The sequence below is a fragment of the Oncorhynchus clarkii genome, chromosome 21 (genome assembly GCF_045791955.1).
Source record: "Oncorhynchus clarkii lewisi isolate Uvic-CL-2024 chromosome 21, UVic_Ocla_1.0, whole genome shotgun sequence".
Classification (NCBI taxonomy): Eukaryota; Metazoa; Chordata; class Actinopteri; order Salmoniformes; family Salmonidae; genus Oncorhynchus; species Oncorhynchus clarkii.
This window is the reverse complement of record NC_092167.1, coordinates 30592611-30654643: the sequence shown is the minus strand read 5'-3', so window position 1 is coordinate 30654643 and position 62033 is coordinate 30592611. Positions and strand designations below refer to the sequence as shown.

Sequence of the window (62033 nt, the reverse complement as noted above, 5' to 3'; positions counted from 1 at the left end):
ACCTCATTAGAATTATTTAACATACTATGAATAGTCAGTGTCTCTACCTCGGAACTGCAGCTCAATTTCTTACACACACACACACACACACACACACACACACACACACACACACACACACACACACACACACACACACACACACACACACACACACACACACACACACACACACACACACACACACACACACACACACACACATACACACACACACTGTACTCACATACTGGAGAGACTTAGGTCACTCTGTTTTCATGAATATATAATCTGGGTCTGTAAGTGTGGAACATCCAAAATGTTTTCAGAAAATAAAGCTCATGTACCAAGGACATAAGATAGCATTTGCATAGTTTATTTACAAAATAGTAAATTTACAAAAAAACACTGCAATTTGACATACCGGGTATCAAGCAGAAATGGACTTGAAAAATAAAAATCATTTTGGTGCCCATCAATATTACAAACTTACAGTATCATATTTATGCTCATATATATTATGTTAACTAATAGCAAAGAAAAGTTTTGGAATTGGCCTAATCAAGACCAAATTAAATATGTGTGACATGATACATGATATCATTTTAGAATGTCAGTGTACTAGTACACAGTGCAGGTTTTAATCATGACCAGAGGGACCGCCTAAGTGCCAAATGATCCTAGGTAGATTTAAAACAGTATAATTCTGCGGTTCTGGTGAGAACTGACAAAATGTTTCACAAACTCATCCATGTTGAGGGAGCGTGCCCGCCTTGACTCAACACTGAGAATTCCGAGGTGACTTAACCTGTCATCAACCACTGTTGTCCTAAGGTGGGTTTTAATCAGTTTTAAATCTGAGAAGCTTCTCCCGCAAGAAGCACTGCTGACTGGTGTAAACAACAGAAATCTTACAAAGTCGAAATAGGTCATGGAAGACCTCTTTATAAGGTTCTGGATACACAACAAAGTCAAGGAGAGTAGACGGTCTGTCCCTTCCACTTTTCTCTCTCCTATCAAGAAGCCGCTTGGTTTGATGAACCTCATGTTTGAGGTCCTCTAAATCTTACTATAAGGTCTGAGCAAAGGCTTCTAATTCAAGAATGTGGTCCTCTTTGGGTTGGAAGACTGGACCCCTTGCATTATCTCACAATTCTTCTTTGAAAAACGCCATTGCAGCTCAGCTGTGAGACTGTCGAGCACCTGATAAAAGATAGCTCTTTGGAAGCTCTCAACCTCACTTTGGTCACTATTTTTCTGTCCTACAGTGCTCATCATCAATGAGTTGTGACATCTTAAGCTTGTTTTAGGCTGTCTTTTACACACTGTTTGTACACTTATTTTGCAGTGATCTGCAATAAAATGCTAATCTTGCAGGCAATCAATTATCATTTTTGTGAGACCTGCTGCATCTAAGCTTTCAGCTGACTGAAAGTGTAAAAAGCTTTCATGGATGGCCCTTGTTGTAATAGTACCTCACAATTAAAGACGTGTTATTTTTTCTTTAAATCTTTGGTTTCATCTGCAATTACACTAAAAACTTCAATTTCTTTTACTTCTCTTATTATTTCACGTTGCACCATCTCAGCTAAGCCCTCAAAAACGTTGTTCTAGATACTTGTGTACTTAGCATTGCCACATGCATTCATCCTTTTCTCTTTGAGAGGGTCATGATTAGCTATTTCTTCTTACCCTGGTTGTGATTACCCTTGTTGTGAGAGTCATCAGACTCTCAGTGACCTCTCTACGCATTATTTTGAGTGGCAGTTAATATGAAAGGTATAATTCAGGGATCCACAAGATTAGATACTAACAGCTGCTGACTAAAATGTGTAGTTTAAAGTATAGGCCTGGCCTACATTTGGGTCCTTTTGGAACAGCATATCTGCTGTTTGATGCAGTTGGGAGGGGCTAGATGACATCTCCTGGGAGGTCTCTGTGTCATCCCATGATACATCTATTACATTAAAATAACAGAAGAACCATTAGTGTATAATCACAATAAAAATGTGATGAATGAAAACTAGTTAGAAAATTCAAACATTTATTTAATGGAAAATTGATCTTTCTGGACTGCACCATGCTACCTTGTTGACAAAATGGCCGAGCGCCACAGATTTCAGAATTGCGCTCCTCCCTCCCCGCTTTCTTCCGATGACGTGACGGGTCTTTTCCCGCTGACCAGCGGCTGAGCATAATCGAATCCACCCACTGGTTATACCCATGCGCTTCACGCTGGGCTGTGGATGGAACCGGGCTTAACATAACGGACTAGAGAACAGAGAAAACAAAACAACACATTGAACCGCTAAACAACCACCAAAAGGTAGGATATTTCTTTAACTTTTCTTAAAATAAGTCACACGTGTAACTTCTTTTTACTCATTAGGGCAATTACTAGTTTACTATGAAGAAGGGCGACGTCATTACATCGGAGCTGTCTTCTAAAGACAACCTACAATGCTGCTTAGTACTGTAAAATAATTGTATTTTCCTGTAAATGTACAGCATTATACTGGCACCACAGTCACCAGCTTAATACTGTAATTAAATGTTCTGGCTCTGGCTCTGATCTGGTTTTGAAACCATGTAACATCATGTAGTAGTTGTATGGCTGTAGCAAGCAGTGTTGTAACAGTGTTTTGACATCTTCCTGTTCCCGTGAGGATTTCATGTGTGTTAGGCTACTTTTATATTTGTTTTAGACCGACCAATTCTTCCGTTTCTTCTGAAGGCAGCGGGTGTTAAGCACATTTCGAATTAATTTACTAAATAGCTTAGCGTCTAGTAGCCTCTTAGTCCTCTCAGATACTCAACAAAAAATACTTCTATGGTCGGACTTGTCGCTTGTTTATTCAAAAGCCACAACTAAATCCAAATGTGGTAACTGTCAATTGTGTGAAAGACATCGGCGAGATGAGAGGACTCTGCTTGTCCAGCTGTTCACTGTGTCACCTCGATGAGAGCATGCCTTTGACAGCTGGCCAGCCCATCAGTTGTTTTTTTGGGGAAACTTTCCTGACCTTCAGAATGTAGTTTTTCCTGTTTATGTCTGTTTATAGCTTACACTGTAAAACCTTTCCCTGTACATTTATAGCCTTATACTGGCACCACACCAAGGATGCTGTAATATGATTTACAGTGAGGAAAATAGTACTGTAAACTATATTACAGCATCTCTGCTGTAAAGCAAAATGACAGTATTAAGCTGGTGACTGTGGTGCCAGTATAATGCGGTACATTTATAGGGAAAAACCTACAGTAAAATACAATTATTTTACAGTACTAAGCAGCATTGTAGGTTGTCTTTAGAAGACAGCTCCCTGAAATGTAATATTATATGAAAAACAATATGTTTAGAAATATTTATATAGTACCAGTCAAAAGTTTGGACACACCTACTCATTCCAAGGTTTTTCTTTATTTTTACTATTTTCTACATTGTAGAATAATAGTGAAGACATCAAAACTATGAAATAACACACATGGAATCATGTATTAACCAAAAAAGTGTTTAACAAATCAAAATATATTTGATATTTTGGATTCTTCAAAGAAGCCACCCTTTGCCTTGATGACAGCTTTGCACACTCTTGACATTCTCTCAAGCAGCTTCATGAGGTAGTCACCTGGAATGCATTTCAATTAACAGGTGTGCCTTGTTAAAAGTTAATTTTGCTGCATCAGATGACCTGGCCTCCACAATCAACCGACCTCAACCCAATTGAGATGATTTGGGATGAGTTGGACAGCAGAGTGAAGGAAAAGCAGCCAACAAGGGCTCAGCATATGTGGGAACTCAAGAATGTTGGAAAAGCATTCCTCATGAAGCTAGTTCAGAGAATAAAAATAATGTGCAAAGCTGTCGTCAAAGCAAAGGGTGGCTACGTTGAAGAATCTAAAATATCAAATATATTTTGATTTGTTTATCACTTTTGGTTACTACATGATTCCATATGTGTTATTTCATAGTTTTGATGTCTTCACTATTCACGTAGTTAGCTTCCTAGTAGCTGAGTTAAGAAAACCTACAGTAGGTATATGGTAGTACAGTGCATTCGGAAAGTATTCAGACCCCTTGACTTTTTCATCATTTTGTTACATAACAGCCTTGGATCTAAAAAGTGATTTGTTTTTTATTTATTTAATCCATCTAAACACAATAGCCCATAAGTTGACAGTGCATGTCAGAGACAAAACCAAGGCATGAGGTCGATGGAATTGTCCGTAGAGCTTCGAGACAGGATTGTGTCGAGGCACAGATCTGGGGAAGGGTACCAAAACAATTCTGCAGCATTGAAGGTCCCGAAGATCACAGTGGCCTCCGTCATTCTTCCAAGTATTCAAAGAGATTCTTCAAAGTAGCTACCCTTTTTCTTGATGGCATCTTTGCACACTCTTCACATTCTCTCAACCAGCTTCACCTGGAATGCTTATCCAACAGTCTTGAATGAGTTCCCACATATGCTAAGCACTTGTTGGCTGCTTTTCCTTCACTCTGCTGTGAATCATCCCAAACATCTCAATTTGGTTCAGGTCGGGGGATTGTGGAGGCCAGGTCATCTGACGCAGCACTCTACTTCTTGGGTCATTGTCCTGTTGAAAAACAAATTCTATTCTCACTAAGCCCAAACCAGATGGGATGGCGTATCGCTGCAGAATGCTGTGGTAGCCATGATGGTTAAGTGTGCCTTGAATTCTAAATTAATCACAGACAGTGTCACAAGCTAAGCACCCCCACACCGTAACACCTCCTCCTCCATGCTTTACGGTGGGAAATATACATGCAGAGTTCATCCGTTCATCCGTCTCACAAAGACAGTGGTTGGAACCAAAAATCTCAAATGTGGACTCATCAGACCAAAGGATACATTTCCACCAGTTCATTGCTCGTGTTTCTTGGCCCAAGCAAGTCTCTTCTTATTATTAGTGTCTTTAGTAGTGGTTTCTTTGCAGCAATTTGACCATGAAGGCCTGATTCACACAGTCTCCTCTGAACAGTTGATGTTGAGATGTGTCTGTTACTTGAACTCCATGAAGCATTTATTTGGGCTTCAATTTCTGAGGCTGGTAACTCTAATGAACTTTTTTTTGTTTTACCATTTTTTCTCCCCAATTTCATGGTATCCAATTGGTAGTTACCAGAGGTTGACCGATTAATCGGAATGGCCGATTAATTAGGGCCAATTTCAGTTTCAGCAGTTTGGGCCGTCTGGCTCGTTGCGAACTGCGTGAAGACTATTTCTTCCTAACAAAGACAGTCAACTTCGCCAAACGGGGGATGATTTAACAAAAGCGCATTTGCGAAAAAAGCACAATCTTTGCACGACTGTACCTAACCATAAACATCAATGCCTTTCTTAAATGCAATACACAGAAGTATATATTTTTAAACCTGCATATTTAGCTAAAAGAAATCCAGGTTAGCAGGCAATATTAACCAGGTGAAATTGTGTAACTTCTTTTCAGTTCATTGCACTCAGAGTCAGGGTATATGCAACAGTTTGGGCCGCCTGGCTCATTGCGAACTAATTTGCCAGATTTGTACGTAATTATGACATAACATTGAAGGTTGTGCAATGTAACAGGAATATTTAGACTTATGGATGCCACCCGTTAGATAAAATATGGAACCGTTCCGTATTTCACTGAAAGAATAAACGTTTTGTTTTCGAGATGATAGTTTCCGGATTCGACCATATTAATGACCTAAGGCTCGTATTTCTGTGTGTTATTATGTTATAATTAAGTCTATGATTTGGTAGAGCAGTCTGACTGAGCGATGGTAGGCAGCAGCAGGCTCGTAAGCATTCATTCAAACAGCATTTTTGTTTGCCAGCAGCTCTTCGCAATGCTTCAAGCATTGCGTTGTTTATTACTTCAAGCCTATCAACTCCTGAGATTAGGCTGGTGTAACCGTTGTGAAATGGCTAGCTAGTTAGCGGGCTGCGCGCTAATAGCGTTTCAAACGTCACTCGCTCTGAGACTTGGAGTAGTTGTTCCCCTTGCTCTGTATAGGTAACGCTGCTTCGAGGGTGGCTGTTGTCGATGTGTTCCTGGTTCGAGCCCAGGTAGGAGCGAGGAGTGGGACGGAAGCTATACTGTTACACTGGCAATACTAAAGTACCTATAAGAGCATCCAATAGTCAAAGGTATATGAAATACAAATGGTATAGAGAGAAATAGTCCTATAATTCCTATAATAACTACAACCTAAAACTTCTTCCCTGGGAATATTGAAGACTCATGTTAAAAGGAACCACCAGCTTTCATATGTTCTCATGTTCTGAGCAAGGAACTTAAACTTTAGCTTTCTTACATGGCACATATTGCACTTTTACTTTCTTCTCCAACACTTTCTTTTTGCATTATTTAAACCAAATTGAACATGTTTCATTATTTATTTGAGGCTAAATTTATTTTATTTCTGTATTATATTAAGTTAAAATAAGTGTTCATTCAGCATTGTTGTAATTGTCATTATTACAAATAAAAATAAAAAATCGGTATCGGCTTTTTTTGGTCCTCTAATAATCGGTATCGGCATTGAAAAATCATAATCGGTCAACCTCTAGTAGTTACAGTCTTGTCTCATCGCTGCAACTCCCGTACGGACTCGGGAGAGACAAAGGTCGACCCAACTAAGCCGCACAGCTTCTTGACACAATGCCCACTTAACCCGGAGCAAGCCACACCAATGTGTCGGAGGAAACACCGTACACCTTGCGACCGTGTCAGTGTGCACTGCGGCTGACCTGCCACAGGAGTCGCTAGTGCGCGATGGGACAAGGACATCCCTGCCGGCCAAACCCTCCCCTAACCCAGACGATGCTGGGTCAATTGTGTGCCACCTCATGGGTCTCCCGGTCGCAGCCGGTGCGACAGAACCTGGTGCATTAGACCACTGCGCCACTCGGGAGGCCACCCAACTCTAATGAACTTATCCTCTGCCTTAGAGGTAACTCTGGGTCTTCCATTCCTGTGGCGGTCCTCATGAGAGCCAGTTTCATCTTAGCGCTTGATGGTTTTTGCGACTGCACTTGAAGAATCTTTCAAAGTTTTCCGCATTGACTGACCTTCATGCCTTAAAGTAATGATGGACTGTCGTTTCTCTTTGCTTATTTGAGCTGTTCTTGCCACAGTATGAAATTGGTCTTTTACCTAATAGGGATATCTTCTGTATACCAACCCTACCTTGTCACAACACAACTGATTGGCTCAAATGCATTAAGAAGGAAAGAAATTCCACAAATTAACTTTTAAGAAGGCACACCTGTTAATTTAAATGCATTCCAGGTGACTACCCCATGAAGCTGGTTGAGAGAATGCCAAGAGTGTGCAAAGCTGTCATTAAGGCAAAGGGTGGCTACTTTGAAGAATCTCAAACATATTTTGATATGTTTAACACTTTTTTGGTTACAACAATTCAATGTTATTTATTTCATAGTTTTGATGTCAAAATAAAGAAAAACCCTTGAATGAGTAGGTGTGTCCAAACTTTTGACAGGTACTATATATAAAAAGGGCAAACTATTAACACAATAAAGCAACGAATGCGCAAGAATTGGTTGCATTCTGGAGAGCTGAGCACATTCGGTAGAGAGAAGTGCCAACATCTTCGTCACACACCCCTCCCCTTCCTCTCGTCTCAATGTGTCTTGAGTGTGATTAGACATTTTATCTTCACACATATTTTTTAGATGCATTGCTTTTCACTGCCAGCCGCATCTCAATAATAAGCTAGGCCTATTGCCACGTGCTCAGACCAAATTGCGGCATTCCAAGCTTGGCATATTAGCCTCCACGCTTGTGATTTCAAACAATCCACAGATAAAAGAAGCACATGATCATCTGTGGCTAAGTCATGCTCTCTGGTGAAGTATTTTGAATGATTCTGAAAAGTGTTTCTTGTTCGCTTGGCCTTCGTCAGAGTTTTAAAACGAAATACTTAAACCATCTTTTGATTACTGAATGTGTCTGCACCGGGGTCTCGGGATGTGGCTGCTTTACTTATATCATGTTAATCAGGCCTTTTGATTTGAACATGGATAGTTTTAGTTTTGTAGGCTAGGCTACCTATTTCCTTATTTCATTTATGGATCAAGCCTTAGCAGTCACTCCGATCTTGTTCCCAATGATCCGTGCTTTATTATGTTGCTGTCCTGAATTTCTGAATTTGTACCCAACAGCGGTTCTGAATTTGCGATGTACCCCACTGTCCATGTCTTCAGTCCTGTATACACATACGGTATATGTTGAATGTGATTGTCTGCCTATAACCAGCCTGGGTAGGCATGTAACTCCATTCCTATTCTATTAATTTCTATTTAGAGAAAGTAATCGAATTGGAAATGAGCTATTATCAGGCCGGTTAATGCGATACATGTCTGTTGTTGAATTTGGTCAACTCCACCGCAGTCGACCCCGCCCCACCTACTCAGCCAGTCAGGAGTTGCTACTGCGTTGCGGCGGTGTCATACTGCATACTTTTTTTCTTAACAGTACATACTAAAAAGGATGAGACGATGAGTACATAGTATGCCGTTTAAGTATGTAGTACGCTAGTATGGGTGTTCGGACAACCAGAGGGTGGTTGAAATGTAAGCTCCCTGCTATTTGGAGGACATGCACAATTACACTTGCGCAGGTTCCAATGCTTTAGCACGAATAATGGGGGTTATTATAACCGACTAATGTTACTGTAATAGAGTAAACTGTCTCTTTCTGTGTGTGTGTGGCCTATACAGTATAGTAGTGCTTTCAGGTCTGGTCTAACTGCCTGTTTGTGGTCAAGCCTTTCTTTGTATGAAACAATAGGTAGGCTACACTACACCTTTAGTAAAGATTTAATTACCGCAGGCAAAAATGTATACAGTATTACACTGTCTAACTGTACTCAACCTTATTCTCTGGGTTTATCCAAAACCGCCATTCATTTCCCCCATAGGCTTTGGTCAACGAGCCATGTCAGAGTTGGCCTAAATTAGTGTCTACAAAAAGAGGCCATTACTATTGCTCTCTATATGCGGTAGCAGTTAGCCTGGGGATAAGGCTATCTCCCATGTGATACAGATGTCAATAGTGACAAATTGTCACTTCATTGCTTAATTGTTTTAAGTTTTAGGCTATTTGATTAGCAGTAATCATACAATAGTGATAGGCTACATATCAGTAAGAAACAATATGTCTTGAATTGGGCACACCAGTGGGGCTGATCATGATGTGTCTGGACTACTAATCTGTCATTTCACGTCAGTGAAACTATTTGCAGTGAGGCGCAAAACAGAGAAATATTCCACGTGAGGAACATCAAATATTCATTTGAGTTGAAAACCCTACTTGGTGAGAAGACTCCTGACTACACTCACACTCCGCTGTCTGTCAACCCACCACAGTCACAGAAATGTGAACGTTTCTACCCAGACGATGTGTAGGTAACTGACATGCATGTATAGGGGTTGAGTAGGTATTCGGTACGTGCTTAAACTGTCCCAAAATATGGTATTTTTCTACTAAAAGAGATGTGTTAAATTTCCACTTTATTCTCTTCCGTCTAAGATGGTGAGACTTCATTCCATTATCTTTCCCCATAGTATTACCCTCGAGACTCTAAAGGAGTGGTGAGAGTCAGTTAGAAAGTCAACTCTGACCAGTGGGAAAAATCTTTGAGTCAGGGAACAACAGGCAATAGCGATGGGTGTGGCAGAGTAGTGGGTGGCAGCTGTGCCTGACCGGGCTCTCTTTCTGCACCAATGAGAAACAGACAAGGCTTAGGTTTTGTTTTTACTGACAGTTGAGGGGTAGAACAAGAAGAGAGCTCAGTGTGAATAAGCGTCAGCCTGTGTGAGTGTGTGAAAGTGACAGGCTGAAAAAGAGTGAGAAAGAGGTGAGGCAAACTTAACTACAGAATGTGAGTAAAGGTTTAAAATAGATTAGAAGCAATTGTGTGCCTCAGACTTTCTCTCTCTCTCTCTCTCTCTCTCTCTCTCTCTCTCTCTCTCTCTCTCTCTCTCATTGTTTTGTTTGTTGTGGGAGAGCATGAGTGTGAAAGCGGGAGAGAGAAAAAAATAGAGTGATTGTGATGTGAGGAAACGGGAAAGATAGAGAGGCTGTGGAACTATGAAAGAAAAGTCAAACAGAGAGCCTGAGAGTCTTGCATGTTCTTGGCTGTGTTCCCTCCCATTATGCGCTGTCTACACTGTGTCACACACACACTGTGTCACACACACACTGTGTCACACACACACACACACACACACACACACACACACACACACACACACACACACACACACACACACACACACACACACACACACACACACACACACACACACACACACACACACATACCAGCTACAACTTTACCTTAGTCTCTGCTCATGATTAGTAGCTGTCTCTTCAGTACAAATCAGTGGAGGCGGCTGTGGGGCGGACAGCTCATAATAATGGCTGGAACGGATTATATGGAATGGCCTTGTTTGATGTATTTGATACCATTCCACTCCAGTCATTACCACAAGCCCATTCTCCCCAATTAAGGTGCCACCAACCTTCTGTGGTACAAAGTCCATGCAAAACATTCAGAGAGTTTTACATTTGCAGATTCGAACTCAGATAGCAGATTTAGTTTCTTGGAACATTTGGTTCTGGGAACGAAGCCATATGTTTTTTTAAACATTTATAGCAGAAGTGAAAATTTGGCCTGTTCTGGGAACGTTCATTTTTAGGTTGCAGGGAGGTTATAAACGTTCTGAAAACAGAAATGATAGGTTATTTGAAGGTAATTAAATACCGTTCTGAGAATGTTTTAATAAGACTTTTAATAACACTGGTAGCTTAGTTTGGGTTAACTGTTTTGAACTCCAAGCACAGATAGGACACAAAGGAATTAATTTGCTTAGGCATTAATTATACAAAGACACACATTTTTTTTTTATTCTGGCAGAGATTCAAACCTGTAATGTTCTCTATACATGGAATTAGTCCACTGTGCCACCAAGATGGAACTAGCATGGCATGTTGTTTTTGTTACTCGCACAAAGCTATTTAATTAGTCTATTCAAACCCCATTTCAATGTAAACAAGCACTCATTAAGATCAGGTGTGGCTAGTTAGTGGGCGCAGACAACACACCTGAACACACTTCACAGGATCGAGAAGAACATTGTTTCTGAACGTTCTCTCTGAATGTTTTGAGAACATGACTTTAAATAGAACCACGATGAAACCTGCAGGGGAAAAAATGATGCTGAAGTACTGAAATTCTCACAGAAGAACATTGTTTTTGAACGTTCTGAGAACATGACTTGAATAGAACCATGAGGAAACAAGTACAAAACGTTATCATGAAGTAGTGAAATTCGCACAGAAAAACGTTGTTTCTTAATGTTCTTTGAACAATTGGAGAACATTACTTTAGATAGAACCATGAGGAAACCTGTAGGAAACGTTATGCTGAAGTACTAAAATTCACACTGAAGAGCGTTGTTTCTTAACGTTCTCTGAACGTTCTGAGAACATGACTTTAAATAGAACCATGAGGAAACCTGTAGAAAGTGTTAAACAAAGTATTGAAATTCCCACAGAAGAACGTTGTTTCTAAACAGTTTCTGAACAATTTGAGAATATTACTTGAAATAGAACCTTAAGGAAACCTGTAGGAAACGTTATGTTGAAGTACTGTAATTCCCACCTAAGAAACCTATGGTTCTCAGAATGTTATATGCTAGCTGGGACTCCCCAAGACAAGCACTTATGACTCAACTTTGTTCACAATGAGTAACTATGTTATTCACTAGAGAACTGAACTGAAGTCAGTTTGACTATTATTGTGAGTAATCCCAGTGCAATCCTCTGCTAGCTAGCGTGCATGGCGGGTTGACAATTTATAGGAGTCGGGGGGAGGGGGGGGCAAAGTGCTATTTGCTAACTCTCTCATGCTATGTGTATCTTGTTTCTTTTGTCTGTGCTGCACAGAGCTGTACAGGCTGTATTTGAATGAAGTATACATTCTTACAGGAGATAAACAGATATTTATGTGTTTTGAATTTCACTAATTTCCTTCTCTCTCTCTCTCGCTTTCTTCTCCAGGGGCTTTTGGTGGGACAACAAGGTACAGCCAACTCGCTGAGTCTCACCTCATTCTATTGGCTTCTGAACCCTGTCTGCTAAAGGTACAGCCAGCCAATCAATGAATTGTTGCCGTGACTCTGAGATCTGCCTGGTGCTGTGAAGAAGACGTTTTCCTTTTGAGCCCATCCTCCAGTCCCCACTCTACCACTTTTTACATGACTAGGACTGTCACTGCTCTCCATTAAGCCGTCTGCCTGTCACAGCCTATTATCACCACCTCATCTACAATTCTAACCTCATAATTGGCTGTTGCTGTTCTATGTCTGATTCCTAATTGAACGTCAGCCTTTAACCTCCTCCCTGACTGGCTCCCTGGATTAGCTTTGACCTTTGACCTCGGCCACAGCCAAATACGACTACGGCCAGGTGAGAATGGAGCAGGTGTATGCGTCGGGGATGGCCGCCAAGTTGCGCAGCCAGTGGGACCGGGACGAGGGTCTGGGCCAGAACCACAACGCAGTCAAGTTCCAGGGCCAGGACTTTGAGTCGCTGAGGGCCCGGTGCCTCCAGAGCCGCAGCCTGTTTGAGGACAGCCTGTTCCCGTGCGCCTCCTCTTCTCTGGGGTTCAATGAGTTGGGACCACGCTCCTCCAAGACCCAAGGAGTACGCTGGATGAGACCTACGGTGAGATGATACTGCGGCTGGGACTGCCTGTTCCTTATACTTACTGAGCCTCTTGTAGTTTTTCCCGACCATATTACCTGACCAGGAAAAACTCACCTACTGAACCTAGACCGTATCTGAGCCTTACTGAGACTAATCTTAGACCCGATCCTTAAAGGCCCCCTATAAGTATTATATATGACTATTCTCAGATGACTCTGACATAATTATTTGTCTTTGGCAATAGTTTGTGTGTGTGTGTCTTATCCCGTGTGTGTGTGTGTGTCCTAGCTGGCGTGCCTGTCTATCCTAATGCTCTTCACACTCCGTCTCTCCTCATTCCCTTTCATAATGCATCTCCTCCAGCACCTCGCCCCTCAGAACTGCAATATCGACATCCCTGGAGAGAACACACACCATGCTGCTCCGCTCCTCAGCTCAAAATGCGGGAAGAGCTTTTTATAGCTTAGCTAACTAGCTCTCACGTTGCTCATGTCTTGAGTTATCTGTGGATGAGGGGCGGTTGGGAGGCAGAGAGAGGAGATGCAGTACTCGGTAGTTTAGCAGGAATGTCTCAGACATTTTTTTTAAGTATTCTATGAGGCACTTGTGTGACTGACGGGGACGCCGTTCGCCATGACAACAAGGACGACAGGCGTTACCAGTGCTGCAGTGCAGTGTCAACACTGTGGTGAAAGGAAAAGAGAAATGTCAGCCTACCTGTCACTGCTGTGTGTGTGTGTGTGTGTGTGTGCATGTTTGTGAGCAACAACAACACCAATCTGGCATATCTTACCTCTCTTTCTTCCTCTCTCCCCCTTTCTCTCGCTATCTCTCTTTTTCTTTCTTTCTCCCCCTCTCTCTTTCTGTCTACAGGAGATCTGTACCCGTCCCCAGTTCATAGTGGATGGAGCCACTCGCACTGATATCTGCCAGGGAGCTTTAGGTGAGTCCAGGTCTCAGAAGGAGGGTTGGTGGAGAGCCTGAGAGCCCGATGGAACAACCACTTAGTCAGGAGAGAGAGAGAGAGAGAGAGAGAGAGAGAGAGAGATAGAGAGCGCACGCAGAGATTTGATTTGATTGCAATCTTGGTACTCTTGTGTTTTCCTCTACAAACACTGTGTGCGATGCATAATTTACACTCTGCTCTGCTATCTCACATCTATAAACAAAGTAACAACCTCCCTCTGGCTGAGATGCACTGGCACTATACCACCACTACAGTAAACATAGGGCAGGTATACACGTTGCCTGGTACTGTATCGCATACTAACTCTGAGCCGAATGGTTGATTTGAAAGTCTTCTCATCTCTTGGTACTGAATCAAATGCCGGGAGAGAGCTGCCTACCCCTCTCTTAAATATGCGGCATGCCGAGCCCAGAAAGAGGAAGTGGCGTGCTCAACTCTAAAGTGTGTAGTAGCAAAGAGTATTTGGGTGCCGGGGTTTAAAAGGCATACATAAAACCTGCCCTCGCTGGAGTAGTCTTTAAGTTTGAATGTATTTTTAGCAGTAGCATACAGCCTTCGTCTGCGTTTGGATAACAATAGGCGTTCACCCCTATTTACAGATCATGTCACATTAGAAGGAAGCAGTACTACTATCTTTTTTTTCAGCACGCCGAACCCAACCGTGGCGTCTTCTGTGGGCTTTTCAGCCTATGCCTCTACCCTGCATGGGCATTGTATTGTATGACCTCTTCTGTTAGAGTTACAGTAGATCGAGCTATGTAATCAGCATACTGTCGGTCCAGACAGTTCAAATTCGAACACACTCCTTGGAGGTTACATAGGGTCAGGATGAAGTGTGTGTGAACAGATTCTCGGACCTCTCTCTCGTTACGCTTTCCTTATAAGGTGCATTCCAGTATTACAATGTTTTCACCACTTAAGCCTGAAGTGCTCCGTTCTCACAGCAGTGAGAAACAGACAGCAGTATCTGTCTGTAATTAATAAGTCTAACCAGAGCAGAGAGTTTAGTCAGTTAGCTTCACCTAGCCTTGAGGCTCGGAATGATTCAAAGGAAGAACAGTTGGGAACTTTTGAAGAGGTGAATGATGAACAGGGCCAGGAGTTTTGTCTTACCGTGCTACGGGCTATGGGCGTTACTTGTATGCTATGACTAACGGCCAGAGTATTTCCAGGGGGTCAAAACAAACACTACCGACTGATGAATGTTTGGTGACTTTTTTTTAAGGGACTGATACAATGCATTGCTATCATTAACATAGTCTACCTATGTCTGATGTATTATGTTGTGTGTGTTCCTGTGTGTGTACTTGTGTGTACTTGTGTGTACTTGTGTGTACGTGTGTGTGTGCGTGTGTGTGTGTGTGTGTGTGTGTGTGTGTGTGTGTGTGTGTGTGTGTGTGTGTGTGTGTGTGTGTGTGTGTGTGTGTGTGTGTGTGTGTGTGTGTGTGTGTGTGTGTGAAAGGTATTGAGCTGCAGTTCCGAGGTAGAGACACTGACTATTGTGTGTGTGTGTGTGTGTGTGTGTGTGTGTGTGTGTGTGTGTGTGTGTGTGTGTGTGTGTGTGTGTGTGTGTGTGTGTGTGTGTGTGTGTGTGTGTGTGTGTGTGCGTGTGTGTGTGTGTGTGTTTGTGTGTGTGATTCAGGTGACTGCTGGTTGCTGGCAGCCATAGCCTCATTGACTCTGAACGACAACCTCCTCCACAGAGTGGTGCCTCATGGACAGGACTTCGGAGGCCAGTACGCTGGCATCTTCCACTTCCAGGTCACCACACACTCACTTCCTGTTTCTGATTTGACTGTATATCCATCTATACGATAATATATACTAATATACAGATATTCAGCTACTCTTGAAGTGAACTCGAAGTTGTGGCGGGGAGTGAGCTGGCAACCGGAGGCAATCTCAGGTGCCAGCTACCGCCGATGTTCCCTCGAGCAAGAAACTTCACCCCCTAAACTGCTCATTGGATGCAGCACATGCGGCTGCCCTCTGCTCCAGCATCTCCAACCTAATATGTGTTCGTATGTATATCGGGAGAGAAGGGTGGGTGGATGGATGGAGGAGTGGATAAAAGCAGAAGACAAATTTCCATCTCATGTGGGCTACTAAAAACAAGAAATGTACCTTAATTCACTCCAAGGCACGCTTCCTGCTTCTTGCCAGGCCTTATCACGATGACCTTTGCTTTGTACACAAAACCAGTCCTCTGACACACAGACACACCTATCATTCTCTGTATAGGACCTTAAAGCGACACCACAGTTGCCCTCTAAATGGACGTCTCCATGCATGGGCGACCAGGTGGTGCTTGCGTGTCCGTGTCCAGTGCCCACTGTAGCGGCCCTCACTTTCACTCAGCTTTCCTCTCACCGAACCCTTTGATGGCAGCCAGCTGCCCACATTAATAGAGTCCGACTCAGCTGGGGGGCAGGGTGCCAGGACAGAGACGGAGAGACACACACAGCGACAGGAGCCAATACGGAGCCTGCTAGCCTAGTGCTGACCACTGCCCAGTCATTCAGAGTAACCATTAGTGCTGCTAGACTGAGCAGCAGGCAGCCAAGCTAAACACAGCACATCCATCATGAACACATTCATTAATGCAAACACAGTACTATTACATTGTAATAGCGTCCTGTGTGTAGCTGGTGTAGAGAGTCAGGTGCAGGACAGCAGAGATGAGTAATCAACGTACATTACTCAAAATACAAAAATACAAGGCAAATATTACAAGCCCACAATAACGGACCGATTTACAAAGAACAACCACTCAAAAACAAACATGGGGAACAGGGGGTTAAATAATAAACAGGTAATTGGGTGAGTGAAACCAGGTGTGTAAGACTAAGACAAAACAAATGGAAAATGAAAAGTGGCTCGGCGGTGGCTAGAAGGCCGGTGACGTCGACCTCCGAACGCCGCCCGAACAAGGGGAGGGACCGACTTCGGCGGAAGTCGTGACATACATTTGCATACCACACAGAAGTAACACTACTAACACATTAACTGGAATGTACACCCCCAGTCCTCTGCCAAAAGGAAGTGACAATAAGAAACCCCTATTTAAAAATATGATTGACTGATTGCAGAAATATTGCAACATGTTTTCATTGTCACATTTATTTCCACAGTCATAGCCTACTTATTTATGTCCTAAACAGTTTACTTGTTGGCATGAGAGGAAATAACATGGCTATGTGTCTATGAACCTACTGGCATATAAACTCATTCATGCGTTAAATACAGTTGAAGTTGGAAGTTTACATACACTCAGGTTGGAGTCATTAAAACTCGTTTTTCATCCACTCCACAAATGTCTTGTTAACAAACTACAGTTTTGGCAAGTCGGTTAGGACATCTACTTTGTGCATGACACAAGTAATTTTTCCAACAATTGTGTACAGACAGATTATTTCACTTATAATTCACTGTATCACAATTCCAGTGGGTCAGAAGTTTACATACACTAAGTTGACTGTGCCTTTAAACAGCTTGGAAAATTCCAGAGAATTATGTTGTGGCTTTAGAAGCTTCTGATAGGCTAATTTACATAATTTGAGTCAATTGGAGGTGTACCTGTTAATGTATTTCAAGGCCTACCTTCAAACTCAGTGCCTCTTTGCTTGACATCATGGGAAAATCAGCCAAGACCTCAGAAAAAAATTGTAGACCTCCACAAGTCTGGTTCATCCTTGGGAGAAATTTTCAAACTCCTGAAGTTACCACGTTCATCTGTACAAACAATTGTATGCAAGTATAAACACCATAGGACCACGCAGCTGTCATACCGCAAGGGAAGGAGACGCATTCTGTCTCCTAGAGAAGAACATACTTTGGTGCGAAAAGTGCAAATCAATCCCAGAACAACAGCAAAGGACTTTGTAAAGATGCTGGAGGAAACAGGTACAACAGTATCTATATCCACAGTAAAACGAGTCCTATATTGACATAACCTGAAAGGCCGCTCAGCAAGGAAGAAGCCACTGCTCCAAAACCGCCATAAAAAAAGCCAGACTACGGTTTGCAACTGCACATGGGGACAAAGATCTTACTTTGTCCAAATGTCCTCTTTTCTGATGAAACAAAAATAGAACTGTTTGGCCATAATGACCATCGTTATGTTTGGAGGAGAAAGGGGGAGGCTTGCAAGCTGAAGAACACCATCCCAACCGTGAAGCACGGGGGTGGCAGCATTATGTTGGCATCATGAAGATGGAAAATGATGTGGATATATTGAAGCAACATCTCAAGACATCAGGCAGGAAGTTAAAGCTTTGTTGCAAATGGGTCTTCCAAATGGATAATGACCACAAGCATACTTCCAAAGTTGTGGCAAAATGGCTTAAGGACAACAAAGTCAAGGTATTGAAGTGGCCATCACATAGCCTTGACTTTAATCCTATAGAAAATTGCAGAACTGAAAAAGTGTGTGTGCGCAAGGAGGCCTACAAACCTCAAATCAAATGTATTTATATAGCCCTTCGTACATCAGCTGATTTCTCAGAGTGCTGTACAGAAACCCAGCCTAAAACCCCAAACAGCAAGCAATGCAGGTGTTGAAGCACGTTGGCTAGGAAAAACTCCCTAGAAAGGCCAAAACCTAGGAAGAAACCTAGAGAGCGACCAGGCTATGTGGGGTGGCCAGTCATCTTCTGGCTGTGCCGGGTGGAGATTATAACAGAACATGGCCAAGATGTTCAAATGTTCATAAATGACTAGCATGGTCAAATAATAGGTCTGGGACAGGTAGCACGTCCGGTGAACAGGTCAGGATTCCATAGCCTCAGGCAGAACAGTTGAAACTGGAGCAGCAGCACAGCCAGGTGGACTGGGGACAGCAAGGAGTCATGCCAGGTAGTCCTGAGGCATAGTCCTAGGGCTCAGGTCCTCTGAGAGAGAGAAAGAAAGAGAGAATTAGAGAGAGCATACTTAAATTCACACAGGACACCGGATAAGACAGGAGAAGTGCTCCATATATAACAGACTGACCCTAGCCCCCCGACACATAAACTACTGCAGCATAAATACTGGAGGCTGAGACAGGAGGGGTCAGGAGACCCTGTGGCCCCATCCGATGATACCCAGGGCCAAACAGGAAGGATATAACCCCACCCACTTTGCCAAAGCACAGCCCCCACATAACTAGAGGGATAACTTCAACCACCAACTTACCATCCTGAGACAATGCAGAGTATAGCCCACAAAGAACTCCGCCATGGCACAACCCAAGGGGGGGCGCCAACCCAGACAGGAAGATCACATCAGTGACTCAACCCACTCAAGTGAAGCACCCCTCCTAGGGACGGCACCTGACTCAGTTACACCAGCTCTGTCAGGAAAAATGGGCTAAAATTCACCCAACTTATTGTGGGAAGCTTGTGGAAGGCTACCTGAAATGTTTGACCCAAGTTAAACAATTTAAAGGCAATGCTACCAAATACTAATTGAGTGCATGTAAACTTCTGACCCACTGGGAATGTGATGAAAGAAATAAAAGCTGAAATAAATCATTCTCTCTACTATTTTTCTGACATTTCACATTCTTAAAATATAGTGGTGATCCTAACTGACCTAAGACAGGGAATTTTTATTAGGATTAAATGTCAGGAATTGTGAAAAACTGAGTTTAAATGTATTTGGCTAAGGTGTATGTAAACTTCCGACTTCAACTCTATGTGCATGTGATCTAATTCACCATATATCCCTTCCTCCATTGTGTGGCCTGTGTGTTAGTTAACAGTTGAAGGTTTAAACCCAGTAATACATTGTTCTGTTGAGATCTCCCTCTATACACACATACACTTTGTTTTACTATCCCCGTGGGGACCGAAACATGTATTCCCATTCAAAATCATGTTTTCCCTTAACCTAACCTTAACCCTAACCACCCTAAACCTAATACCACCTCCTAAACCTAACCCCTATTGCTAATTCTAACCCTGATTGTAACCTTAACCGTAAACCTAACCCCTTAGCCTAAAATAGCCTTTTTCTCTGTGGGGACCCGGCAAAATGTCCAGATTTTTCTGATTTTACCCGGTTCCACTATCCTTTTGAGGACTTCTGGTCCCCACAAAGATACTAAGAAACACACACACACCGTCTAAACCCAATAATAGTGTTTTGTTGCGATCTCCTGATCCTGTGCCAGATCTCGTACGCCTGGGTGACTCATCCTCCCAAATGTAATTGGATGTTCTAATTGGTTTAGCCAGACAAAGGGGGAGCTGTGCTGCAGATTCTGGGAATGCGGTATGTGCTTAGCTAGGCGCAGAGATGAGCTGTGAGACTCAACAAATCCTGTATTGCAAAAACAGACTACAGTATGCCTGTAATTTTCAGTTTGAAAATCTCTAGGTTGCTGATAGGATATTATTATCAGAAGGTGAAAGGAACTGCACAGTTGAAGTGCTGCGGCTCTGGGACAAACTACACTCCCTCAAGCTTGCTACGCAGATGTGGATATTTGGTTTACTTTCCTTGTAGCCAGCACTGGTGTGTTTACATCAGATAGCGTTGTGAAAGCGTTGGGATCAATTTTAGTTCAATTCTCCCTTCCGTTGAACTAGTATGCAATTCAGTTCCCAAATGGATTGGTATTTATATGGAACAGACCTCTACTCTGCTAAATAGATACTGTAAGAGATAGTTTTGATTGGGTTGAATACTAACTTCCACCTACATCAAATGTTCACTTTTCTACTTAACGTGGAAGTTAGGATTTGCCCCATAAAGGCTAACAGGGTAGACAGTGGCTCATAGTTTGGTTCCCCCTCTGTGTGTGTTGGTGGGCGTAGGGGGTGTTGTAATACTTCTGTGTCAACCCAGCCGATCATGTGATTCTGTTCTGCAGTCGACCGTACAGTCCCAGCAGTCACTTTAGCCCTGCAGAGCATGCAAAATTAACCATTTATCTCTCCCTGTCTCTATCACACACCCCCCACCACCACCACCACCACCAACCCACACACACACACAATAACAGCTCAGCTGTGGCTCATTCATCTCCCCCCTGCCACTGTTTGGAAGTCACGAGTCAGAACAGTTTGAATCTAATTAGGTGTCATTGTCACTGCTGGTTTTGACACTTCAGTATTGTTACATTCATGTATCCCAGAGCCACATACCTCAAACTCTATATAATGTTCTGGTGTCCCTGATGTGATTTTGTGGTGGTGGAGCTATATTGCCTTGCCGTAGGTCTGCATCAGTTAGCTACGTGCAGCTGAGGAGATAGGACATACATTATTGGACAGCCTGTATTTCGCCCTCTAAAAGCATACTAACATCACAGTGGTGTAGGCAGGCTACATGGAACCCATGTGTATTGGAAGGAAGATAGCGTGATTGCTCAAGATCTTGCCATAAATTCCTGTGGTTGTTACCTCGGTCTTAGTTCCTCCCTCTTCCCTGTTGAGCCTGATGATGATATTGTTCTAATGCCACTTCTGCCACCTGGTGGTCATTGGGTGTAAGTGACTAAAAGCTCCGCTCTGGTTAGAAGTTACCCCCTGGGCACAGTTCTGCGATCAGCTCACCCTCACCACTAGAGGGGAAATCAGAGCTTGTCTTCAATGTTAAATGTATTCGTTCTTGGTGCTTGTGCTACTTTGCACAAGCACCAAGAACGAATACATTACTAATACACTACGTGTAAAACTGACCTTAAATCAGTGCTTAGCTGCATCTCACTTCATCCTATCCCTATTCAGATTGCAGTGGCAGGTTGGAGAGTGGGTAAAGGTAGTGATATTGAGCTCCCTACTATCTGTGTGTTGTATTTCTACTGTCTGTGTGTTGTAGTTCTACTGTCTGTTTTGTAGTTCTACTGTCTGTGTGTTGTAGGTCTGGTAGTCTCCCTAATGTGTGTGTGTTGTATTTCTACTGTCTGTGTGTTGTAGGTCTACTGTCTGTTTTGTAGTTCAACTGTCTGCGTTTTGTAGTTCTGATAGTCTCCCTACTGTCTGTGTTTTGTAGTTCTGGCAGTATGGGGAGTGGGTGGAGGTGGTGATCGATGACAGGCTGCCGGTGAAGGATGGGAAGCTACTCTTTGTCCACTCTGCCGAGGGAGGAGAATTCTGGAGCGCCCTGCTGGAGAAAGCCTACGCCAAGTAAGGAGGGATGAGGGATGGGAGGAGTTTAGAAAAAGGAGAGAAATCAAATCAAATCAAATCAAATTGTATTTATCACATACACATGGTTAGCAGATGTTAATGCGAGTGTAGCGAAATGCTTGTGCTTCTAGTTCCGACAAGGCAGTAATAACCAACAAGTAATCTAACTAACAATTCCAAAACTACTGTCTTATACACACAAGTGTAAGGGGATAAAGAATATGTACATAAAGATATATGAATGAGTGATGGTACAGAGCGGCATAGGCAAGATACAGTAGATGGTATCGAGTACAGTATATACATATGAGATGAGTATGTAAACAAAGTGGCATAGTTAAAGTGGCTAGTGATACATGTATTACATAAAGATGCAGTAGATGATATAGAGTACAGTATATACGTATACATATGAGATGAATAATGTAGGGTATGTAAACATTATATTAGGTAGCATTGTTTAAAGTGGCTAGTGATATATTTTACATCATTTCCCATCAATTCCCATTATTAAAGTGGCTGGACTTGAGTCAGTGTGTTGGCAGCAGCCACTCAATGTTAGTGGTGGCTGTTTAACAGTCTGATGGCCTTGAGATAGAAGCTGTTTTTCAGTCTCTCGGTCCCAGCTTTGATGCACCTGTACTGACCTCGCCTTCTGGATGATAGCGGGCTAAACAGGCAGTGGCTCGGATGGTTGTTGTCCTTGATGATCTTTATGGCCTTCCTGTAACATCAGGTGGTGTAGGTGTCCAGGAGGGCAGGTAGTTTGCCCCCGGTGATGCGTTGTGCAGAACTCACCACCCTCTGGAGAGCCTTACGGTTGTGGGCGGAGCAGTTTCCGTACCAGGCGGTGATACAGCCCGCCAGGATGCTCTCGATTGTGCATCTGTAGAAGTTTGTGAGAGCTTTTGGTGACAAGACGAATTTCTTCAGCCTCCTGAGGTTGAAGAGGCGCTGCTGCGCCTTCTACACAATGCTGTCTGTGTGGGTGGACCAATTCAGTTTGTCTGTGATGTGTATGCCGAGGAACTTAAAACTTGCTACCCTCTCCACTACTGTTCCATCGATGTGCATAGGGGGGTGTTCCCACTGCTGTTTCCTGAAGTCCACAAGCATCTCCTTAGTTTTGTTGACGTTGAGTGTGAGGTTATTTTCCTGACACCACACTCCGAGGGCCCTCACCTCCTCCCTGTAGGCCGTCTCGTCGTTGTTGGTAATCAAGCCTACCACTGTTGTGTCGTCCGCAAACTTAATGATTGAGTTGGAGGCGTGCGTGGCCACGCAGTCGTGGGTGAACAGGGAGTACAGGAGAGGGCTCAGAACGCACCCTTGTGGGGCCCCTGTGTTGAGGATCAGCGGGGTGGAAATGTTGTTGCCTACCCTCACCACCTGGGGGCGGCCCATCAGGAAGTCCAGTACCCAGTTGCACAGGGCGGGGTCGAGACCCAGGGTCTCGAGCTTGATGACGAGCTTGGAGGGTACTATGGTGTTAAATGCCGAGCTGTAGTCGATGAACAGCATTCTCACATAGGTATTGTCCAGATGGGTTAGGGCAGTGTGCAGTGTGGTTGAGATTGCATCGTCTGTGGACGTATTTGGGCGGTAAGCAAATTGGAGTGGGTCTAGGGTGTCAGGTAGGGTGGAGGTGATATGGTCCTTGACTAGTCTCTCAAAGCACTTCATGATGACGGAAGTGAGTGCTACGGGGCGGTAGTCGTTTAGCTCAGTTACCTTAGCTTTCTTGGGAACAGGAACAATGGTGGCCCTCTTGAAGCATGTGGGAACAGCAGACTGGGATAGGGATTGATTGAATATGTCCGTAAACACACCAGCCAGCTGGTCTGCGCATGCTCTGAGGGCGCGGCTGGGGATGCCGTCTGGGCCTGCAGCCTTGCGAGGGTTTAAACGAACACGTTTAAATGTTTTACTCACCTCGGCTGCAGTGAAGGAGAGGCCGCATGTTTTGGTTGCAGGCCGTGTCAGTGGCACTGTATTGTCCTCGAAGCGGGCAAAAAAGTTATTTAGTCTGCCTGGGAGCAAGACATCCTGTTCCGTGACGGGGCTGGTTTTCTTTTTGTAATCCGTGATTGACTGTAGACCCTGCCGCATACCTCTTGTGTCTGAGCCGTTGAATTGAGATTCTACTTTGAGGGTGGTTAGAAGGATTCAACTGTATACATGGGCTTTGCATTTATTTCACTCTGTATACATGTATGTTCTTATGGGTTATGATATCTGTAAGTCGCTCTGAATAAGAGCGTCTGCTAAATGACCAAAATGTAAATACAAATGATGTAAAATTATATGTCTATATGCATACATCCTGTGTGTGTATATTGTACAGAAATGTCTGTTTTTAAATAGTCTTGTGATACAGAATTGTCCATCCTCGTTGCAGGCTGCATGGCTGTTACGAGGCCCTGTCGGGAGGCAGCACGTCAGAGGGTTTTGAGGACTTCACAGGAGGGGTAACGGAGATGTATGAGCTGAGGAAAGCGCCCTCTGACCTCTACAGTATCATCAGCCGGGCCGTGGAGAGAGGATCGCTGCTGGGCTGCTCCATAGACGTCAGTACTCAGATTTGTTACGTTCATTTCTTCCATTATGTCATAGAAAACACTGCCTATTTTAATCAGCTTAACGCGGTGCTAAGAACCAGGATGTTTCGCATGACGTCATCATTTTCACAGACTTTGTCATATCATGTCCCTGACTGGAACATGTCACAGTGTGTCAAGAGTCCCTGTGTGTGTATCCTATCAAATCAAATCAAGTCAACGGATGTCACGTGCACCAGGATACAGAAGGTGTAAACAGCACAGTGAAACGCTTACTCGGACTCTGTCTTCTGTCCCCAGATCACCGGCAGTCAGGACATGGAGGCTGTGACCTTTAAGAAGCTGGTGAAAGGTCACGCCTACTCAGTGACCGGGGTCGACGAGGTGAGCCAATGACTGCTCTGGTTCGAGTGGCACTAAGGGGTCAAAAGACAGCATTAAAATGAATACAAACGTCTCTACCTTTACCTGTACATCAATCACATTTGAGTTGACAGAAGGTTGGCCATTTCCCCTGCTACGATACATCTGTGTAATGCAGTATCCCTCTCCATCAGGTGGTGTACAGGGGGAATATGACCAAACTGGTCCGCATCCGCAACCCCTGGGGAGAGATAGAGTGGACTGGTGCCTGGAGTGACAAGTAAGAGAAGGAAACACTGCTATACACCTCTCATGTTGCCTATCATGTAACAAGCGAGAGTGGTTTTATCCTGCAGGTGTCATATTACATATCATACTGTGTAACTAGTGAGAGTGGTTTTATCCTGCAGGTGTCATATTACATATCATACTGTGTAACTAGTGAGAGTGGTTTTATACTGCAGGTGTCATATTACCTATCATATAACTAGTGAGAGTGGTTTTATACTGCAGGTGTCATATTACATATCATACTGTGTAACTAGTGAGAGTGGTTTTGTACTGCAGGTGTCATATTACCTATCATATAACTAGTGAGAGTGGTTTTATACTGCAGGTGTCATATTACATATCCTACTGTGTAACTAGTGAGAGTGGTTTTATCCTGCAGGTGTCATATTACATATCCTACTGTGTAACTAGTGAGAGTGGTTTTGTACTGCAGGTGTCATATTACATATCATACTGTGTAACTAGTGAGAGTGGTTTTGTACTGCAGGTGTCATATTACATATCATACTGTGTAACTAGTGAGAGTGGTTTTATACTGCAGGTGTCATATTACATATCATACTGTGTAACTAGTGAGAGTGGTTTTATACTGCAGGTGTCATATTACATATCCTACTGTGTAACTAGTGAGAGTGGTTTTATCCAGCAGGTGTCATATTACATATCATACTGTGTAACTAGTGAGAGTGGTTTTATACTGCAGGTGTCATATTACCTATCATATAACTAGTGAGAGTGGTTTTATACTGCAGGTGTCATATTACATATCATATAACTAGCGAGGGTGGTTTTATCCTGCAGGTGTCATATTACATATCATACTGTGTAACTAGTGAGAGTGGTTTTATACTGCAGGTGTCATATTACATATCATACTGTGTAACTAGTGAGAGTGGTTTTATACTGCAGGTGTCATATTACCTATCATATAACTAGCGAGGGTGGTTTTATCTTGCAGGTGTCATATTACATATCATACTGTGTAACTAGTGAGAGTGGTTTTATACTGCAGGTGTCATATTACATATCATACTGTGTAACTAGTGAGAGTGGTTTTATACTGCAGGTGTCATATTACATATCATACTGTGTAACTAGTGAGAGTGGTTTTGTACTGCAGGTGTCATATTACATATCATACTGTGTAACTAGTGAGAGTGGTTTTATACTGCAGGTGTCATATTACATATCATACTGTGTAACTAGTGAGAGTGGTTTTGTACTGCAGGTGTCATATTACCTATCATATAACTAGTGAGAGTGGTTTTATCCTGCAGGTGTCATATTACGTATCCTACTGTGTAACTAGTGAGAGTGGTTTTATACTGCAGGTGTCATATTACCTATCATATAACTAGCGAGGGTGGTTTTATCCTGCAGGTGTCATATTACATATCATACTGTGTAACTAGTGAGAGTGGTTTTATACTGCAGGTGTCATATTACATATCATACTGTGTAACTAGTGAGAGTGGTTTTGTACTGCAGGTGTCATATTACATATCATACTGTGTAACTAGTGAGAGTGGTTTTATACTGCAGGTGTCATATTACATATCATACTGTGTAACTAGTGAGAATGGTTTTCTATCCCTTTTGATATGGAATACAGTCGGTAATGTATTTTCATTTGCGAATATTTTAGCTCCAGAGAGTGGGAGAGCGTGGACCGGTCAGTCAGAGGGCGACTCCAGAACCGCAGTGAGGACGGAGAGTTCTGGTGAGTGTGTGTTTGTGTCACCAAGTCTGATGGCCTCTGGGTACGATACTTGAGAGAATGTGTTAGTTATTGCATCATATACACTTCCTCTCCCCTTCTCCCTCCCCTGCCTTGCACCTCTCGCTCTCTAAATCCCTCCTCTCAGGATGTCATTCAGCGACTTCCTGCGTGAGTTTACGCGTCTGGAGATCTGTAACCTCACAGCAGACGCCCTGGAGGCCAACCAGCAGAAGAAGTGGAGCTCAGCAGTCTACCAGGGGGAGTGGAGGAGGGGCAGCACGGCCGGGGGCTGCAGGAACTTCCCTGGTAAGGAGGGAGGGAGGATATAAAGAAGTGGTACACAGTTGATTAGAAAATGTCTTCTGATAACTTCCCCCCCTCCCCCACAATACTTAGCCACATTCTGGATCAACCCACAATTCAAGATCGACTTGCAGCACCCCGACACAGCCGGCCAATCAGATTGCAGCTTCCTGGTGGCGCTGATGCAGAAGGACCGGAGAAAGAAACGCAAGGAGGGCAAGGACATGGAGACCATCGGATTTGCCATTTACGAGGTGTTGAGGTGTAACATGTATGAATATGCCTAGATCAATTCTTCTCTATCTCCTTTCAGTGTGTGTTAAACAACAGTGGGTGATACTGAAATCCTAATTCTACTCTCACTTACTCCAGGCTATAGTAAATGGTTCTACTAAACTCAAATATATTTCACACACGGGCCTCACGTAGACAACTGCATGCTCGACTTCAATTCCTAATGTTATATCTTAAGGGTGTAGAGTAACAGTAATATATTATTCACCAGTGTCCCCTGGGGATAGCGTCACAAAGTCATTTTCTATGGAAATCTCTACAGAACTCAACTTCCTTGAAATAATTTTACAAGTATACTAAGGGTTGTACATTTCCTATACTATCCTATAGTAGGAAAGTGTCCCTAACGAATACAGTGCCTTGCGAAAGTATTCGGCCCCCTTGAACTTTGCGACCTTTTGCCACATTTCAGGCTTCAAACATAAAGATATAAAACTGTATTTTTTTGTGAAGAATCAACAACAAGTGGGACACAATCATGAAGTGGAACGACATTTATTGGATATTTCAAACTTTTTTAACAAATCAAAAACTGAAAAATTTGGCGTGCAAAATTATTCAGCCCCCTTAAGTTAATACTTTGTAGCACCACCTTTTGCTGCGATTACAGCTGTAAGTCGCTTGGGGTATGTCTCTATCAGTTTTGCACATCGAGAGACTGACATTTTTTCCCATTCCTCCTTGCAAAACAGCTCGAGCTCAGTGAGGTTGGATGGAGAGCATTTGTGAACAGCAGTTTTCAGTTCTTTCCACAGATTCTCGATTGGATTCAGGTCTGGACTTTGACTTGGCCATTCTAACACCTGGATATGTTTATTTTTGAACCATTCCATTGTAGATTTTGCTTTATGTTTTGGATCATTGTCTTGTTGGAAGACAAATCTCCGTCCCAGTCTCAGGTCTTTTGCAGACTCCATCAGGTTTTCTTCCAGAATGGTCCTGTATTTGGCTCCATCCATCTTCCCATCAATTTTAACCATCTTCCCTGTCCCTGCTGAAGAAAAGCAGGCCCAAACCATGATGCTGCCACCACCATGTTTGACAGTGGGGATGGTGTGTTCAGCTGTGTTGCTTTTACGCCAAACATAACGTTTTGCATTGTTGCCAAAAAGTTCAATTTTGGTTTCATCTGACCAGAGCACCTTCTTCCACATGTTTGGTGTGTCTCCCAGGTGGATTGTGGCAAACTTTAAACAACACTTTTTATGGATATCTTTATATCCTCTTAAGTCTACCCCCTCCTTTTTCGAACATTCTGTTAAAAATCGCACAACTTTTCAGTGTCCTGCTACTCATGCCAGGAATATAGTATATGCATATGATTAGTATGTGTAGATAGAAAACACTCTGAAGTTTCTAAAACTGGTTAAATCACGGTTGTGACTATAACAGATTGTGTGTTTCATTGAAAAGCGCAAGAAAAACTGCTCTCTGAAAGCTAAAAATTATTTCCATGCGTCACTTTCATGGGTTGTTAAAAGGGCACAAAATTAATTATCGACCTGCATGCAATTCCTACAGATTCCACACGATGTCGCCATTGTCGTCATTTTCAAGGGAGTTTTTTCTTGGTAAATCCAACTAACTGGATTCCATTTCTTCCGGTCTCCACCAGGATGTTTTGAATGTGCACATTGGCAGCCATTGATTTGAAAACGAGGAGCTATTGAATATACATCGCCCTGTAATCATTTTGATAGATTATAAACGTTTACTAATACCTAAAGTTGGATTACAAAAGTATTTTGAAGTGTTTTGTGAAAGTTTATCGTCGACTTTTTTAATTTAAAAAAATGACGCAGCGTTTAAAAACGATGTTTTTTCTGAATGACACAGCTTCCATAGAAAGCTATTTTGGGTATATATGGACCGATTTAAACGAAAAAAAGACCCAATAGTGATGTTTATGGGGCATATAGGAGTGCCAAGAAAGAAGCTCGTCAAAGGTAATGAATGTTTTATATTTTATTTCTGCGTTTTGTGTAGCGCCGGCTAAGCTATATCTTTGTTTACATTGCATTCAGGCATTTTGGGGTGTTGCATGCTATCAGATAATAGCTTCTCATGCTTTCGCCGAAAAGCATTTTAAAAATCTGACTTGTTGGCTAGGTTCACAACGAGTGTAGCTTTAATTCAATACCCTGCATGTGAATTTTGATAAAGGTTTGAGTTTTAACGAGTACATTTAGCATTTAGCGTAGCGCATTTGCATTTCCAGGTGTCTACTTGAGACATCTGCGTCTCAAGTAGGAGCAAGAAGTTTAAGAAATGGCTTTCTTCTTGCCACTCTTCCATAAAGGCCAGATTTGTGCAATATACGACTGATTGTTGTCCTATGGACAGAGTCTCCCACCTCAGCTGTAGATCTCTGCAGTTCATCCAGAGTGATCATGGGCCTCTTGGCTGCATCTCTGATCAGTCTTCTCCTTGTGTGAGCTGAAAGTTTAGAGGGACGGCCAGGTCTTGGTAGATTTGCAGTGGTCTGATACTCCTTCCATTTCAATATTATCGCTTGCACAGTGCTCCTTGGGATGTTTAAAGCTTGGGAAATATTTTTGTATCCAAATCCGGCTTTAAACTTCTTCACAACAGTATCTCGGACCTGCCTGGTGTGTTCCTTGTTCTTCATGATGCTCTCTGCGCTTTTAACAGACCTCTGAGACTATCACAGTGCAGGTGCATTTATACGGAGACTTGATTACACACAGGTGGATTGTATTTATCATCATTAGTCATTTAGGTCAACATTGGATCATTCAGAGATCCTCACTGAACTTCTGGAGAGAGTTTGCTGCACTGAAAGTAAAGGGGCTGAATAATTTTGCACGCCCAATTTTTCAGTTTTTGATTTGTTAAAAAAGTTTGAAATATCCAATAAATGTCGTTCCACTTCATGATTGTGTCCCACTTGTTGATTCTTCACAAAAAAATACAGTTTTATATCTTTATGTTTGAAGCCTGAAATGTGGCAAAAGGTCGCAAAGTTCAAGGGGGCCGAATACTTTCGCAAGGCACTGTATGTTCAACCTTTTATTCAAATAACTTCTGTCCTACTCCTAACTTTTTATTCCACCATTGGGCCATTACCTAATAAAACCCCCTATACAGGCCTTTGCAGACACGGTGAGCGTCAGCTTGGTCTTATTTGACAGTCAGCCGTGTAATGATAATGGTGTAGGTGCCCTATGTTAGCCTTTCCTACCTATTATCTAACTTGCAATAATGTCAGTGGGTGTTGTATCAGATTGAACTCTATTTCCTCCACTGTCTTCTCATATGCCCATAAAACAAAACGTCAATTCCACTTAAAAGGCTCCTTAACTATCCTTCTACAAGTAATTATAGGTCGTATTTCAACTAATACAAGATATGTTGAGGGTTTTACTAGTTCCTCAGGGTGTAGGGTAATATACGTCTTATAGGTATTATCTTTATCATACCCTCCTTTTCTTATACAATGACAGAACTCCTTCCTGTCGTCCTCACTTCCAAAAATCCCTTTCTTATGCTATTCCAATGTCATGCCTTTATCTACATGCTGTTCCTCATCCTCCTCTTTATCAAAAATCCACTTATAACAGCTCTCAGTCCTCAGACCAAATAACCAATTCTCGATTCGTTCATCTCCCCATCCACTGCACATTTCACTCACACCAAACAAACACATAAGGACAGACAACAGTTTATTTCTATCTTCCAGGTTTCTAGGTTATCGCCTGTTTCAGAACTTTCACGCTAGATACAGCTTCTGCTCCCTAACTACTTTTGAGTACCCTTCCGGAAGTTACCCCAGCACCCCCAACACGCAAGAAGGCGAGCTACTGTTCTTAATACATATAACATATAACACACATTGACATACAACAATTACCACACATTCATTGACTTACACAGGCACATTTTTAGGTTCCTTTGTTTTTACAATTACAAGAGGGAGGCGGCGCTTTTACATTCCAGCGAAACACTGAACATCCACTTCTTTTAAATTACGGACTTCGATATAACAGGTGTCTGCTTACCTTACAATTTGGTGATCAGAGAAGGTGGTTCAGGTTCCGTGCAGTGGCTTTGCACTCATTCCCTCCTGGCAAGCTCGCCAAATGTTGGCTCCGTTTTTTACTTAACAAATAAGGAACACTCAAAATGTGCACAATTTAAAAAAAATGTAAAAAAATACAGCTGTAGACAGAAGATCAAACATCACACATACAACTGATGTCTCTCCTGAGTTCTGCAAAATAGGAAAAGTCCAGTGCTTTTATCATGCTTTTATCATGCTTGTAGTCAACCCCCTGTGATGGAACTGCCTTAGTCATTACCTTCTACTCATGAGACCAAGCCCATGCATCCACGGCTATACAAACATAGTTTCAGTGTTATCTAAAGGCTCAGCAGTAAATGTCCACTCCCCAAGTTGATTTATAGTGGTATGTCTGACTAGTCTCTTATCTCTTTCACCCCAATTTGACCCCAACAGAGGCAAGAGACGTTTTCTTCTTTTTCCATATTTTGCAAAGCAGTAGGATTGACTGTATGTTTCTATCTAACTCTTGTCTTTCTGTGTCTTTCTACAGGTTCCTAATGAGGTATGTATTTTCTGCTGGCCAGTATTATTTTACATTGCGTTGTGATGTAACTGTGTAATAATTGAAACACTTGATGGACAGCATTACTGTATTTGAGAGATATTTAGTGCATTAAAAATCTGTTGGAGAGTGCATTAAAACCTCTTAGGGATCCCTTCGCCCCCATTCCCGCTCGAATCCCGGTAACGGGATTGATTTGACAACATCCAGTGAAATTGCAGCTCGCCAAATTCAAAAACAGAAATACTCATAATAAAAATTCACAAAACATACATCAAAATAAAGCTTAACTTGTTGTTATTCCAGCTTCCAGCTGAGGACAGCACCCCGCATACAAACACAAACAAATCATATTGCAACCAGCCAGGTGCGACACAAAATTCAGAAATAACGATATAATTCACGCCTTACCTTTGAAGATCTTCGTCTGTTGGCACTCCAAAATGTCCCAGAAACATCACAAATGTTCCTTTTGTTCGATAAATTCCTTCTTTATATCCCCAAAATGTCCATTTATTTGGCGCGTTTGATTCAGAAATACACCGGTTCCAACACGCCCAACATGACTACAAAGTATCTAATAAGTTACCTGTAAACTTGGTCCATACATTTCAAACAACGTTCCTAATCTAAACGTATGTACCCTAAAACGGAAATAATCGATAACATTTAAGACGGGATAAACTGTGTTCAATACCGGACGAAAACAATGTGAAGCGCGTTCCAGGTCGTGCGCTCCAAAAGACTTGAGTCCCTTTGTGTGACACATGGAAAGGAAAGGAATACTTCTTCATTTCTCAAAGGAAAAACATCAACCAATTTCTAAAGACTGTTGACGTCTAGTGGAAGCCATAGGAACTGCAAGCATATTTCTATTAAAAAGGGATTACCATAGAAAACTAATGGAAAACACATTGAGCTCAAATTATTTTTTACCTGGGTGGATGCTTGGAGTTTCGCCTGCCAAATCAGTTCTGTTATACTCACAGACATTATTCAAACAGTTTTAGAAACGTCAGAGTGTTTCTATCCAAATCTACGAATAATATGCATATCCTAGCTTCTGGGCTTGAGTAGCAAGCAGTTTACTTTGGGCACTCTTTTCATCCGGACGTGAAAATACTGCCCCCTAGCCCAAAGAGGTTTTAAGAACCTGTTGGACAGTGCATTAAAAACCTCTTGGACAGTGTATTAAAAACCTCTTGGACAGTGCATTAAGAACCTGTTGGACAGTGTATTAAAAACCTATTGGACAGTGCATTAAAAACCTATTGGACAGTGCATTAAAAACCTGTTGGACAGTGCATTAAAAACCTCTTGGACAGTGCATTAAGAACCTGTTGGACAGTGTATTAAAAACCTATTGGACAGTGCATTAAGAACCTGTTGGACAGTGCATTAAAAACCTGTTGGACAGTGCATTAAAAACCTGTTGGACAGTGCGTTAAGAACCTGTTGGACAGTGCATTAAAAACCTGTTGGACAGTGCATTAAAAACCTATTGGACAGTGCACTAAGAACCTGTTGGACAGTGCATTAAAAACCTGTTGGACAGTGCATTAAAATCCTGTTGGACAGTGCATTAAAAACCTGTTGGACAGTGCATTAAAAACCTGTTGGACAGTGCATTAAGAACCTGTTGGACAGTGCATTAAAAGCCTGTTGGACAGTACATTAAAAACCTGTTGGACAGTTCATTAAAAACCTGTTGGACAGTGCATTAAAAACCTGTTGGACAGTGCATTAAGAACCTGTTGGACAGTGCATTTAAAACCTGTTGGACAGTGCATTTAAAACCTGTTGGACAGTGCATTAAAAACCTGTTGGACAGTGCATTAAGAACCTGTTGGACAGTGTGTCATAGCTGAAGTGGAATGTGGCCAAAAGGCCTATATTGACCTGCATGTCTCAAAGGTCAATGTGGCTTGTGCTTAGGCTCACAGCCAATTATCTCATGTGGAGATGCATGGTAGCATTCTCCTAATTTCTATGGTAGCATAGACATAAAGTCAGGGATTAGAGGTCAGGGGTGCTTTCCGTTTCTCTCTGTCCTCAGTATGCGGGCGGGACAGGGGTTAGAGGTCAAGGGTTAGAGGTCATTAAACAAATTCACACACCGAGGTTTCCCTTCTCGCCATCCTATCAGTACATGGGTTAGGTTCACCTAGTTTAACTAACTCACGCATACTGCTTTCCCCTGCCCTCTGTCCTTAGTATGTGGGCAGATCAGGGGTTAGAGGTCAGGGGTTAGTGAGTTCATTTTCCCCCTGCTCTCTCTGTCCTCTCAGTACGTGGGTAGATCAGGCATCCACCTGAAGAGAGATTTCTTCCTGACGCACGGTTCCAGCGCCCGCTCTGAGCTCTTCATCAACCTGAGAGAGGTGAGCTCTCGCTTCCAGCTGCCCGCCGGGGAGTACATCATCGTCCCTTCCACCTTCGAACCCCAGAAGGAGGGAGACTTTGTCCTCAGGGTTTTCTCTGAGAAACCAGCTAACTCAGAGTGAGTAATATGGAAACAGAGTGGTGAACAGGACATATGAGGAGATTATGGACGATACAAAGGCAATTCATTTAATGTAAGGACATTGATAATAGTGTTCTTTTCTGTCTGTGTTAGGGAGCTGGATGATGACGTCACAGCTGAACTTCCTGCAGAGGTGAGGGGAAGAGACAAGGGCTGAAATGGCACCCTATTCCCTATATAGTGTTTTACGTTTGACTAGGGCTCTGGTCAAAAGTAGTGCACTGTGTGGGGAATAGGGTTCCATTTCAGATGCAGACCATGGAGAATCCTGTTTGATTAACAAGCCCATACTGTTACATGCCAACACCAGTACTACCAACAAGAAAGAAGAGTTGACGTTCCTCTGTATCTCTGTTTCAGTCTCAGCTGGACGAGAGCCAGATTGACGCTGGCTTCAAGAGTCTGTTCAGACAGCTGGCTGGGGAGGTGAGGAGACTCGGGAGGGGAAGTGAGGGGACAGCAGGGCGAATGGGCTGATGGGAACTGTAGTATTTCCTCATGCTCTGTTTCTGTGTCTACAGGACATGGAGATCAGTGCCACAGAGCTGCAGACCATACTCAACAGGATCATCAGCAAGCGTGAGTCCCTAGGAATATAATTAGAACATAGTATTGTGCTTTATACAGCGCATTCGGAAAGTATTCAGACCTCTTGACTCTTTCCACATTTTGTTACGTTACAGCCTTACTCTAAAATTAATTCAATTGTTTTTTTTCTTCTCACAAATCTACACAAAATACCCCATAATGACAGAGCAAAATCAGTTTTCTTTTTTTTTTTTTTTTTTTTTTGCACCTTTATTATAAATTTTAAAAATCGGAAAAATCACATTTACAGACATTCAGAGACTTGTCCTGAAGCCACTCCTGTGTTGTCTTGGCTGTGTGCTTAGGGTTGTTGTCCTGTTGGAAGGTGAACCTTCGCTTCAGTCTAAGGTCCTGAGCGCTCTGGAGAATGCTTTCATCAAGGATCTCTCTGTACTTTGCTTCGTCCATATTTCCCTCGATCTTGACTAGTCTCCCAGGCCCTGCCGCTAAAAAACATCCCCACAGCATGATGCTGCCACCACCATGCTTCACTGTAGGTATGGTGCCAGGTTTCCTCTAGACGTGATGCTTGGCATTCATGCCAAAGAGTTCAATCTTGGTTTCATCAGACCAGAGAATCGTGCTTCTCGTGTTCTGAGAGTATTTAGGTGCCTTTTGCTAAACTCCAAGCAGGCTGTCATGTGCCTTTTACTGAGGAGTGGCTTCTGCCTGGCCACTCTACCATAAAGGCCTGATTGGTAAAGTGCTGAAGAGATGATTGTCCTGCAAGGTTCTCCCATCTCCACAGAGGCACTCTGGAGCTCTGTCAGAGTGACCATTTGGTTCTTGGTCACCTCCCTGACCAAGGTCCTTCTTCCCCGATTGCTCAGTTTGGCCGGGCAGCCAGCTATAGGAAGAGTTGGCGGTTCCAAACTTCTTCCATTTAAGAATGATGGAGGCCACTGTGTTCTTGGGGACCTTCAATGCTGCACACATTTTTTGGTACTCTTCTACAGATCCGTGCCTTGACACAATCCTGTCTCGGAGCTCTATGGACAATTCCTTCGACCTCATGGCTTGGTTTTTGCTCTGACATGCACTTTCAACTGTGGGACCTTATATAGACAGGTGTGTGCCTTTCCAAATAACGTCCAACCAATTTAATTTACCACAGGTGGACAACAATCAAGTAGTAGAAACATCTCAAGGATGATCAATGGAAACAGGATGCGCCTGAGCTCAATTTAGAGTCTAAATAGCAAAAGGTCTGAATACTTACATTTTTGATTTAACCTTTATTTAAGCAGGGAAGGTATTTTTTTAGGCAAGGTAATTAAAAAAAAACATTTGCAAATCATTTATAGAAACGTCTGAATACGTTCTGAATGCACTGTATCTCTGTATATGTGAGCCTACTCGAGATCTTTCACAATCCTTCGAACGGAGACCCACACTGTCGGTCCTTCCAGGCAGATTTGGATTTTACAGATGCGTATAAATCTATTTTTCTCTGTCTCTCTGTCTCACACACACACACACACACATACAGACAAAGATCTGAAGACAGATGGATTTGGACCGGAAGCTTGTCGCACTATGATCAACCTGATGGACGTATCCTTGGTGTACTTCAATCAATTCTTTATACAGTACTAGTCCCATCTGTCTGGTCTTTCGGCATCTGTCTGGTCTCTCTCTGTGACTGTCTGTATAAACAGGATTCCTTGACCGTGTCCTTCAGACTGATGGTAGTGGTAAACTGGGACTGGCAGAGTTCCACGTGCTGTGGGAGAAGATTAAACGATACCTGGTGAGCCGAGCTGAAAATCCTGTTCTCCTATTCACTTGCTTCATTCGCTTGAACTGAGCCTTCGCTCTCGTCATTAGTTCCTTGTCCAGTCTCCGTAGAGCATTTACACTCGTCTCCCTCTCAATCTCTGTCCCTCTCTCTCTCTCTCTCTCTCTCTCTCTCTCTCTCTCTCTCTCTCTCTCTCTCTCTCTCTCTCTCTCCCTCCAACCCTCCACCAGACTGTATTCCGTCAGTTTGACCTGGACAAGTCAGGCACCATGAGTTCCTATGAGATGAGGATGGCTCTGGAGGCAGCAGGTCCAGTAGCTCTTTCCCTTAAACCTCAATCTGTTTTTTTTATTCTGTAGTGCATCATCACTACTTTTATTTAGCCACAGTACGGACACATGGCGAACCGACAATAACTGAAAATAGAAATGCATATGTTTCACCCATTGTTCCCTATAAAAGCATATCTGGTGGGTTTAAACCCATTTTAAATGGTTCCTGCCTTTGTCAATTTTCTGTCTGTGTCATCAGGCTTCAAGCTGAAGAACCACCTGTTCCAGCTGATCATTCTGCGCTACACTGAGGCCGACCTGACAGTTGACTTTGATAACTTTGTTACCTGCCTGGTTAGGCTGGAGACCATGTTCAGTGAGTACAGTCAAATCAAATCACATTTTATTGGTCACATACACATGGCTATCAGATGTTTAATGCGAGTGTAGCGAAATGCTTGTGCTTCTAGTTGTGACAGTGCAATGCCATAATATCTAACAAGTAATCTAACAATTCCCCCAAAACTACCTACTACACACAAATCTAAAGGGGTGAATGAGAATATTTACATATAAATATATGGATGAGTGATGGCCAAGCGGCATAGGCAAGGTGCAATAGATGGTATTAAATACAGTATATACATATGATATGAGTAATGTAAGATATGTAAACATTATTAAAGTGGCATTATTTAAAGTGGCATTGTTTAAAGTGACTCGTGATCCATTTATTAAAGTGGCCAGATGGCTGTTTAGCAGTCTGATGGCCTTGAGATAGAAGCTGTTTTTCAGTCACTCGGTCCCAGCTTTGATGCACCTGTACTGACCTTGCCTTCTGGATGATAGCGGGGTGAACAGGTAGTGGCTCAGGTGGTTGTTGTCCTTGATGATCTTTTTGTCCTTCCTGTGACATCGGGTGCTGTAGGTGTCATGGAGGGCAGGTAGTTTGCCCCCGGAGATGCGTTGTGCAGACCGCACCACCCTACGGAGAGCCTTGTGGTTGAGGGCGGTGCAGTTGCCAAACCAGGATGCTCTTATCTGTAAAAGTTTGTCATGGTTTTGACTGCCAAGCCAAATTTATTTAGCCTCCTGAGGTTCACCACACTGTCTGTGTGGGTGGACCATTTCAGTTTGTCTGTGATGTGTACGCTGAGGAACTTAAAACTTTCCACCTTCTCCACTGCTGTCCCTTCGATGTGGATAGGGGGGTGCTACCTCTGCTGTTTCCTGAAGTCCACGATCATCTCCTTTGTTTTGTAGACATTGAGTGAGAGGTTGTTTTCCTGACACCACATTCCGAGTGCCCACACCTCCTTCCTGTAGACTGTCTCATCGTTGTTGGTAATAAAGCCCACTACTGTTGTGTCATCTGCAAACTTGATGATTGAGTTGGAGGCGTGCATGGTCGGCCACGCAGTCGTGGGTGAACATGGAGTATAGGAGGGGGCTGAGCACCCACCCTGGTGGGGCTCCAGTGTTGAGGGTCAATGAAGTAGAGATGTTGTTTCCTACCTTCACGACCTGGGAGCAGCCCGTCAGAAAGTCCAGGACCCAATTGCACAGGGCGGGTTGAGACCCAGGGTCTCCAGCTTGATGATGAGCTTGGAGGGTACTAGGATGTTGAATGGTGAACTGTAGTCAATGAACAGCATTCTTACATCGGTAATCCTCTTCTCCAGATGGGATATGGCAGTGTGCAGTGTGATGGCGATTTCATCGTCTGTGGACCTATTAGGGCAGTATGCAAACTGAAGTGAGTCTAGGGTGGCCGGTATGGTGGAGGTGATATGATTCTTGACCAGTCTCTCAAAGCACTTCATGATGACAGAAGTGAGTGCTACGGGGTGCTACTAGTCATTTACTTCTTCCTGTACCCTTCTTGGGTACAGGAACAATGGTGGCCATCTTGAAGCATGTGGGGACAGCAGACTGGGATAGGGAGCGATTGAATATGTCCATAAATACACCAGCCAGCTGATCTGCGCATGCTCTGAGGATGCGGCTAGGGATGCCGTCTGGGCCAGTAGCCTTGCGAGGGTAAACACGTTTAAATGTTTTACTCATGTCGGCCACGGAGAAGGAGAGGGGGGGGGTGCAGTCCTTGTTAGCGGGCCACGACGGTGGCACTGTATTATCCTCAAAGCGGGCAAAGAAGGTGTTGAGTTTGTCTGGAAGCGTGACGTCAGTGTCTGTGACGAGGCTGGTTTTCTTTTTGTAGTCCGTGAGACTACGTCTTGTGTCTGAGCCGTTGAATTGCGACTCTACTTTGTCCCTGTACCGGCATTTCACTTGTTTGATTGCCTTGCGGAGGGAATAACTTCACTGTTTATATTCGTCCATATTCCCAGACCTCCATGGTTAAATACGTTGGTTCGCGCTTTCAGTTTTGCGCAAATGCCGCCATCCATCCATGGTTTCTGGTTAGGGTAGGTTTTAATAGTCACAGTGGGTACAACATCTCCAATACACTTCCTTATAAACTCACTCACCGAGTCAGCTTATAGATAGATGATATTCATCATCCATACGATGTCCTTGTATAAGGTATATTTTACACTGATGTTTCAGATTGGCCAATGATGTATGATCTTGATCCAAATGTTCAGAATAGTGAATGTCATATTCGTATGGGTGCTTTACATGTTTAACTGACTTTCGTAACACTACTGTACCTACAGAAACCTTCAAAACGATGGACGCAGATTCTGATGGAGTCATAGAACTCAACTTCTTCCAGGTCTGATCTCACATTTCTATCTCTCTGTTACGTTTTTGTTGTTGTTCAGTTGATCGGAGTATAAGAGTGTTGTCTCAGTCATAGCTAGCCTACACAGTTGAAAGGGGTTCCTTGTTATGTGATTCTTATGTCACTATTCATAATGAGCAAAGTTCTGATGACGTAAAAGTCAAATCAAATCATATCAAATTTTATTAGTCACATGCGCCGAATACAACAGGTGCAGACCTTACAGTGAAATGCTTACTTACGTGCCCCTAACCAACAATGCAGTAAAAAAAAAAATACAGATAAGAAATAAAAGTAACAAGTAATTAAAGAGCAGCAGTAAAATAACAACAGCGAGACTATATACAGGGGGGTACCGGTACAGAGTCAATGTGCAGGGGCACCGGTTAGTTGAGGTAATATGTACATGTAGGTAGAGTTATTAAAGTGACTATGTGCTCTCTCCCCTTCCTCTGTACTCTCTCGCTGCATCTCTCTCTACCTCTCCCCCTCCTCTCTGTCTACAGTGGATCACCCTGACCATGTTTGCCTAAAGATGATGGACTCACTGATGTTATTGCACCAGACTACACTAATGTGATTTCAGAAGTGCCTTTCTCTGGCTCTTCCTCTCTGCATTGCAGGGATCCATGGATAAAAATAAAAAAAAACTTGAGTAATGTTTACAACATTTAATATGGGGATCATGTGCCAAAACATTGCCTGTTACCTTAGAAACAGAGGGAGACAACTCTACTCACATGGCGCCACAACATAGAGGAAGACGGCAGGGAATTTTGATACGGCCTCCTATTGGATAGGAAGGAAACTTCCTAAAGTTTTTGTTTTACATCTTGTGCCAATTTTCACAATTGCCTTGTCATATTTTCAACGTTCCTTTTGGAAGCCATTTTGTGACCTGTGTTTCAGGAATAGGCAATGGGGGTGTTGGCATGGAGTTTGGGTCAAAAGGATTTTCTCTGCTGAGAAAGAAGGCAAAGAGCTATTGTAATTTGGAAGTACTTCATCATCCTTAGAGGATTGAATCACCGGCATGACAATTTGTTTTAGAAGTCGTGTATGTCAGTACTTTTCAGTGGGAAAACCCCCACAATATCCTTGTAATGCCACATACTCAAAACTTGATATCCTCATTTTTAATGGATGCCAAAGACACTTCAAGGATATCACAGCTTTTTATTTAAAAAAAAAAGTTTAGTGTTCTGCAAGGGGAACATGAAACTACCCACTGGGCACAGACGTCAAGTCAACGTCTATTCAACGTCATTTCATTGAAACGACATGGGAACAACATTGATTCAACCAGTGTGTGCCCAGTGGCTATTTGTATTTTAGTATTTGTGATGTAGGTTATAAGCGATGACTGATTTTTGATTGGAATAGCAGGCATCAACCTGATCGCATGTAATGTCAGATGTATTCATGGATGGAGGAGGGTAAAAGTACAGTTGGAGACATTTTGCCAAATAGACTGAGGGAACCAGAAACAGTATGACACTCTTATTGCCATGACATTCAATTCTATAGTTGCCATTTTTCTGTGTAGGTTGATAATAAAATGTCTTATATGCATTATGCAATCACGACTGTTGTTTACAGTGCGCACTCTGGAATTGTGTTATGCTCGCTCTTATTATGGAATGATGTACCTTTTCCATTTCTATCTATACAAAACTTCAATAAACTTTTCCAGGAACACAATTATATTCATGTGGATATGTCATAATTTGGGTTTTGAGCAAAGCTAACATCTCTTCCAAAAATCAATATCAGACTCATGGAATGTGTCCCATTGTAAATGTATAAACCCACGAAAAATACTCCCAAGTTTCTTCCTCAAACTTTTCTGAACTTATAATTCATAATATAATTATATATAATATAATTTACTCCGCCCACAATTTGTCTGTGTGATAAATAGACCCAAGTGGGGAGGTCTATAAGAGTGTGTCGATTTACATTAAGCGTATTTGATCGAATAGAAGTTTCGTAATGTTTCAGCTGTTACAAATGTACTGATGTAAGTGATGGCATTCAGGCCACTTTGAGAAAAACTACTGTTGTTCACATGCGTATATGCCCTCTCATTGGCTAGAATGGTCCCACCTGATCTCACCTCCTCCCGTCTGCCTTCCATCTTTGAGAACATTTATTTCCATTGTTAGAGCGGTCATTTGACTATCTTGTTACTATAATAGACAATCTTCGGTATCATTAACCAATAAATCCTCCAATCGACTTGATCACATGAATAAATATAAACTTTAGTAAGCACATTCATATTAAAAAAAGAACAAGAGCAAAAATAACACTTTATGTCAACAACTAATGTACATTAGACAGGATACATACGTTAAAAGACATGTACAGCAGATCGATAGCTTTCTCATTGTTAAGTTAAATCAAGACATTTACACATGCAGCTCAATATTAAGTTAACATTATCAACTTATAATAGACAATAATAATAACGATAAACATTTTTGAGACAGCCTGTAGAGTCGCGCATGACAGGAATGTACACCATCGTCTTGAAAATGGGAAGAATGTTTTAAAAAGTGGGACTGTGAGCGTGAGAGGTCAGCCAGTAAGTGACTGTTCCACACAGCTCTCAGAGCAGGCAATCTTGTGTCAAAAGCAGGTCATTGGGTTTCATAACTTCAAGGCGGTCGGTTTCTACTGATCCAGAGCCAGTTTTACCATAGAAATTGAATTCCTAGAATGGGTTTTGCACTTCAGACCAAGGCAATTTCACTTACACTTTATTGGTACACTCAAAATGGCCGCCAGTCCACCCATTGTCTTAAATGGGATTCCCATTGTAGGAATTCTATTTCGATGAGTTTGGTGGTTGGTTCCATTCGTTCATTTAGGCGTTGGTGTTGTTGTATTCCATGCGGGTGACCATGGTAGAGATCAGTTTCTCCAGCTGGATGGCGCGGTGCTGGCCTGTCTCAAGGACTTCCTCATGGTTGGCCTTCTCCTCACTGTCGTAGTCCATCACAGCCCTGTTGGTTATCAGGGATAGGGCGAACACACGCATGCCGCAGTGACGCGCCGCGATCACCTCGTGAGCCGTGCTCATGCCTGAGAGAGATGGAGAGAAAGAACGTTAGAGCAGTACAGACATAGGGAAAATACGCTTGATAACCGCATCAGTTATGTTTCCTCAATATGAGAGAAGATTTTGAGTTCAATATGTCAAATGTCAAATATAAATGTAAAATATGCAAATATGTCAAATGCAATGAACGGAGCATTAAGACGGTCTTGTGATTAAAACTAGGGGAAGGCACGGTGGAGATGAGACTTACCGACAGCGTCAGCTCCCAGTTTGTGCAGCAGGCGGCACTCCGCGATGGTCTCGAATGAGGGCCCGCCCAGGACGCAGTATACGCCCTCGCGCAGGAAGTCACCGTAGCCTAGTTCCTGTCCCACATCCACAGCCAGCTGCTGCAGCTCTCTGTCGTACGCGTCCGACATACAGGGGAACCGCACACCGAACCTAGGAAAGTGAGAGAGGGAGGGAGGAAGGGAGAGATGGTTACACCTCAATGCCACAAAACTAGAGATGCACGATATATAGGTAAGCATATGGGAATGGGCCGATATTAGCTAAAAATGCCAACATTGGAATGTCTAGTTTAACGCCGATGTGCAAAACCGATGTCAAAGCTGACGTGCATACCCATACAACGTAGGTAGATGACGTGCATACCTATATAACGTAGGTACAGTGCCTTGCAAAAGTATTCGTCCCCCTTGAACTTTGCGACCTTTTGCCACATTTCAGGCTTCAAACATAAAGATATAAAACTGTATTTTTTTTGTGAAGAATCAACAACAAGTGGGACACAATCATGAAGTGGAACGACATTTATTGGATATTTCAAACTTTTTTAACAAATCAAAAACTGAAAAATTGGGCGTGCAAAATTATTCAGCCCCCTTAAGTTAATACTTTGTAGCGCCACCTTTTGCTGCGATTACAGCTGTAAGTCGCTTGGGGTATGTCTCTATCAGTTTTGCACATCGAGAGACTGACATTTTTTCCCATTCCTCCTTGCAAAACAGCTCGAGCTCAGTGAGGTTGGATGGAGAGCATTTGTGAACAGCAGTTTTCAGTTCTTTCCACAGATTCTCGATTGGAATCAGGTCTGGACTTTGACTTGGCCATTCTAACACCTGGATATGTTTATTTTTGAACCATTCCATTGTAGATTTTGCTTTATGTTTTGGATCATTGTGTTGTTGGAAGACAAATCTCCGTCCCAGTCTCAGGTCTTTTGCAGACTCCATCAGGTTTTCTTCCAGAATGGTCCTGTATTTGGCTCCATCCATCTTCCCATCAATTTTAACCATCTTCCCTGTCCCTGCTGAAGAAAAGCAGGCCCAAACCATGATGCTGCCACCACCATGTTTGACAGTGGGGATGGTGTGTTCAGCTGTGTTGCTTTTACGCCAAACATAACGTTTTGCATTGTTGCCAAAAAGTTAATTTTTGGTTTCATCTGACCAGAGCACCTTCTTCCACATGTTTGGTGTGTCTCCCAGGTGGCTTGTGGCAAACTTTAAACAACACTTTTTATGGATATCTTTAAGAAATGTCTTTCTTCTTGCCACTCTTCCATAAAGGCCAGATTTGTGCAATATACGACTGATTGTTGTCCTATGGACAGAGTCTCCCACCTCAGCTGTAGATCTCTGCAGTTCATCCAGAGTGATCATGGGCCTCTTGGCTGCATTTCTGAACAGTCTTCTCCTTGTATGAGCTGAAAGTTTAGAGGGACGGCCAGGTCTTGGTAGATTTGCAGTGGTCTGATACTCCTTCCATTTCAATATTATCGCTTGCACAGTGCTCCTTGGGATGTTTAAAGCTTGGGAAATCTTTTTGTATCCAAATCCGGCTTTAAACTTCTTCACAACAGTATCTCGGACCTGCCTGGTGTGTTCCTTGTTCTTCATGATGCTCTCTGCGCTTTTAACGGACCTCTGAGACTATCACAGTGCAGGTGCATTTATACAGAGACTTGATTACACACAGGTGGATTGTATTTATCATCATTAGTCATTTAGGTCAACATTGGATCATTCAGAGATCCTCACTGAACTTCTGGAGAGAGTTTGCTGCACTGAAAGTAAAGGGGCTGAATAATTTTGCACGCCCAATTCTTCAGTTTTTGATTTGTTAAAAAAGTTTGAAATATCCAATAAATGTCGTTCCACTTCATGATTGTGTCCCACTTGTTGTTGATTCTTCACAAAAAAATACAGTTTTATATCTTTATGTTTGAAGCCTGAAATGTGGCAAAAGGTCGCAAAGTTCAAGGGGGCCGAATACTTTCGCAAGGCACTGTAGATGACGTGCATACCTATATAACGTAGGTAGATGACGTGCATACCTATATAACGTAGGTAGATGACGTGCATACCTATATAACGTAGGTAGATGACGTGCATACCTATATAACGTAGGTAGATGACGTGCATACCCATACAACGTAGGTAGATGACGTGCATACCTATATAACGTAGGTAGATGATGTAATGACGCCACGAAAAATACAGCGCTACACGTGCAACACGGCGTTCCTAACCGAGCCCACAATGTCTGCCGTGTGGATCTATTTTGGTGTTTCGAAGGAAGATAACAGAAAGGCCATCTGCAACGTTTGTGCTGCTGTTATTTCCCGAGGAGGGGAGAAAGAGAAATCTTTCAATACCACAGACCTAATTACTCATTTGAAAGTGCATCACCCTCCAGAAGTTCAGCGACTACTTAGAAAAAAAAGCTGAATAAAAACAAAAGTGCACACTTCCAACAACTAAACAAGTTCAAGTCGAGCAGTCATTTGAAAGAGCAAGAACATTTCAACGGTGAAATCCATTAATGCCAAGATAATGGAATTCATTGCCCTTGACAGTCAACCGTTCTCTGTCGTGGATGTTGTTGGCTTTCGCCGACTGGTCAAGCACCTCGAGCCCCGGTACACACCACCAAGTAGCCACTATTTTTCAGATGTTGCCCTACCGGAGTTACACAGTATTGTTGAAACTCACCTCCATGAGCTACTTGCTATGAGCGTCACTCTTATTAGCTTCACTACCGACATTTGGACGAGCGATGTCAGCCCCATGAGCATGCAGAGTCTGACAGCACAGTGGGTCAATGAGGATTTCGTACTGAGCAAAGCCGTATTGCATGCTCAAGAATGTCCTGGTTCTCTACCTCTGTTCAATGGCATTTGAGAACATGTTTGAAACTTGGAATCATGAACACACTCCTAGCTCCATTCGACCAACTGACTCGAGAAATAAGCTCATCAACTACGTCTGCAGCAGACGTGATGTTATGGCGATGAAACGCCTGCTCAACAAAACTGCAGACAGACCGTGGGATGCAAACTTGAAAAAAGTCCTCTACTAGAGGCTGTGACCAAGCGATTAGGTGTCATTCTCTCTGAGCCTCTTCACTGTGTCGCCACCATGCTCGATGCTAGGTGCAAGGACCGCTACTTGGACGCAGACAAGAAACAGGGTTTACGTGAAATGTTACATACACAGCTGGACAAGATGGAAACGGACACAGTGACAGCGCGCACCAAGGAAGAGAGGCCACAGACGGAGCTGAAACTTCACTGCTTGACATGTATGATGAAATCCTGGTTGAGAATGAAACGACTGAACAAACGAACAACGAAACAGCACAGCAGGTAAGTGAAAGAAATAGGTTTTGATGATGTTTTACTGGTAATGGGGACAGACGTGAATGCCAACAAAATAACTTTTTGGTTAGTGTGCGTGTGTGTGTTTCAACTATTTCACTGTACTAGAATGCTTAAAAGGCCACTAAAGTGTTAAATAGCGGTTATCGGTATCGGGTTTTATGGCAAGGAAAATATTGGATATCAGTATCGGCCAAAAATGTCATATCTGTAACGTTCTGAGTGTAGTGGGTGAGAAGTCAGGCGCAGGAAGCAGAGAGTTCAGGGGAGTGCTACTTTAATGCACAAAAAACGGCGAACATAAGCCAACCCCACGAAAACACAGGGCGTATAACAAAACAAACGCCCCAAACAGGGGGACTTAAACTGTCCAGCAAAACCCACGAAAATGGGAAAACACGTAACCCACAGACGTGCACACAAGTTTACACAAAACAGAAGGTCACAATAATTAATCCCGCACAAGGAACCAGGCGGGCCGGCTGACTAATAAACAGGTGCACTCAATAAACACATAAGGAGGGGGAGGAAATAATCAGTGGCAGCTAGTAGGCCGGCGACGACGACCACCGAGCGCCACCCGAACGGGAAGGGGAGCCACCTTCGGTCGGAGTCGTGACAATATCAGTGTATCCCTCCCTACACATAACTATTGTGAGCGTAAAGAAGTTAAACAAAATTCTCTCTGTCATGCACACACACACACACACACACACACTTGCCAAGCCTACCTGTCGTCGTTTGCTCCAGCAAGTGGGTTGCTGCCAGCAAAGCCGGGCATGTTGATGTGGTCTTTCATGATCATGATGTCTCCCACTTTGAAGTCCTGGTTGAGACCGCCAGCAGCGTTGGTCAGCATGACCGTCTCTACACCCAGCAAGCTGAAGATACGCATAGGCAGGGTGATCTGGAACACGCATACATTCCCAGTCAAAAGTTTGGACATACCTACTCATTCAAGGGTTTTTCATTATCTGGAATCATGTAGTAACCAAAGAAAAGTGTTAAACAAATCAAAATATTTTAGATTTTAGATTATTCAAAGTAGCCACCCTTGCACACTCAACACACCTCTCTCAGCTAGCTTCACCTGGAATGCTTTTCCAACAGTCTTGAAGGAGTTCCCACATATGCTGAGCACTTGTTGGATGCTTCTTCTTCACTCTGCGGTTCAACTCATCCCAAATCATCTCAATTGGGTTGAGGTCGGGTGATTGTGGAGGCCAGGTCATCTGATGCAGCACTCCATCACTCTCCTTCTTGGTCAAATAGCCCTTACACATCCTGGAGGTGTGTTGTGTGATTGTCCTGTTGAAAAACAAATGATAGTCCCACTAAGCACATACCAGATGGGATGGTGTATCACTGCAGAATGCTGTTGTAGCAATGCTGTTCTTTTTAATCACTGACAGTGTCACCAGCAAAGCATCCCCACACCATCACATCTCCTTCTCCATGCTTCACGGTGGGAACTACGCATGAGGAGATAATCTGTTCATTTACTTTGCGTCTCACAAAGGACAGATTTCCACTGGTCTAATGTCCATTGCTCGTGTTTCTTGGCCCAAGCAAATCTTTACTTCTTATCGGTGTCCGTGGTTTCTTTGTACTAATTCGACCATGAAGGCCTGATTCACGCAGTCTCCTCCGAACAGTTGATGTTGAGATGTCTGTTACTTTTATTTGGGCTGCAATTTCTGAGGCTGGTAACTCTAATGCACTTGTCCTCTGCAGCAGAGGTAACTCTGGGTCTTCCTTTCCTGTGGCGGTCCTCATGAGAGCCAGTTTCATCACAGCGCTTGATGGTTTTTACGATTGCACTTGAAGAAACTTTCAGAGTTCTTGAAATTTTCCGTATTGACTGACCTTCATGTCTTAAAGTAATGATGGACTGTCATTTCTCTTTGTTCATTTGAGCTGTTCTTGCCATAAAATGGACTTGGTCTTTTACCAATTAAGGCTATCTTCTATATACCACCCCTACTTTGTCACAACACAACTGATTGGCTCAAACGCAATAAGATAAAGAAATTCCACAAATGTACGTTTAACAAGGCACACCTGTTAATTGAAATGCATTCCAGGTGACTACCTCATGAAGCTGATTGACAGAAGGCCAAGAGTGTGCAAAGCTGTCATCAAGGCAAAGGGTGGCTACTATGAAGAATCTCAAATATAACATATTTGGATTTGTTTAACAGTTTTTTGGTTACTACATGATTCCATAGGTGTTATTTCATACTTTTGATGTCTTCACTATTATTCTACAATGTAGAAAATATTAAAAATAAAGACAAATCGTTGAATGAGTAGGTGTGTATAAACTTTTGACTGTCCTCCACAAAAGTATGGGGCTTGCCTGTCCTCGCCACTCGGTAGCTCACCATATAATAATCTTCTAGCCCTTTCTTATTAATGGTATCTGTTGCTTTTAAACACGTCTTACTACTCGAAAGTCGTCTTTACTTTCACTCCAAAACCTCCGGTGGCTTATTTTTCAAATGGTTATGTTTCGTTTCTAAATGTCTGCGCAAGAGTGAAGGTTTCCAGTGAGAGAGTAACGTGATTGGATGTTAATTATTTGACTAGGCTACCTGTATTTGACATTGTGTTATTATTTCACTGAACACTAGATGGTTTAATTTTATTTTGGGCAGTGAAATGAGGCTACACAGGGAAGAATAAAAAAATCACCCAAATGTATAGCCCCGTTGGAAAATATAAATGTACTGTTTAAAAATGTGGGGGAAAAAAAATATATATATATATATTTGATGTACCCCCGACAGCATTGCGCGTACCCCACTTTGGGAATACCTGGGCTAGTTGATTTAATACTATGTGTTTTTATTCTCTTTACTTCTATGTATGGTATATTTTATATTTTACCTGTGTATTTGACTGACTCATCTTGTTGTCAAGAAAGGCATAATAATGAATCCATCTTCTCTACCTATCATTTAAAGTAATCCAGAAGAACACCATATGTCTGAATCCTACAGTTTCTACATGGTATGTTGGTAGACAGACATACCTTCTGGATGGCGTATCCCTCGTACAGGTGGAAGCGTCCCTGCATGCACACGCATGGCCTTCCCTTCAGTGTCCCAAACACCAAGCGTCCAGCATGGCCATGCACTGTAACATACAACAACCAATTAGAATGCACTGACGACGCACAGCAACCAATCAGAAAACATCTTATAGAACCACACTTAGAAGAAAAAGGTGATTTCTATGGAGAACGCTTTTGGAATCAAAAAGGGTTCTACTTGGAACCAAAAAGGGTTCTCCTATGGGGACAGCCAAATAACTCTTTTGGAACCCTTTTTTTCCTAAGAGTGCAGCTGTTTTTCATAGGCTATAATCTGAGCCCAGAATTCTCCCTGGTTAGGTAACATGGCCAACATAGACCCCATATACCTTGCCCTGTACATCTGCAATGCAGATTCACCAAATAAGAAAATAAGTAGACAGATATACACTACTACTACATGCCTGTGCTCTGGGGGAAGTTGGGGATGTCCTTGTAGTTGAATGCCACCTGGTCTTTCAGCATGTCAGCCAGTCCTCCCATTCCTGAACCACACACGATGCCAACCACGGGGCGAACGGAGGTCTGGGCCAACAGCCAGTCTGCTGTGGCCTTGCAGTCCTCGAAGCTGTACCTGAAACTCACAGAAATAAGAGAGATAGACGTTAGAATATAATTTACTTATAGTAATACTTTATAATAAAACAAATGGATGTCATAGTCAATGCGATCACGACACATAGTTGAAGTGTGTGTGTGTGTGTGTCCTTTGAGCAATAATCTAAGTCTGTGTGTTAATGAGTGTGAGGCTCCATAGTGTCGAATCTCCCAAGGACACACACACGGGAGGATATTTTTTTTCTTATTCGATAACATGATTTCAACTATCATTTAATCTCAATGAAAATATCAAATTCTTTCTGCTGCCCCAATCGCATGTGACTCGTCCGATCCACACAAATCCATTTCTGGTGTTTCATCTAAAATTACACACACACACACACAACTATATCCTCCACTTGCACAGTTGACCATGTGTGGTAGACCTACAGTAGCACCACATTGAATACAAGTTGCGGATGAGTACTGTTAGTAAATACAATGATATAATTATGCAATTGCCTATTAGGCTACGCACTTGCCCGCATAACAATGTGAGAAGCGCGTCCAGAACACGAAAGGAATTAATTAAATTTAGCTAATAGTCTATGCTACTCACCCGGTGCTTGAGTCTGGAAACATGATAAAGTAATGTAATGTCTCTTGAATCCTCTCAAAAGCAGCGATTTATCAATTGGCTTAATGTAACTGCAGCAGATAGACTTGTCTGGCGGCAAAACGTCAAGCGGAAAACAATCCTTACAAATGTAAACTTAAAATCAATACATTAAAGTGATAGGCCTATTTATAATAAAGTTATATCGTTTAAACGGTCACAATCTTCAGTTGAAAACCGTTGAGCTGTTTAGTAGTCTTTCAGTTAACTGTTAAAATGCCTTGGCGCTCGATTCGCCGATCAGTGTTTAGTCAGCGGAGTAGTTATAGACCGAGCCCCTCTCTGTTATCCCTCCCCCCAAGTGACGCAAATAGATCCCGAGGTTTGGATTGGTCTGCACAGCACACCTCCTTTAAACTGCGCAATTTTGGACAGAAATAACGCACTGTGACTGGTGGAAATATGTTGTACATCAGTTTGAGTTTATTCTAGGGCAAATCCCGAGATGCCTCTTCAGAATGGTCAGCACATCAGAAGCTTCAAATAAATATTTATCAACAAAGGGGTGTAGGCTACTGATTGTACCACAGGTATTTCATACGGTTCTGCTGTTGATCATTTGAAAAAGCGAAATCTGGCTTATTTTTCAGCATTTTATGTATCGACAAGATATAATATGATGATGGGGATTCACATAAGGAAGTGACTCAACAGCCTGGACATGAATTATGCTTTTGTTTTGAATATCACGCGTGACTCGATATACTCCTCTCATCACAACCCACCGATGATTATTGCATTATTTGGGTAATAGGCACCGACACACTCAAAGAAAACACATGGAAGCGTGCGCAAAACCCACGTAAAAATGTTGCAACCTGATCTTTGGCAGAAATGAGCAAAGACAGAGAGAGAAAAGTTGCTCAATATTTTTTAAATATTTGGATCTACCAGTTCTTCCAAATATAAGAAAGAAGCTCTAAAACGAGTGAAATGGTCCATGTGTGATGGACACCACATCCCTCTTTCCTCCATTTTTTGTGTAGGCTACCACCTTGAACATAGTGTAAGGGCAATAAACATAGCTATTTAACACTTGACATTTGAGATTGTGTGCCTGATAGTAAAATGATATAACATCCTTATAGGCGGCAGGTAGCTTAGTGGTTAGAGCGTTGGGCCAGTAACCCGAAAGATTGCTGGATAGAACCCCTGAGCTGACAAAGTAAAAATACGCCAAGGCAGTTAACCCACTGTTCCCCGGTTGGCTGTCATTGTTAATGAGAATTTGTTCTTACCTGACTGGCGTAGGTAAATAATGGTTTTAAGAAATAAAATAGTGCCTCTACGTTTTGTTATTCTAAAATGGATTACATTCTTTAAAATGCTCAGCAATCCTCAGCAGTCTACACATAATGACAAAGCGAAAACCGGTTTTTAGAACTGTTTGCACATGTTTACAAATAAAAAACAAATACCTTATTTACATAAGTATTCAGACTCGAAATTGAGCTCAGATGCGTCTTGTTTCCATTGGTCATCCTTGAGACGTTTCTACTACTTGATAGGAGTCCACTTGTGTTCAATTAATTTGATTTGATATGAATTGGAAAGGCACACACCTGTCTATATAAGGTCACACAGTTGACAGTGCATGTCAGAGCAAAATCCAAGCCATGAGGTCGAAGGAAATGTTTGTAGAGCTCCGAGACAGGATCGTATCGAGGCACAGATCTGGGGAAGGGTACCAAAACATTTCTGCAGCATTGAAGGTCCCCAAGAACACAGTGGCCTCCATCATTTTTAAATGGAAGAAGTTTGGAACTACCAAGACTGTTCCTAGAGCTGTTCGACTGGCCACACTGACCAATCGGGGGAGAAGGGTCTTGGTTAGGGAGTGACCCGATTGTCACTCTGACAGAGCTCTAGAGTTCCTCTGTGGAGATGGGAGAACCTGCCAGAAGGACAACAATCTCTGCAGCACTCCACCAATCAGGCCTTTATGGTAGAGTGACCAGACGGAACCCACTCCTCAGTAAAAGGCACATGACAACCAGCTTGGAGTTTACCAAAAGGCACCTAAAGACTCTCAGACCATGAGAAACAAGAATCTCTGGTCTGATGAAACCAAGATTGATCTCTTGAATGCCAAGCGTCACGTCTGGAGGAAACCTGGCACCATCACTATGGTGAAGCATGGCGGTGGCAGCATCATGCTGTGCGGATGTTGAGAGATCCTTGATGAAAACCTGCTCCAGAGCATTCAGGACCTCAGACTGGGGCGAAGATTCACCTTCCAACAGGACCACGACCCTAAGCACACACCGAAGACAGCGCAGGAATGGCTTCAGCACAAGTCTCTGAATGTCCTTGAGTGGTCCAGCCAGAGCCCGGACTTGAACCCGATTAAACATCTCTGGAGAGACCTGAAAATAGCTGTTCAGCGACGCTCCCATCCAACCTGACAGAGCTTGAGAGGATCTGCAGAGAAGAATGGGAGTAACATGCTGACCAGACCGGACACGTCGCGTGCGCGAGCGTCGCAAAATACATTTAGAAATCCATGTTATTCAATTATTGCACCCACACTGCTCGCTCGCGCCAACGAGCGTCTGCGATGCCAAGGGCTAAAACAGAACTCCTTTCTATTTCTGACGCAGATCGCGCTGAAAGTCCAGCCTCTCCCATCTCTTCATTGGTTTATAGAAGCAGGTACCCATGTGCCATCTCCTCATTGGTTATACCCACGTGGGTGATTGAAAGACGAACTGTTTTCCCGGTAATCGTGGTAATACTATGAAAGTTTAGATGCCAATCACCATATAAGTTCAAAGATGAAAAAGCCTGGAAGGAGGAGAGATGACTAAAAACGATTCGGTTGGCCATTTTATGTGTGGATTAAAATAAAATAACAACTCAATGTTTATATCCCAGGACAAATTAGCGAGCAAGTGCAAGCTAACTAGCTAAATTGCCACACATGTTTAATGCTTTTCGACCTGTCCCCAAATTAGTGTCATTGGTTCAGAGTTTGTTTTGTTATTTTAACCTGGGTGTCGTGAACGCGTTTGGTGTAGGGGGACAAAATAAATGTATGCACGTTAGCGCACGCGCGCAGCCGGTTTGTGTTCCGTGTTACTCCCCAAATACAGGTGTGCCTAGCTTGTAGCGCCATACCCAAGAAGACTCAAGGCTGTAATCGCTGCCAAAGGTCTTTCAACAAAGTACTTAGTAAGGGTCTGAACATTTATGCAAATGTGATATTTCTGTTTTTTTATTTTATACATTTGCAAAAATGTCTAAAAACCTGTTTTTGTTTTGTCAATTTGAGGTATTGTGTGTCGATTTAATAAATTTTAGAATAAGGATGTAACCTAACAAAATGTGGAAAAAGTGTAGAGGTCTGAATACTTTTTTTTATTTACTTATGACACACTGTTACATGTTCCTGGCTCTACTATAGTCAACATGAAAGATGGCAATGGTCTACTAGGTCTAAAAGTAAAATAATGGAATATAGAAATATATAAATATTATATTGAGCAATGTCGGAGTGGCATTGACTAAAATACAGTAGAATAGAATACATTATATACATATGAGATGAGTAAAGCAGTATGTAAACATGATTTAAACCTCTTTGGGCTGCAATCCAGTTAACGGGATGATATGACAACAGCCAGTGAACGTGCAGGGCGCCAAATTCAAAACAACAAATCTCATAATTAATATTCCTCAAACATACATGTATATTTTACCATTTTAAAGGTGTTCTTGTTTTTAATCCCACCACAGTGTCTGATTTCAAATAGGATTTACGGCGAAAGCACCACAAACGATTGTTAGGTCACCAACAAGCCACAGAAAAACACGGCCATTTTCCCACCCAAAGAGAGGAATCACAAAAAGCACAAATAGAGATAAAATGAATCACTAACCTTTTATGATCTTCATCAGATGACACCCATAGGACTTCATGTTACACAATACATGTATGTTTTGTTTGATAAAGTTCATATTTCTATAAAAAAATCTGAGTTTACATTGCCGCGTTACATTCACTAGTTCCAAAAAAGATTTTTCATAGCCACATCGATTCAACAGAAATACTCATCATAAATGTAGATGATAATACACAATTTTTCATAGCCACATCGATTCAACAGAAATACTCATCATAAATGTAGATGATAATACAAGTTATACACATGGAATTATAGATATACCTGTCCTTAATGCAACCGCTGTGTCAGATTTCAAAAAAACTTTACGGAAAAAGCAAACCATGCAATAATCTGAGAAGGCGCTCAGAACAATCAAGTCAAAATAGCCGCTGTGTTGTAGTCAAAATATATCATAAATTACATGCTAAATATTCCCTTACCTTTGATCTTCATCAGAATGCACTCCAAGGAATCCCAGGTCCACAATAAATGCTTGATTTGTTCGATAATGTCCGTTATTTATGTCCAATTAGCTACTTTTGTTAGAGCGTTTGGTATTCATATCCAAACGCTCGTTCTGGTCAGTGTTACGTCGGACAAAAACTTCAAAAAGTTATGTTACAGGTCGAAGAAACATTTCAAACTAAGTACAGAATCAATCATTAGGATGTTTTTAACATTAATCTTCAATAAAGTTCCAACCGGAGTATTCCTTTGTGTCTTCAAGAGCCATGGAACGCAGGTTGCTATCACGTGCAATGCGTATGACCAGAAAATGGCTGACTGCCAGACACCTGATTCATTCTGCTGTCATTCAGTCCCACAACACAGTAGAAGCCTCATTCAAATTTCTATAGACGGTTGACATCTAGTGGAAGCCCTAGGAAGTGCAACATCATTAATATCTCAAGGGGATTTCAATGGCAACTGTGTTGAGTACATACCAGCCTCAGATTTCTCACTTCCTGTTTTGATTTCTCCCCAGGTTTTTGCCTGCCATATGAGTTCTGTTAAACTCACAGACATCATTCAAACAATTTTAGAAACTTCAGAGTGTTTTCTATCCAATACTAATAATAATATGCATATATTAGCAACTGAGACTGAGGAGCAGGCCGTTTACTTTGGGCACCTTATTCATCCAAGCTACTCAATATTGCCCCCCAGCCATAAGAAGTTTTCAGCATTATTAAAGTGACTAGTGTTCCATTATTAAAGTGTCCAGTGTTTCCAAGTCTATGTATATAGGGCAGAAGCCTCTAAGATGCAGGGTTGTGTAACAGGGTGGAAGCCAGCTAGTGATAGCTATTTAACAGTCTGATAGCCTTGAGATACAGTGCCTTGCGAAAGTATTCGGCCCCCTTGAACTTTGCGACCTTTTGCCACATTTCAGGCTTCAAACATAAAGATATAAAACTGTATTTTTTTGTGAAGAATCAACAACAAGTGGGACACAATCATGAAGTGGAACGACATTTATTGGATATTTCAAACTTTTTTAACAAATCAAAAACTGAAAAATTGGGCGTGCAAAATGATTCAGCCCCCTTAAGTTAATACTTTGTAGCGCCACCTTTTGCTGCGATTACAGCTGTAAGTCGCTTGGGGTATGTCTATCAGTTTTGCACATCGAGAGACTGAAATTTTTTCCCATTCCTCCTTGCAAAACAGCCCGAGCTCAGTGAGGTTGGATGGAGAGCATTTGTGAACAGCAGTTTTCAGTTCTTTCCACAGATTCTCGATTGGATTCAGGTCTGGACTTTGACTTGGCCATTCTAACACCTGGATATGTTTATTTTTGAACCATTCCATTGTAGATTTTGCTTTATGTTTTGGATCATTGTCTTGTTGGAAGACAAATCTCCGTCCCAGTCTCAGGTCTTTTGCAGACGCCATCAGGTTTTCTTCCAGAATGGTCCTGTATTTGGCTCCATCCATCTTCCCATCAATTTTAACCATCTTCCCTGTCCCTGCTGAAGAAAAGCAGGCCCAAACCATGATGCTGCCACCACCATGTTTGACAGTGGGGATGGTGTGTTCAGCTGTGTTGCTTTTACGCCAAACATAACGTTTTGCATTGTTGCCAAAAAGTTCAATTTTGGTTTCATCTGACCAGAGCACCTTCTTCCACATGTTTGGTGTGTCTCCCAGGTGGCTTGTGGCAAACTTTAAACAACACTTTTTATGGATATCTTTAAGAAATGGCTTTCTTCTTGCCACTCTTCCATAAAGGCCAGATTTGTGCAATATACGACTGATTGTTGTCCTATGGCCAGAGTCTCCCACCTCAGCTGTAGATCTTGCAGTTCATCCAGAGTGATCATGGGCCTCTTGGCTGCATCTCTGATCAGTCTTCTCCTTGTATGAGCTGAAAGTTTAGAGGGACGGCCAGGTCTTTGTAGATTTGCAGTGGTCTGATACTCCTTCCATTTCAAGATTATCGCTTGCACAGTGCTCCTTGGGATGTTTAAAGCTTGGGAAATCTTTTTGTATCCAAATCCGGCTTTAAACTTCTTCACAACAGTATCTCGGACCTGCCTGGTGTGTTCCTTGTTCTTCATGATGCTCTCTGCGCTTTTAACGGACCTCTGAGACTATCACAGTGCAGGTGCATTTATACGGAGACTTGATTACACACAGGTGGATTGTATTTATCATCATTAGTCATTTAGGTCAACATTGGTGTCACACCCTGACCATAGTTTACTTTGTATATTTCTATGTTGTGGTTGGTCAGGGTGTGATCTGAGTGGGCATTCTATGTTACATGTCTAGTTTGTCTAGTTCTATGTTCGGCCTGATATGGTTCTCAATCAGAGGCAGGTGTTCGTCATTGTCTCTGATTGGGAACCATATTTAGGTAGCCTGGGTTTCACTGTGTGTTTGTGGGTGATTGTTCCTGTCCTTAGTGTTAGTTTGCACCAGTTTAGGCTGTTTCGGTTTTTATTACGTTTATTATTTTGCACTGTTTGTATTTAGATTCGTGTTGCTATAGTCACAATAAACATGGATCGCAATCTACACGCCGCATTTTGGTCCGATCCTTGTTCTACCTCTTCATCAGAGGAGGAGATACCCGTTACAGAATCACCCACCACAAAGGGACCAAGCAGCGTGTCAACAGGCAGGAACAGCCCAAAGTGGAGTACAGTATGGACTATACTTCTTGGGAGGAGATAGACAGGTGGGCGTTCGACCCAGGGAGAGTGCCGGAGCCCGCCTGGGATTCGATGGAGCAGTGCGCTGAAGGATATAGGAGAATGGAGTTTGCGAAGCAAGCAAGGCGCCGCGGACGGAGGCCCCAGAGTCAGCCCCAAAAATTTATTGGGGGGGGGGGCTCAGGGAGAGTGTGGCAGAGTCAGGAGTCAGACCTGAGCCAACTCTCCCTGTTTATCGTGAGGAGCCAAGGAGGAGACCAGAACCAGAGCCGGTGTTGGAGGTGAGCGAAACAGAGACTGTGAAGGAGTTAATGGGGAAATTGGAGGAGAGAGAAATGAGGGAGTTGCTGTGTTGGTGCTTTTTGCATGGAATTCGCCCGACGGAACGTGTCGGGGATTTGATGGCACCTGGGTTAGCGCTCCATACTCGTCCTGAGGTGCGTGTTAGTCGGCTGGTGAAGTCGGTGGCAGCCTCACGCACCAGGCCTCCTGTGCACATCCCTAGCCTTGCACGTCCTGTGCCAACACTGCTCTCAAGATCTCCAGTACGCCTTCACGGTCTAGCCCATCCTGTGCCACCTCCACACCCCAGCCCTCCGGTAGCAGCTCCCCGCACCAGGCTTCCTGTGCGTGTCCTCGGCCCAGTACCACCAGTGCCAGCACCACGCATCAGGCCTACAGTGCGCCTCGCCTGTCCAGCGCTGTCGGAGCCCTCCTCCTCTCCAGCGCTGTCGGAGTCTCCCGCCTGTTTAGCGCTGTTAGAGCCTTCCTTCTCTACAGCGCTGCCGGAGTCTCCCGCCTGTTCAGAACTGCCAGTTTGCAAGGAGCTGCCAGTTTGCAAGGAGCTGCCAGTTTGCAAGGAGCTGCCAGTTTGCAAGGAGCTGCCAGTTTGCAAGGAGCTGCCAGTCTGCATAGAGCTGCCAGTCTGCAAGGAGCTGCCAGTCTGCAAGGAGCTGCCAGTCTGCAAGGAGCTGCCAGTCTGCATAGAGCTGCCAGTCTGCAAGGAGCTGCCAGTCTGCAAGGAGCTGCCAGTCTGCAAGGAGCTGCCAGTCTGCAAGGAGCCGCCAGAGCTGCCAGTCTGCAGGATGCCGCCAAAGCTGCCAGTCTGCAAGGAGCCGCCAGAGCTGCCAGTCTGCAAGGAGCCGCCAGAGCTGCCAGTTAGCATGGAGCAGCCAGAGCCGCCAGTCAGCATGGAGCAGTCAGGGCCGCCAGTCAGCATGGAGCAGCCAGGGCCGCCAGTCAGCATGGAGCAGCCAGGGCCGCCAGTCAGCATGGAGCAGCCAGTCAGCATGGAGCAGCCGGAGCAGCCAGTCAGCATGGAGCAGCCAGAGCAGCCAGTCAGCATGGAGCAGCCAGAGCTGCCAGTCAGCATGGAGCAGCCAGTCAGCATGGAGCAGCCAGAGCTGCCAGTCAGCATGGAGCAGCCAGTCAGCATGGAGCAGCCAGAGCTGCCAGTCAGCATGGAGCAGCCAGTCAGCACGGAGCAGCCAGAGCTGCCAGTCGACCAGACTCTTCCAGATCTGCCAGTCGACCAGACTCTTCCAGATCTGCCAGTCGACCAGACTCTTCCAGATCTGCCAGTCGACCAGACTCTTCCAGATCTGCCAGTCGACCAGACTCTTCCAGATCTGCCAGTCGACCAGACTCTTCCAGATCTGCCAGTCGACCAGACTCTTCCAGATCTGCCAGTCGACCAGACTCTTCCAGATCTGCCAGTCAGCCAGGATTTGCCAGATCTGCCAGTCAGCCAGGATCTGCCAGATCTGCCAGTCAGCCAGGATCTGCCAGAACCGCCAGTCAGCCAGGATCTGCCAGAACCGCCAGCCAGCCAGGATCTGCCGGATCCAACTACCTGCCTGGGCTTCCTCTCAGTGCTGAGCTTCCTCTCAGTGCTGAGCTTCCTCTCAGTGCTGAGCTACCCATCAGTCCCGAGCTACCTCTGTCCCGAGCTGTCCCTCTGTCCCGAGCGGTCATTAAGGAGGGTAACCTATCTAGGGACGCTAAGGAGGTGGACTAAAACGATTATGGAGTGGGGTCCACGTCCAGCGCCAGAGCCGCCACCGCGGACAGATGCCCACCCAGACCCTCCCCTATAGGTTCAGGTTTTGCGGCCGGAGTCCGCACCTTGGGGGGGGGGTACTGTCACACCCTGACCATAGTTTACTTTGTATATTTCTATGTTGTGGTTGGTCAGGGTGTGATCTGAGTGGGCATTCTATGTTACATGTCTAGTTTGTCTAGTTCTATGTTCGGCCTGATATGGTTCTCAATCAGAGGCAGGTGTTCGTCATTGTCTCTGATTGGGAACCATATTTAGGTAGCCTGGGTTTCACTGTGTGTTTGTGGGTGATTGTTCCTGTCCTTAGTGTTAGTTTGCACCAGTTTAGGCTGTTTCGGTTTTCATTACGTTTATTATTTTGCACTGTTTGTATTTAGATTCGTGTTGCTATAGTCACAATAAACATGGATCGCAATCTACACGCCGCATTTTGGTCCGATCCTTGTTCTACCTCTTCATCAGAGGAGGAGATAGAAGAAAACCGTTACAATTGGATCATTCAGAGATCCTCACTGAACTTCTGGAGAGAGTTTGCTGCACTGAAAGTAAAGGGGCTGAATAATTTTGCACGTCCAATTTTTCAGTTTTTGATTTGTTAAAAAAGTTTGAAATATCCAATAAATGTCGTTCCACTTCATGATTGTGTCCCACTTGTTGTTGATTCTTCACAAAAAAATACAGTTTTATATCTTTATGTTTGAAGCCTGAAATGTGGCAAAAGGTCGCAAAGTTCAAGGGGGCCGAATACTTTCGCAAGGCACTGTATGTTTTGGTTGGTCAGGGTGTGATCTGAGTGGGCATTCTATGTTACATGTCTAGTTTGTCTAGTTCTATGTTTGGCCTGATATGGTTTTCAATCAGAGGCAGGTGTTAGTCATTGTCTCTGATTGGGAACCATATTTAGGGAGCCTGGGTTTCACTGTGTGTTTGTGGGTGATTGTTCCTGTCTCTGTGTTTGCACCAGATAGGACTGTTTAGGTTTTCACTTTTCTTGTTTTGTTTAGTCTGTTCATGTATAGTTTTCTTTATTAAAAACATGAATAACCACCACGCTGCATTTTGGTCCACCTCTACTTCACCACAGGAAAACCCTTACAGAATCACCCACCACAACAGGACCAAGCAGCGTGGTAACGGGCAACAGCAGCGAAAAGAAGAATGGACATGGGAGGACGTTTTGGACGGCAAGAGTATGGACTATACTACGTGGGAGGAGATAGACAGGTGGGCGGTCGACCCAGGGAGAGTGCCGGAGCCCGCCTGGGATTCGCTGGAGCAGTGCGAAGAGGGGTATAGGAGAATGGAGTTGGAGAGACAAGCACGGCGGCGCGGAAGGAAGCCCGATGGGAAGCCAGGTAGGAGACCTGCGCCAACTTCTTGTGCTTACCGGGGGGCTAGAGAGACCGGACAGGCACCGTGTTATGCTGTGAAGCGCACGATGTCACCAGTGTAGGTGCATAGCCCAGTGCGGGCTATTCCACCTCGCCGCACTGGCAGGGCGACCGGGAGCATGCAACCAGGTAGGGTTGGGCAGGCTCTGTGCTCAAGAGCTCCAGTGCGCCTGCACGGTCCGGTCTATCCGTCACCACCTCCACGCACCAGCCCTCCGGTGGCAGCCCCCCGCACCAGGCTGTCTCTCCGGCTCATCCTTACAGGGGCTCCCGCCTGTTCAGCGCTGCCGGAGTCTCCCGCCTATCTAGCGCTGCCAGAGCCTTCCTCCTCTCCAGCGCAGCCGGAGTCTCCCGCCTGTTCGGCGCTACCAGAGCTACTCAGTCCAGCGCTGCCAGAGCCTTCCTCTCCAGCGTTGCCGGAGCTTCCCGTCTGCCCAGCGCCATCTGAGCTTCACATCTGCCCAGAGCTGCCGGAGCCCCTCTGCCCAGAGCTGCCGGAGCCCCTCTGCCCAGAGCTGCCGGAGCCCCTCTGCCCAGAGGCGCCAGAGCCCCTAAGCCCAGAGGCGCCAGAGCCCCTAAACCCAGAGGCGCCAGAGCCCCTAAGCCCAGAGGCGCCAGAGCCCCTAAGCCCAGAGGCGCCAGAGCCCCTAAGCCCAGAGGCGCCAGAGCCCCTAAGCCCAGAGGCGCCAGAGCCCCTCAGCCCAGAGGCGCCAGAGCCC

General features: G+C 43.5%; 2 protein-coding genes across 2 annotated transcripts; one reads left to right on the top strand and one right to left on the bottom strand.

The window, feature by feature from the left end:
- Positions 1-2161: 2161 nt before the first annotated feature.
- On the top strand, positions 2162-41491 carry LOC139378869 (calpain-1 catalytic subunit-like). Its single transcript, XM_071121438.1, has 22 exons — positions 2162-2305; positions 12073-12738; positions 13594-13663; positions 15330-15448; positions 21665-21798; positions 24200-24368; positions 24660-24743; positions 24917-25002; positions 26659-26733; positions 26879-27039; positions 27130-27290; positions 31905-31916; positions 34205-34416; positions 34534-34573; positions 34801-34866; positions 34962-35019; positions 36518-36582; positions 36710-36778; positions 36997-37075; positions 37298-37414; positions 39720-39778; positions 40294-41491. Exons 2-22 carry the CDS (start codon positions 12487-12489, stop codon positions 40318-40320), a joined length of 2115 nt encoding a protein of 704 aa, XP_070977539.1. The 5' UTR covers positions 2162-2305; positions 12073-12486; the 3' UTR covers positions 40321-41491.
- A 539-nt stretch (positions 41492-42030) lies between these two features.
- On the bottom strand, positions 42031-51094 carry LOC139378868 (purine nucleoside phosphorylase-like). Its single transcript, XM_071121437.1, has 6 exons — positions 50766-51094; positions 50011-50180; positions 49547-49650; positions 47244-47419; positions 43102-43292; positions 42031-42874 (listed from the first exon to the last, which is right to left on the bottom strand). Exons 1-6 carry the CDS (start codon positions 50786-50788, stop codon positions 42657-42659), a joined length of 882 nt encoding a protein of 293 aa, XP_070977538.1. The 5' UTR covers positions 50789-51094; the 3' UTR covers positions 42031-42656.
- Between the last annotated feature and the right edge of the window lie 10939 nt (positions 51095-62033).

Excerpts from the sequence above, each read along its gene's own strand:
- LOC139378869 (XM_071121438.1), top strand. The coding sequence starts at position 12,487 with ATGGAGCAGGTGTATGCGTCGGGGATGGCCGCCAAGTTGCGCAGCCAG. Across the intron at positions 13,664-15,329 it reads TATCTGCCAGGGAGCTTTAG|GTGACTGCTGGTTGCTGGCA; the intron begins GTGAGTCCAGGT and ends TGTGTGATTCAG. Across the intron at positions 37,076-37,297 it reads GATGGCTCTGGAGGCAGCAG|GCTTCAAGCTGAAGAACCAC; the intron begins GTCCAGTAGCTC and ends CTGTGTCATCAG.
- LOC139378868 (XM_071121437.1), bottom strand. The coding sequence starts at position 50,788 with ATGTTTCCAGACTCAAGCACCGG. Across the intron at positions 50,181-50,765 it reads TTTCCAGACTCAAGCACCGG|GTACAGCTTCGAGGACTGCA; the intron begins GTGAGTAGCATA and ends TGTGAGTTTCAG. Across the intron at positions 42,875-43,101 it reads ACTGGGAGCTGACGCTGTCG|GCATGAGCACGGCTCACGAG; the intron begins GTAAGTCTCATC and ends CATCTCTCTCAG.